Below are 69,039 nucleotides of genomic sequence, written 5' to 3'. Positions count from 1 at the left end.
GCTCGGAGCGTAGCTGCCGCGACCTTCTCGAGGAGATGGTGATGGCGGGCCGCTTTATGATGAGGGCGCGACCACAGGCGGAGTTGGGGATCCGCTTGGCCTTCCGTCACCCACGCCGCGCAGCTAAGCGTGAGTTTCGTGATACTTGAATCGTTGCTTCAAGTATTCTTGCTTGCTTGACACTAACCCTGGCTAGTGCTTGTGCTTATTTTTCAGCGGCTTTTTCTCGAGAGAAGACGGCCGAGTGAGCTTCCCAGATGGTCGGGCCGTACAACTCGGTGCAGCATCGGGCTTACGTCAATACCATCAGCGAGGGAGGATGCCACAACGTTGTGGCGGCGTGCTTCGACGACTTGGTACCGATACGCCTGGATCCCAAGTTCGGGAAGCTCATCAAGGCCGGCGAGCGGTACTCTCGTCTTGCGACTCCGTCGATGATCGCCGTTGGTTCTCACCTCAGGGATACTTGTGGGAAGGTGAAGCCTCAGGTCGTGCTTGGGTTGGGTGTGCTAGTGGCCCCAATGCCCAAGATCCCTTGTCCTCCGAGTTCGCGCAAGAGGAAGGCTCCTTCTCCTGACCTAGCCGGCGTGGCTGAGTCGAGGTCTCCCTTGAGAGAGTCCATTAACATGGACCTAGCCGGGAAGATCGATATTGAGAAGATCCTGCCTCCGTCGCCTCACGAGCGTGCGGTTTTCACCCAGAGGACCGGGCTTCAGCTTGTGGTGGATACTTCCTCGGAGGCCAGCGGAGCGGGCGTTCCGGTGTTCTCCTTGACTCGTGGGCCTGTGGAGGAGGAGCTTCCCGTCACTGGTGAGTGCACGCTTGTTGAGCGTTTTAATTCCCTTTCGGGAATGTTCAAACGGGGTTTTCTTGTCTTGTTTCAGGTACGGAGCCTGCGGCGCCTGATGCTTCCGGGGCCGAGCCCCTGATTCCGGAGGAGGCAGAGGCGCTTCCGAGGACCGAGGGAGGGGCGAGAGATCCGCTCGAGGCGTTGGAGCTTGTGAGTCTGCTCTCCTCGTCTCCCTTCTTGCTAGGTCCATTTTGCCGGCCCGCGCTTATGATTCTTCTTCTTTTGCCAGGTGAGAGGCTTGGTCGAGGCCATGGGCACTCTTCCCGCCCTCAAGGCTCAGGTTGGGGTGCTTTCGGCGGCCTTGGATGCCGAGACCTCGAAGGCTACCGTTGCCTTGAGTGAGCTGGCTTCGGAGAGGGCGCAGCGGGAGGCCGTTGAGGCTGAGCTTTCTCGGGTGTCGGCAGAGCTTGCAGCCATGGAGGCGAGGGCTCGCGTTGCCGAGGAGGGCCAGGAGGATGCGATCGCGAAGACCCGTCGTGCCGAGGAGGACTTGGTGGTGGCCAGCCTCAACGTGGAGCACGCCCGAGCAGAGGTCGCTTCTCTCAAGGCGGAGTCGGAGGATGCCGGGTTCGGACCGGTGTTCGCTCCTCGTGCACGCGCCCCTTCGGATAGCCGCCCGGAGGTGGTCTCGCTCCTGCTTGCCCAGGCTTTGGAGATTCGAGAGATGGTACTCTGTTTGAAGGGCTCCCCTCAGCCGGATCTTCCCCGTGTCGTACGATGGATGAGGCGAGTAGGGTGCTCACTTCACAGGTGGAGCTTCTTGAGCCCGCCGTGAAGAGGTGCCTTCTGAGTACGGGTGCTCGACTTGTTTCGTCGACAGTCGTTGTTGTCCTGGACGGCGGTGCTGGGACGAGCGGTCTTGAGGGTGAGATGACTCACGGGGCGAAGAAGTTTCTGGCGGACCAGGGAGCTCCTCTTTGTGCTCTGGCTCGACGCTTCGTGCGTTGCCTTGAGCCTGCTCTTCAGGAGAGAGATGGTGGGGCTTGAGTCTTGTTGCCCTTCGAGGCGACAAGGTACCCCAGCTGCTTACTTATGCGATGCATATCCACTTATGACATAGCCTCATGACTTGCATGTTCTAGGCTTAGACATAGAGGTTGTAAGGCAGCCTTTTTGATGTGCTTTATGCTTTGCTATGTAGTCAACATTGTCGGGAATGTCAACTTAGCTCGGCATGTATTTTCTTATGTTTTTGCCATGTAGTCAACATTATCAGAAATGTTAACTTGGCTCAACATGTGTTCTTTGGAGTACTCTATTTCCTTCTTAGCGAAGTACTTTATTTCCTTAGTTTATACAGCTCGCGATCGTTCGCTATGATCACATTTTTGCGTAATCAATTGCTGTCGCTGTTGGGATATGACTTGGCTTCGGCGCCTTAGGCCATGGTTACGAGCCATGGACCTAGTACCCTGGTGGGGGTCGCTATCGATATGCCGGTAGTGATCCGGACACTTCGACCTGCCGTTCGGAGAAATTCATGCGGAATTCCTCCTCTTCGAACTTCAGGAAGCTATGCTTTCCCGCGATTATTATGGAGCCTTAACTCGGTTACTATCATGCAGGCCCGTGTGCGACGTCTCGCACGTGGGTAGAACGGTTCTCCGAGGTAAGTAAGCTCATGCATAACTCGCTTATTTACGGTTCTCCTTAAATGCGTTTTAAGGAGCTTCCGGCCCTCGGGAGACTTGGTTCTACTTGGCGAATGGCTTCGAGGCACGCTAGGATCCACCAAGGAACGGGTCGCTAGTGGCGGCTTATGTCTGGAGACATTTTTGGGTGACGCCTGAGCCAATGTAGGCCCTTCGGCGTCCCTCGGCGAGCGGCACTAGGGCAGCAACTCGGTTTTGGGGATCGTCCCTTCGTGACATTGTTGTTCGACGGGGTTCCCTTTGTGACGGTGGGTCATACGAGTGTCTCGTGTCACTCTTTATCAAGGACTTGTTTTTATTGATCCCCCGCCTGCTTGTCTTAAGGTATGGCCCGATGGGCACTTACAAGCCTTAAATAGACGTCGCCTCGTTGGCGCTTACGATCCCTCGAAGTTTCGCAGGGAAGTGGCGAGGGTCGTCCTTGAGATTTCTCCTTAGGCGTAGAAGCGCCGGAGTTTGTCGCCGTTCCAGGCATGGACGAGGTTTTTTCCTTCCATGTTCTCGAGGTGGTATGCACCGTTGCCCAACACCGCGGCGATACGGTATGGTCCTTCCCATTTGGGGTCGAGTTTGCGCTGGAGTTTTGGGTCAACGTTCTTTTTCAGCACGAGGTCTCCTTGGGAGAAAGCTCGCTCCCGCACCCTCGTGTTGTAGAAGCATGCGGCGTTCTGCTCGTAGACGACGTGCCTCATGAGGGCTTTGTCACGAGCTTCTTCCACAAGATCGACGGCCGTCTTGTGATGCTCTTCGTTTTCGATGAAGGCGAGTGGAGTGGTTTCTTGGAGTCTTTCGACCCGAGGTGAGCGGAACTCTACCTCGGCAGGAAGAACTGCTTCGGCGCCATACACCAAAGAGAATGGTGTTCGGCCCGTGGAACGGCTTACGGAGGTGCGTAGGCCCCAAACCACATTGGCGAGTTCGTCCCCCCATGCTCCTCTTGCCTTGCTGGCCGTGTGTTCTACCCTCCGGCGGAGTCCTTGGAGGATTAGTCCATTGGCTCTCTCGCATGCGCCGTTGCTCTTGGGGTAGGCCACGGATGCGAGGTGCAGCTTGATCTCGAGGCATTCGTAGAATTTAATGAATTCTGCACAGTCGAACTGTTTGCCGTTGTCCACGGTTAATTCTCGTGGGACACCATTTCGACATATGATGTTTTCCCAGAAAAAATTCTGAATGGCCTGTGACATGATCTTGCCGAGTGGTGCAGCTTCTATCCATTTGGAGAAGTAATCAATCGTCACCACGAGGTACTTGCAGCTCCCGATGTATGCAGGGAAAGTCCCGAGAAGGTCCATTCCCCAGTGTGCAAATGTCCAAGTTATTGGAATATTCTTCAGGGTTGTCACCGGCGCGTGGATGGACTTAGCCATTTTTTGGCAAGCTTCGCATCTTCGCAATATTGTGATTGCGTCTTGCACCATGGTGGGCCAATAAAATCCCTGTCGTAAAGCTTTCGCCGCGGTGGCTCTCAGGGCAAGGTGATGGCCACACACTCCGGAGTGGATCTCCTGGATGAGCTCAGCCCCCTTGTCGAGGGTTATGCACTTGAGTAGCGCGGCTGCACCCTTCTTGTAAAGGATGCCGTCGAGGAGGACGTACATCTTTGCTTTTGCAAGCAAAGTTTTGGCGCTCGGGCCTTCCGCCTCCTCGTCCACCTCTCCTTTCAGGGCGCGGATAATTGGCGTCATCCAAGAGGGTGGATTGTCGATGACCATGCTGGCCTTCGAAGTTTCGTCAGAGTCATCGGCTTCTTCTCCTATGGAAGGGGCACAGATCACCTCGAAGAATGCGCCGGGTGGCAAAGGTTCCTTGGAACCGACCGTTCGGGCCAATCTGTCGGCGAGGTGGTTTTCTCCTCGTGGGATGCGTCGCGCCTCCATGCCTAGGAAGTACCGTTCCATCTTGCGAACTTCTTCAATATACTTCTTCGTCCTTTCATCAAGGCATTGATATGACTTGTCCATTTGGTTTATCACCAGCTGGGAGTCTCCTTGGATGAGAGGCGTCGAACACCCATGGCCTTAGCCAACCGGAGTCCGAGAAGGAGCGCTTTGTACTCCGCCATGTTGTTGGTTGCGTTGAAGTCGAGGTGGGTGGCGTACTCCAGGATCTTCCCTTTGGGGCTGACGAGTACGACTCCAGCCCCGGCACCATTGAGGCGCTTGGAGCCGTCAAACCTCATTATCCAGTGTGGTTCGGGGGGCTCGGCCTTGGGCGACGTCTCTTCGAGCGGGGCTTGCGGCGCATGCCACTCGGCCACGAAGTCGGCGAGGACCTGGGATTTTATAGCCGTTCTCGCGGTAAGCTCCAGCGAGGAGGGAGCCAGTTCTGTTGCCCATTTGGCGATTCTCCCGGTGGCTTCTTTGTTGCCGAAGACTTCTTTGAGGGGGAACGTCGTCGGCACCATGATGGTGTGGCCCATGAAGTAATGACGGAGCTTTCGAGAGGCCATGAGGAGGGCGTATGCGATCTTCTCGATCTGCGTGTATCGACCCTTTGCTCCTCCTAAAACTTCGCTCACGTAATACACCGGGCGTTGCGACCCATCTTCTTCCTTGACGAGGGCTGCACTCCCGGCGATCGGAGTCGCAGCAAGGTACAGGAGCAAAGGCTCTCCCTGCTTTGGGCTTGTGAGGAGTGGAGGAGTCGACCAATAGGCCTTGAGTTTCTCGAACGCCCTTTGAACTTCGTCGGTCCACTCAAAGTTGTTGAGGCCCATACACCGGGCGTTGCGACCCATCTTCTTCCTTGACGAGGGCTGCACTCCCGGCGATCGGAGTCACAGCGAGGTACAGGAGCAAAGGCTCTCCCTGCTTCGGGCTTGTGAGGAGTGGAGGAGTCGACCAATAGGCCTTGAGTTCCTCGAACGCCCTTTGAACTTCATCGGTCCACTCAAAGTTGTTGAGGCCCTTTAAGACTTTGAAAAAAGGAAGACCCTTCTCGGCTGATCGGGCGACGAATCATCCTAATGCCGCCATCCTCCCTGCTAGGCACTGCACATCTTTGACGGAGAGAGGAGGCTCCATCTCTAGAATGGCCCGGATTTTTTTTGGGTTGGCCTCGATCCCCCGTTGGAAGACGAGGAAACCCAAGAGCTTTCCTCCTCGAACTCCGAATGCACACTTCTCGGGATTGAGCTTCACGCCGTATTTGCGGAGGTTGTTGAAGGTTTCCTACAGGTCTTCGGGATGGGTACTCGCCGCTTGACTTTTGATGACGACGTCATCAACATAGACTTCGGCGTTTCTTCCCAATTGCTCTTTGAGGATAAGGCTGACGAGGCGTTGGAAAGTCACACCGGCGTTCCTCAACCCAAAAGGCATTCTGCGATAGCAGAAGGTGCCAACGGGAGTGATGAAGCTGGTCTTCTCCTCGTCTTCCTTCGCCATGTGGACTTGGTGATACCCTGAATAGGCGTCCAAGAAGCTTAACTTCTCGCATCCCGCCGTGGAGTCGACTAGCTGGTCGATTCGCGGGAGAGGGTAGTCGTCCTTGGGGCATGCCTTGTTCAGGTCGGTGAAGTCGACACACATTCGCCATTTGCCGTTGGCTTTCTTCACCAAGACCGGATTGGCCAACCACTCGGGGTGCCGAACTTCTCGAATGAGTCCGGCCTCGGAGAGCTTTGCAATTTCTTGCTTGATGACCTCGCTTCGCTCCGTGGAGAGTTTTCGGAGTTTCTGCTTCACGGGCGCCTTGTCGGGCCTTACGGTGAGTCGATGCTCCATGACATCACCGAGACTCCTCCCATGTCGGAGGGGCACCAAGCAAAAAGGTCGGAGTTTTCCCAGAGCAGGTTGATGAGCTTCTTCTTGAGTTCGATCGAGAGGTCGGTTCCGATCTTCACGATGCGCGTGGCGTCGTTGTCGGAGACGCGTATCTCCTTAAGCTCTCCCTCGAGAAGAGGCTTAGGGATGTAGCGTTCCGGGTGATCGGACTTGGACTCCCCTGCTCCCGAGAACATGTGGACGCTTTTGGACGCTTCTCTCTTCTCGGCGCACTTAGTCTCGTGGCGATATAGCGTCTTCCTATCGGAGGATTGTTCACCACGGACCGTGATCACGCCTTTTGGGTCCGGAATCTTCATGCATAGGAAGTTGTGGTGGACGGCAGCGCAGAGGCGGTTCAGGGTCGTCCTGCCGAGGATGGCGTAGAAGGAGGCCTCCATGTCCACCACGTCGAAGCGTACGAGCTCGGTCCGATGATTAGTAGCATCCCCGAAGGTCGTGAGGAGCTCAATTTGGCCGAGCGACTGGATGGACTTGCTAGGGACGAAGCCGGTTAGGGGGTAAAGCGAGGGTTGCAAGGAACCATTCTTGTATCCTCCTTGCGGCTCCATCAGCTTCTTTAGCGTGCTCAGGTACAAGATGTCGGCAGAGCTTCCGCCGTCCACGAGTATTTTCTTGAGCTCGCAATTTGAGACGATGGCCATCACGAAGAGGGCGTCGTCGTGTGGAAAGCGTATCCCCTTAGCGTCTTCTTCGGTGAAGTAAATGGTTGGTACACTCGCCCACTTGGGTGGTGGTGTCGGAGTGAAGGTTCCGACGACGTTGACTTCGCGCGCATACTCCTTGCGCTGTCTCTTTGACCCTCGGCCTGTGGCGGAGCCCCCGAGTATCACCCCGACATGGTGAGCGGGTTCTTGAAACGGGAGGTTCTCTTCCTTGGGCGCAGGGTCGGCAAGGATGATGTTGGCGGGGCGCGGGGCCTCGGGCGCCTTCTCGTTCTTGTGTCGGGCCTGCATTCATGCTTGGAACTCTTCACGAGCTGCGATGAGGGTATTGCACTCTTCGGTGCCATGGCTCGCCGAGTTATGGATGAGGCATCTTCCGGCGCCTCCCTCGGCAGGGCGAGGAGGCTTCTTGGGCTGCCAAGTCTTTTGGGACGAGTTTTGCCCTTCGACGGCGAAGATCTTTCGAGCTTGGTCGCCGGGCACCTTCTTCCCCTGCCTCCTCTTCCTCTTGGAAGGTGGTGCGGACGCCTGGGGCTGATCCGACGAGGGAGTTCCTTCTTGGCGATGTCTCCATATTCGCCCTGAGCGTGTTCTTGCAAGACTCGGTAGAGCTCTTCGGTCGTCTTTGGAGGATTGCGACTTAGAGCGTGATTCACTTCTCCTTGGAGAAGGCCTTGGATGCAGGCGTCGATCACGGTTGTCGATGGTGGGTTGGCGATTTGGCTTCAGACCTTCGCGAAGCGATGGAAGAAGCTTCGGAGGGACTCTCCCGGCCTTTGTTTCACGGCGTAAAGCTCGTGAGCTTGCACAGGTTCCTTGAAATTTCCCTGGAAGTTGGCGATGAAGACCTCCTAGAGGCGCTCTCACGAATGCACGAAATTCTTCCGCAGGTTATAAAACCAAGTTTACGCCATCCCTGTGAGCGCGAGCGGAAAAATGTTGCACATCTCGGTGGGGCCTCCACCTGCCACTCATATGGCGGTGGAGTAGACGTCCAGGAATTGAAGAGCGTTGGATTCTTCGTCGTATGGCCCTATCGTCGGCGGCTTGAACCTTGGCGGGAAAGCTGCGTCTTGGATTTCCCGCGTGAGCGGGTTACAAGATGGTCGGCCCTTTCGATTTTTCCGGCGACGCGATCCTCCTTCGCCGGGGTCGCTTTCGTCGCTAAAGGGGTCAATCGGAGAGGGATCTCGGCGTCTTCTTGGGGGGTCGGAGCGTCAGCGAGGATTTCTTTCACCGCCAGCGAGGGCTCCGGACTCCGCCACCTGCTCGTTTCCGTGTACGCTGGGATCTCGATCTCCGCGGGGCGCACCATGAGGCGGAGCTTGGTTGCCGCCTTGTTCGGCCCCGGCGGGGGGAACAAGGGGCGCTTGCTGGGCGCTCGCAAAGCGCGGTTGGTTTGGAGCGTGTGCGACCTGGAGAGCGCCATGCGGCGGAAGCCCCCAATACGGATGGTACCAAGGAGCTCCGTTGGCGATTGCGGCGAGCGCCAATGGAGGCAGTCCTGGGTTGGAGGGATCGTAAGCCGAGACTCCTTGGTTTTCCGGCGCGGATCCTCCTGAGGGCACATTATTTCCTCTTGAGGTTCCGAGGGCAAGGTGACCACCAGTTGCAGGGAAGGTGGCACGAAGCCCATCGAACGAGGCATACCAAGTTCCGTGTCCCTTGCGAGGGCGGTAACCACAGGTAGCTCGCCGATCCTTGCCACCACGTCGGTGAGGGTCGAAGGACCGCCCACGACGGTTCTGAGTGCTTCGGCTCCTTCGGGAACGGCCGGGAGCGGGGGTGCGGCCATGACCTCCGTCGTGGCGCCCATGCTTGCGGCGGCGGCCGGTTGGTGAGAATTTCTCCTTCCTCGGGAGCCCCCGAGGTGCTTGTTTTCTTTGTTTGTAACCGTGTAGATTTCGCAGCAAGTTGGACACCCGATGAAGTAGGCTTCGTCGGTGCCATCAAATCTTCAATTGCGGCGAGGGTTCCCCACGGTTGGCACCACTGTTGTTGTTTTAGAAAACAACAGGAGTACAGGGTGCCAATGCACGATGGCAGAAATGCGAGAATAAGGTGTAGGGGGTGTACGCCGGCCTTATAGCGAAGGTCGCCATACACTTGGGACAAGTTGACACGTCAATATTTTTTGAATAGGTTCGGTCGACCCTGCGGGTACGACTTAGTCCTATGTTAGGAGAGGCTTCGAGGGGATCGTTAGCCAAGCGCTTGGGCCGAACTCGTCTTCCCAAGTCGCCTATAGCAAGAGATCTCTAGGGGCCGCCTCGGACCTGGGCCGAACTCGTCTTCCCAAGTAGCGAGGTTAGGATACCCTCAAGACTCTAACCCGATCCCTCTACTTCGAGTCGAGGTCGTACTAGACGGTCCGGAACCTCGAAACTAGGCTTCTCAACTCGCGTCCCCGAGGTCGAGTCGAGATTAGGCTCGACCCAAGCACTCGAGAGCGGGCTCCTTGAGATGCTCTGGCCCTCTCCCCTTTGATTTTATTCCAATGGAGAGTGAATGATACATGCCTCCATGGGGGGTATTTATAACTTAGGGATCCATGACAAAAGATCATGGCTACCCTTGAGGGAGAGGAAAGTGAGGGTAATGTGGTAACTTTGCTCCTAAAGCTTTCTTGGCGCTTACTCTAGCTCCTTTGACCATGGTATGGGGGGCTTGACCGTTTGACTCCTTTGACCGGCGCTTAGTTGGCATGGCTAGGCCTTGTTGGCGATTTGACCGGTCTTCAGGATTTGTTGACTTGGTCGTTGCCACGTAGGATCGCGGCCCGGTCCATGTAAGGATTTTATTATATTACAACACAAGTAATAATCTATGAAGCGTAGGAAGTGTAATGAAAAGGAAGAGGAAAAAGGCTTATACAACTTTATCTTGAAAGAACAGACTAACAAGGTCCTGCTTAGCCAGCTTTCTGCTTTCCCAATTAGAAGTTCAAACGGAGACCTTACATCCCTCTGTTCCAAAATTATAAGGTGGCCACACATTTGGAGATTCAACTTTGACGATCAATTTGATCATACAATGTGGGTTGTATGCTGCATAAAATATACCATCGAATTCATATTCAAAAGAAATTTCAATTGTATTTTTATTATGAGGAAAATTATCATATTACTCATTAATATACTCATACTTGTGGAGTACTATTTCAATTGTTTGGTTAAGACCAAGCTTTGACCAACAATCACCCTATTAATATTCAATATAGATGCACAATCATAAGAATGTTTTAATACAAATCTAATAGCATCAGGTTCAATTGTTGGTCGTAGCCATGCTTTAACCAAATAAAATACGGCTTATATATTTATTATTTTGAGAATGATATGTCTCATATTTTAAGGGCACGTCTATTTCAAGATAGGTAACTCGTATGTTTTTCTCAAGACCCAGGTGTTCCTTTGGGGGGTAAACACAAATGGTTGAAAGACTGATCCAATATGAGAGAGGGTCACATGTAGTTTGTTCAGAATTCATGATATACTATTAATTAACTGGTGATCAGGTAAAATTGCTACAAATTTGAAGTTTCTCATGATCCCATTCTAAGAAATGTGTGCAAAATCAACTGTGTATCTAAGTATTCCTCTTTCACTATAACTGTCATCAGCCCACCATCCATAGACACAAGGAAACACTATATATACAACCATATGTACTCCTATGGAATGACATGATACAACCATTTTAGCAGTTCTCAAAGCATATTAATAGGGGTATACAAGAGAAACAACACCATAACTACACTCTTGATTTCCTGAATGAATTGTTCATTTGAATCGTAGCATCCATCATGGCTGTGTGGTCCACAGCATTTTGGCAAAATCATTGTAAATTCATGTGAAAAATCATAGAATCTGGTATAAAAAAAATCCCATAATAGTGTATTTGATATCACAGTATTAGAGTCCTGGCACCGCCACTGGTTAACAATTAAAGGAGTTGGTGAAATGGATGGAGAAATTTGACATTTCTGAATCTAGATAAAGATGTATAATTCATGACCTGAATTGCAAGGTACCTAGCTTCAAATACTGAAGCAAAACGACCTAGGATTTAGTGGGAATCTCAGGATTCAAGGTGAGTTGTTTCAGAGTCTGTGCTTTGCCACGCTTTTTTATTAAATTGTGCCAAATTCTTCCCCACAAGTTAGGCAAAAGTAGGGAAACATATGCGTATATTAGGACATGTTACTAAGAAAGTGAGACATACAATTAAACAAACATGACCAAGTTTGGTAAGACGTGGCTATAAACCAAACATGCTCTCTGCCTCCATCCACTATTCTCCAATTTATCACTTTAATTTAACTACAGACAAATTTATTGATAGTTTTACCTCAAAACTTTAGAAACAGTTTTAAATATTTTTAACACGTGAGCACACACTAAAAAATACCGGAGCACAAAAGATAAATCTAATGGCCAACACCTTATAAAGTCACATATGAGCCGATGCATGCCGTACCGAAGTTGAGGTATCACGGAGCTCCTAAACATTATGAAAAAGTGAACATATTGTAACATGTGAATTTGCAAAAGACCAATCTTCAAATTCTCAAGTCACATTTTGAACCAAAATTTTAAACCAGCCAGTCTCTAATGACCTAGAAGCAAGACATAAACGGTATCCGTTTGCATCTCTACCTCCGACATAGGTCATCCTTATCTGCCAATCCTAATAGGTACGTCAACCATGTCAAAACTAAGGCAAATAGTTAAGCGAGGTACTCCCTCTGTTCCTAAATATAAGAAGTCTTATCTTTACCCTCAGTCAAACTTTTTAAACTTTGATTAGGTTTCTAGAAAATTCTACCAACATTTACGACTCGAAATTAGTTTTATTAGATCCATCATGATATATATTTCCATACTGTAATTGTTGATATTGTAGGTGTTGATACTTTTTTTATAAACTTGATCAAACTTTAAAATGTGTGACTTAGGACAAACTTAGGATTTCTTACATTTAGAAACAGATGAAGTACAATTTAGCATTTTGGTGTTAACCCTGATTTTTTTTCTTCAAGGAAGTATCAAATGTCACTCGTTACATTAGTATTTTTGTAGTGTTTTTTGGATATCATCGACTCCAAAATGAGAAACACTAGAAACCCAAAATTGTTGTTTGGTAGGGAAGAATTAGAGGAAATTATCCCTAGTTTTTCCCACAAAACACCTCATTTTTTAATCAATTAAAAACACTTCTCGTACTAGTGTTTTTAAAGACAAAACAATGGTGTTTTGGGATGGAAGGAATTTTTGTTGAACACCTAATCTCCTCAAATACCAAGACACTTTGACTTAAGAAATACACTAGTGCCAAACAATACCTCAGGGGTAAAGTGGGAGTTACTCCATATGTCATGATGTAACTTTTTTATATATTAATTACACACGTATTCTTTTCTTTCAAAAAAATTAAGTTCCGAAGTGGTCCTAATGTATATGTCCGATCATGTGTACCCGGCTACCCGCACCCGTACTCACCCGCTCAATTGGCCACAGGCCATCATTTTGCCATGTCTTCTATTGATGCATTAGAAGAATAACAAATAGATCATCCCTCCCACGAAGGGAACATCTTCTTAATATTTTAACCATGCAGCAAGCGTGGGGTTTAAATCCCCCAGTCCTCTGTCAACCCTGGGCTCATATTGGTTATGGCCAAATATCATAAAGAACCCGAGCATTAACGCTGCAGGAGTGAGTCAAACGCCCTAATCTGTGCTCACACGCACGAGCGTGTGCAACTAACAATGCATTAAGGTATACTAGGAACCTTTTTAACGTTAATTAAAAGATAGTGGACTTAGAGTGCAGGCGTCGCATTAAACCTCGCTATGTAAAGGCTTGCTCCTTTTAATGCTAGTACGAACTTGGCAGTAAACTACTGCAACTGACACGTTGTAAGAGGAAACATAACTTCTAACCCAATGGATTGAAGTTGAAGATACTGCGAACTTCATAGCCCCATAAAGATTTGAACTTCATAGCCCCATAAGTATCGTTACTCAAAAGTCTAGTGCTAATGTCAACTCTTAGGACTATCTAGATCTTTATTCATTTTGTATTGACTCACCGTACTAATCAAGATTATACTTATACCATTAGTAAACATTTACCTCTGTACATCTCTCCTGGTTTTGAATTGAGATTCTTTTTGGCGGTACTAAGAAAGCATTAGTGCACTATGTTAGTAACAGAAACAGAGTAAGAGGACATTTGATGTTAATGCTAGGAGCCAAGCGCACAAATAGGTCATACATCATTGTATGATCAATTAAGCCTTACTCAACGGGTGAGCTCCTAATATCCAACATTATCCTCTCTCAAAAAAAAAATCAACATTATGCACAAAACCCGCTTGCTACCTTATTTTCTAAACAGAATTCCACTTTATTATACACAGCAGTGCTCTTAGTCAAATAAACGCATTGTTCTCCCTAACAAAGATCAAGATCAAGCAGCACGAATTTAGTTTCCCCTCCTACACAAGTGCCGATTGTTTCAAAAGGAAATCATTCCAGGATCCAGTTCGTGCATGATAATGTTTAGGCTTTAGCCATGTGCTACAAGATGCACACAGCTCACACAGACACGCTCGTGCGCACGCCCACACAAAGACATAGTGCTGCGATGCACACATCCCACTAAGAATCTAACACGGACCAACCAGATAGACAGAGAATTTAATGGCATTATTTATATATTTCCCAAATTGTCGTTACCCTTGTAGCGCTACTAACTAGTGCAAATATCATAATCAACATGTTTGAATCAAAGTGCGGTTTAATTAAGAGGAAGCTCACTGACCTGGGATTGCGCTGTTGGTGGAGCAGCATATATGGGCAAGTATATGTCAACACCTAAGTCGACATGTAAGAACCATAAGTTTGTTTATGTAAGTTTGTCTGCCATAATCGGAGCCTAACAGATCTATACAAAAAAACAATACGGATCGTGCACCACCTAAGGTAGATCCCTAGAGGTGCTCCAACAAGGCAGGTGACTGGATTAGGCCTATATACCTAGGTCGCACATGTAAGCACTAACCTTCGAGTACGGGTACCATGTATCTATGTATGTCCTAATATCCTTTCTATAATCAGGAGGGACTGAAGATCATGACCTCTCCAATGATCCCACTACGTCGTCACACACAGATGATCTTACATAAATCTTGCTTATTTGATTATGAAGAATTGGAGATACATGAATGATCAATGATATGGTGTAACATAGTGCCTATTCATGCAATGAGGCGACATTGTATTTTCTAACAGACATGCCTCAGAAACCATAATGCAAATTCATGTCTGACTAGCTAAGAAGTGTGTGTTTTACACAGAGAAGGTGCCCATTCCCTAGCTGGAATAGCTCCAGCTCGTTTCATAAGCAATTATATTTCTCAGCAATATCCACTTATTTGGTGGTTTACATATCCACATCAGCAACTGTCATCCTAGTTCTGTATACTATCATAATTAACATGTCGCTGCAAGATAGATATCCACTCCAACAGTTCTAAACCATATGATGCTGGACCACAAAACCATGCGTGGGAACTTTATATGCAGATGAAATGGCAAGAGGGCCTACAGAAGGTGGTCCACTAAGGTTCCATGCTGGAAAAGGCCTAAACACTTTCTTTAAGACTAGGATCAGGGGCACATAATTTAATAGGTACATCACATGTTACTAACATACTGCTTCTACAACCAGCTATAACAAATTTTCAAATGTTGCATCTGGAAGCACCTTTCCTATAGCTCAAAGTTAAATAGCAAATCAGCATAGATTGGGAATTGGGAAACTGCTTGAAATTTTAGTATAGTGCTAAAGCATGCCCTTCTGGATTCCACGAGTGATAAGACAAAAAGACAAATTAAGTTCACCGGGCGCATAGACCATACTAGTGCGAGAATGGCATCAAGTTAATCAACAATGAGCCCTCTTAAGTCTCAACCCACCAGCGGAGCAGAGCAACAGCTCCGGAACTTTTCTCCAGACCTGAAACAGTGAGGCCATTGGCATCCGTATCACTTCTGGTTGATAACAATACAAGAACGGGGGTGTAGGTAGAGCAGAACATTGAATCATGACAGAAATTCGAAATAATCGTGCATACTGCATATTAAAAAAGTAATTTCTACAAAAATAAACTGAATAGTGATCCACTCTGGGACTACAGGACCTTACAGTTTTAACCCTGAACATGGCAATATCTCATTTGTTTACTTAGTGCTTACTTGTTTGGCGCCCTTGGATTTGACATGGACATCACATATGATAAGGGCGTATACCTTCCCATCCAAAGAAAATATATAATAACTTTGAAATCAATGTATGAATATTGTAAGAATATGACTCAAATTTGATTACATATCAAACATGAGGCATGGACTTAACATGGACAGGCATAATAATGATATTAGATTAAAATTCAATAACAATAGGACTTGAATTTTATCACTATTGTTGCTGCTTAACTTGATTTTGTTAACTAAATGTATGAATTATGCTCTATTAAAATTGGTTTAAATTATGGATAAACTTGGTTTATCAACATATCTAACTACAGCTTGGTAAGACTTGTATTATACAGTACAGCATGGCAGTTCATGCAAGCATTGTGAATAATTGGAACAACAGATACATATTTCCAAATTCATGCACATTAGTCAAGAGAAGAAATGCTTGAATGTGTTAGTGTGTAGGTCCTCATGCTGTCATGCACATATATATGAGTTTAGAAGCATGTGCTACATCCTACCGAATTATCAACATCTGGGCATGCACCTTCTCCTCTACTTAACGCTCAAGGGTGAAGCTTGAAAGCACTTCATATCAAATGTCAATAATTTGTATGTTGATCAGGGCCATTATTATGAAATAGTAATCTAGGTCCTTCACTGTACCCGAGAATAACCCACTCAGGCACAATTCATGAAAGCAATTATCTAGGTGTAACTTTTAGCTAGCAAAATCTGACTCAAGTCTGCAGTTAGCACCTTCAAGAAATATAGTTGACGTATTGATGCTTAAAAGCTTTAAAACTGTCACTCCAAAAAACTTCTGAACAGATGCCGGGGACACTGAAGACTGAGCTCCAAATGAGTGATGGTAACAGGGTACACCAATTGCCCTATGCAAAGCGAGAGAGAAAAATAACATGAGCCTTTCTGTTGATGAGATAACGCCAGGCGCCTTTCAAGAATATATACAGAGAAGGCCAACAGAAGTTGAACAAGTAAATAGCATTTCAAACTGTGCAGCTCAAAGTTACAATCCAGTACTGACATCTCAGATGGAAATAAAAGCGATCCCTTCCCCAAGAAAAATGGCATCCAGTTCATGTAAGACCATAGAGCACTCCAATAGAAAGCAGACGTTGAGAATTCTCTTAACAAAACTATCAACAGAAGTTACCATCAGTTTACACAAAGTCACATTGGAAGGCCACCCAAAAACCTCTTTTGGTACCTTGGACTCCATTGAATAGAATAGGAGTACAAGAAAAATCTGGCCTTTGTTTTCACAGGGGTGGAATAGACTTTTTACTTTGTTCCTAATACTTACCAATTGCATCGTGAAAATACACAGACTCCCTCCGCTTACACCACGTTGCCATAGTCCTCCTCACTGCCGCATCTCAAGCGCCGCTCGGCAAGGTTTTCCTCTTCTCGGCTGCCTGATGGGTGTGAAAATCTTCTCTACCTCATCTCCATGGCCACACAGAACCTTCTGCTGTAAACCCTAAGAACCAAACTGACGGGGATTTTTTTTTTCTGTTGAATGTGGTAGTGCAAGTTTTGAGTGTTCTTGGTTCTTTTTTGGCTGTAAACTAATGAGTGTGTGGACTAAAGTTTCTAAAGAAATCCCAGTGACGTCAATGAACATGATTGTGTTGTAAGGCAAACGACAATAGTTTCAATTCAAGCTTTTGTCCTAAGTTTCACGGCGCAGCGCAGCTCTGCACCTCCGTTGCGCGTTGAAGGTCTCCTCCCCTCCATGCCTTCCCCCACTTGTTTCACTTGCTCATAGCTTTGTTCCTCCTGATCATATGCCACCACGGCTGGATAGCCGCTGCTCGAAATAAACCCCGGTGACCGTGGAGTGGTGAACTTACTAGGCTCGCGGGCCAATGGACACATGCACTAGGGTTATGTGTAATTATGTGGAGTATTTGAAAAAAAACAGTGTTTCCATTGGAAGTTACGGCCCTCAGATCATGGTACTCCACCGATATTTGGTGGTAGTACTCCATGATAGTTAGATTGTAGTACAAGTAAATCAGGGCTCGGTGTCTCCCAGTGGCTTCATGGTGTCATTTTTTTGTTTGGTGCAGACAGGATGCCTTCTCGCCAAACCTACTTGAGATGCTAGAGCGATCTGGGTCAGGGTTTGTCTGGCACAACAGCAGTCACAAACTCACAATGAAGCTCTGAAACTAAATCCATGGTAACGGCACAGCAGAATGAGGAGCAGCAGGCTGCGGCAAACACAATGCGCCCAAGTGTAACAGCCATAGTGGCCTCAAGAAGCAATCAAGGTGCAGCACAATTCTTGGTGTGGGCTGAGCTTGAGAACAACTTGGAGTTCCTCCTTGACGAGCACAGGGGCAGGGACTGAGTGGGTTGGAATGGAAGGGCAATGCATGGCGGACAAGGAGGAGCAGAGGATGAAGAATATAGGAAAGTAGAATATAGGCAATGCATGGCGGACAAGGAGGAGTGGAAGGGCAATGCATGGCGGACAAGGAAGAGCACAGGGGCAGTTACTAAGAGTTGAATAATAGATAATCTGCGTATGCATTCAGATGAACACGCTCTCATGTGGAAAAAAAGGAACTTTCATGTCTCTAAAAGTCCTGGAAAATCCATACATGTACATGGTGCAAAAATATTGTCTTAGGAAATACAAATGTGACAAATATGTTTGTTTTACGTTCACAAGTTCTTTTATACTGGGATATGCTGTTGTTTGTGATAAACAAGGTTGGATGATTTCAGTTCATCAAAGATTATAGCTTTCGTCTACATTACAATCACGGATGGCGACTATTACAAAGAAAAATAAGCACTAAAAGCCACTCCAGCAACCTGTTCTACTAACAGGAACCTAAAAATAAAACCACCGATAAAAATCAATATTGAAAAAATTAAAGTTCAAATGGACTATGTCTTTGAAATGTTGCACACAAAGTTGGGGAATCAGAACTTTTACGGTTTATTGCACAGAAATACCAGAAAAAGGCTGATTAATGATACAATTGGTACGTTAGTCCACCAATAGTTCTTGACCTTAATCGCAAAAGGATCCTAGCAAAAATTCCTTTATTACTATGGTGTAAATTACATCATAATCAATACAGAAAGTTTATCATAGCATAAAGATACTGGAAAGATTCAAGGAAGGATGAAACACATGTCGTAATCTTCTAATCCCTCCGATCCTAAATTGTTGTCGAAATATTACATGTATCTAGACGCTTTTTAAGAATAGATACATCCATATTTGTGCAAATTTGAGTCAAGAATTTAGGATCAGAGGGAGTATTCTGTTATCCCAGAATAATATTGATTGCTAGCATACTAAGTTAAATTACTTCCAGAAAGGAAAGACCATATTCACAAGGAACTGAAGGTGAACTTGCATAGGAAAGACATACTGAAGTGATGTACATATTTTCGTAAAAGCCTACCATTAAACAACCATTATGCTTTACAAAATCCAAAAAAATTCAATATTAGATAATTTCTCGATCCTGTAATGTTGCAAGAACATATGTCATACTGGTACAGAAATAAATTCAAAGGGTTTCCTAATTACTAACAAATTCAATGAAACCAAGCATGAGATGAATGGTCAACCATAGGGCAGCAACCATTTCCCCACATAATTGCACTACCTCGTATGCTGGAAGTAGATGTTCATTGTTCACTAATAATCACATCAGAGCACTAGCATTAAAAGCACACTAATTGAATAGCTAGCAAAGAAGATTAAAGAATGACTCAATGGGCAAGAGCACTCACAGGACATCTTCTCATCGGCAATAGCAGCAGCGGATGACATCTCACCAGCAATCACATAAGCCTCTGGTTCTAAGAGCGAGGCAATGACAACAGTTAGTAGAAGCACCATGCAGAAGTGAGCATTCTACCTCAGATGGTTTCAAGCCTCCTATTTACCCGAGACAGGTTGTTAACTACAATGCTGTCCATGTCAAAAAGGTACCATCTTCTATAGTAGCATCCTCAATTTGAGTGTAAACTTTTTGTTTTGGTTAATCTCATAACCATCATGAGTCACAATGCCAAGCATGTATGTTGTATTTGTTTCCACATTCACAACAGATGTCTACCAAACTTCCCAAAAAAGGTGCAGCAAACCAAAGCAAGGTAGATGTGTCAATCTTCTCAACAAATCCTTCACTGTACAAAAAGGGTACGGCCTGCTATTTTTGTTAACCCTTTTCTGCTCATTTCAGCTCTAATTTTAGAAACATCCGTCCATCTGTCAATGTTAGCATAAATATTTGACAGGGTGACATAATTCCCAGCATTATCTGGTTCAATTTCGAAGAGCTTCTTTGCAGCAATTTTTCCAAGTTCGGTATCACATTGGAGGATGCATCCACCCAACAATGCACCCCATGATCCTGCATGAGGTTCTCCAGGCATTGATTTGATAATTTCATATGCATCTCTCAGAATCCCAAAACGTCCAAGAAGACTGACAAGGCAAGCATAGTGATCGCCAGATGGCACAATCGAGTACACATTCTTCATCATACCAAAGTACTTCTTCGCTTCTTCTACTAGGCCAGCATGATTGCAAGCTGTCAAAACAACTGTAAACACGGCATTGTCTGGGGAGAGGCCTTCTAAGAGCATCCTAGAGAAAAGCTCGACAGCCTTGTTAGCTGAACCGTGGAGGCAATGACCTTGCATCATCGAACAGTAAGAGAACACATCTCGAACTGGCATAGACTCAAATAAAACAGTAGCCCTCTCCATGTTCCCACACTTCGCATTCATGTTTATGAGACCTGCCAACACATGGGCATTATTGATATCTATGGAATAACTTCCGATGTAACCTTCAATCCATCTTGCCAACATGATATTACCCAGTTGGGAGCATGCTGCCATCAGAGCAACAATAACAGGCTCATCTGGGCATATGTCTTGCTTGTGGAACTCATTAAAAATCCTGAAAGCCTCTCCAGGGTAACCATTCTGCGCATAGCCTGATATCATCGCTGACCACGCAAACACATCACGATCTTGTAATTTATCAAACAACAATTTGGCACCTTCCATGTTTCCTGCCTTTGCATACCCACCAATCAACGATGTGTGGGCTGCAGCAGTTTTTCTAGGCATTTCTTCAAACAGCCTCCCTGCGCTTTCCAAGTCCCCACACTTGACATACCCATCCACCATGGCGTTCCAATGCACAAGGTTCCTGTGTGGTATTCGGTCAAACAACTCCCGTGCGGCCACGATTTCACCAGAGTTAACGTAAACAATGATAATAGCGGTCCAGGAAACATCGCTGGGGATGGTCATTGAGTCGAAAAGTGCCCGGGCTGCGCCAGCGGCTCTGCACCTTCCATAGAACTGGATGAGCGCCGTGCGGACGAAGAGGTCGGCATCGAGCCCGAGACGGATTGCTGCGGCATGCAATGCGGTGCCGGTGGAAGTGCACGGGACGTGGGCGCACGCGCGCAGGAGGGGAGGGAAAGAGAAGGCGTCGGGGCCTGCGGTGCGGCGGATCATATTGAACTGCGCAAGCGCAGCGCGGAGCGAGGAATGGCGAGAGAGGGAGGCAAGCACGGTGTTGCGGATGCTGAGCGGGACGGCGTGGGAAGGGAGAGCGGAGAGGAAGGAGTCGGCGACGGAGGGGGACGCGAGAGCGTCGCAGGCGGCGGCGAAGCGCGCGAGGAGGGAGTGGTGGTTGTGGAGTCCAAGGCGAACGATGCGTGCGTGGAGCTGGGCGAGGCAGCGCGCGGTGCGGCAGCGGCCGAGGAGGGTGGCGACCGGAGGGGATGGGCGACCGGCGGCGAGGGTCATGCGGCTGCGGCGGCGGGTGCTGGCATTTGGAGCAGCCTTTGGGGCCTGGGGTGTTCTGATTTCGGCCTTTTGGTTCTCCGCTTTCTCGTAGTCTTGGGCTACTACCGTTTGGAGTAAGTGGGCCGGTCCAGCAGAGCTCTTTTGTCTTAAACAATACCACGCCGGCTTCCTCTAAAAAAAAAAACATGAATGCTTAAAAGTGCTTATGCATTTTCTGTGGTCCTCGGGCGCACATGCTTCACTGACGTCCGATGTCTCTCGGGTGAAGCGGACCGTGCGATGAATCTTACCACACCGCCGCTTTTGACTGACCCATGCGCCAGCGCCCCTTACTTGCTCGTCTTCTTCTTCCCAATTTTCCCCACCTCTTTACCCCCTTCGTCATTCTCCTCCTTTGCGCAGGCGATTTCGGTGGCAAATTATGGGTCGACGGCGAGGGCAGCGGCAAACCAGGTGTTGTACGCGAGAGGCGCGCGTCGCGGGGGTACCATGAGCTTCGGCTGTGGTCGGCATCGTTTTCTACGCGGCGACGATGGGAGATACTCCGGTGAGTTCGACAGGGTTTGGTGGGGCGGGGCGTCTGCATGTTTAAGGGGAGGTCGAGGGGCGTCTCCGGGTGTGTTTTCGAGAAGATCTATGGGAGCTTTAGCACCGTGTCGACCTCGACGGGGCGGATCGAAGCAGCGTGGGGTGAATTTTTTAGCCTATTTTCCCTAGCAGTTTTTAGGTCGCTCCCGTCCAAATCCCGTAGTGTTCGTGCAAATCCTGCAGCGTTTGATCCCTCACAGTAGTTGGTTTTTCTCGTGGGAGGGGGTGCAGATTAGGCTGGTTGTTTCCGATCCCTCGGTAGTTGCTTTTTGGTTGTTGTTCCCCCGTTTTGGGGGCAGAATTTTGGGGCAGATCACGTACCCATATCAATGCCGGGAGACATAGTTGGTTGCTCTGGCCACCGACCTCGATCTCCGGTCAGCGGTGCCCTCGTTTGGCGCAGGAATGGATCCCCCGACGCCTCCCTTCTCTCCCTCGACGCTGCCCCAAGCTCCCTCTGCCCCATGCTCCAGCCGTGCCCCTGCTCTACTGACTTCCCGCCGCCCACTGCGCCCCTGAGGTCCGGCTGCCACGTTTTGCCTCCAATCGACGGCTATAGCAGCTCGTCAGCTATCCCACTCATGCAAGCCGGCAAGGTGGACATGCCCAGGCCGTGACTTTAGCCCTCTGCTCTCTTGACTTCCACTCTCTGTTCCTTCTCCTCTTTCTCTTTATTTTGTTTTCATTTTCTCTGAAATTGTCTCAAATTGGTGATGTTAGTAAGTGATTACGAATTGTAGCAGGCAGCTGAAGAAGACCTCAGCTTATAGATTTAATTTTGTGCTTTCTAAGATAGATTGTCGTAGGATTTGAGTAATAGGATGGAGCCATGGAAATGTTTTCTTCCCAGTGAAGTTCAGCTGCTACTGTATCTGCATGTAATAATTTGTAGCTAGTTTTGGGTGCTGTTTTCTTTGACGCAGCAGGCGACTTCATGAAGAAGATAAATCCGCAGACTTAATTCTTTGACGCAGTAGAGGAAAATCACAAGGGGTCCAAATTCAGCTAGTTGAAAATGCAGCTGTAGGATATTCAAAGGTTGACAACATGTTGCATGTTTTGGTTTTTGCGAGCTCTCCTAAACTGGCTTTTTTTAAATCCCCGTTGCCAATCATCACTTTTTCTGGTTGTTTTACACTGTTTATTGTGCGCAGGGCCCCGAGAATACTGAGATCTAGCATCGACGCCCTAGAGGCACGGGGGCAAGATGTGATCTCCCCGCCCCATTCTCTTGAGACTCAATGTATGCATGCACTGGGTTTCCAGTATACTTGCTCACACAATGCCCCATAGTTGATTTCCTTTTGACAGTAAGCTGATATAGTTTCATTCCTTAGCTAATGCAGTTGCTTTTTCTAAAATGTAACTTTTGGTTAGTTTTTAGGACCTTTTCTTAATTAGTTGCTTATCTATATGCCTAGATTTATTTTGTCCCGTTTTCTTTGACGATATACTTGCTCAGCCCCACGCCTGAAGTCGCTTTCTTATCTTAGCTAATTTAGTGGCTTTGAATCATTTTAAGTTGCTAACACTAGAAACTATAGTTTCTTCTTTTATTATTGTTGGCAGTAAGCTAATATAGTTGCTTGCCTTAGCTAATGTATGCAACTTTATTTTTAGGTTAGTTTTCATAGTCTTAATTAGTTGCTTATCTATATTATTTTGTCGCTTTTTCTTTGACGATATACTTGCTCACCCCCATGCCTTAAGTCCCTTTTTAACCTTAACTAATTTTGTCGCTTTGAATTATTTTAGTTGTTGGCACCTAGAAACTATAGTTGCTACTAATATAATTGCATGGCTAATGTAGTTGTTCTTCTTAAATGCAACTTCATTTTTAGGTTAGTTTTTAGAACCTTAATTAGTTGTTGATCTATATTATTTTGTTACTTCTTCTTGTCGATATACTTGCCCACACCCATGTCTAAAGCCGTTTGTTCTTGCTCTTTTTAAATGAACTTTATTTTAGGTTAGTTTTTAGAACCTTAATTAGTTGCTTACTATATTATTTTGTCACTTTTTCTTGTCGATATCCTTGCCAAGCCCCACGCTCGAAGTTGCTTTTTCTAACTTAGCTAATTTAGTTGCTTTGAGCTATTTTAGTTACTCACACTACAAACTATAGTTGCTTCTTTTAGTATAGTCAATGGTAAGCTAATATAGTTGCATGCCTTATCTAATGTAGTTGCTTTTTTTAATGCAACTTTATTTTTAGGTTCGTTTTTAGAACCTTAATTAGTTGCTTATCTATATTATTTTTTCGCTTCTTCTTGTCAATATACTTGCCCACTCCAACACCTGAAGTCGCTTTTTCTAACTTAGCTAATTAAGGTTCTTTGAACTATTTTAGTTGCTCGCACTATAGACTATAGTTGCTTCTTTTAATATATACTCCGTAGTTGGCAGTAAACTAATATACTTGCATGTCCATAAAATAAACATGAACATCTTTATTTCCAAACCACATATTTTTCAACATCGGCGTCTATTTTGTTTATCTTTTTCTGCTTTTTGAACAGTAGCTTTTCGGGGCAAGTTTCTTTTGTACATGCTGGATAACAATGTGAAAAAATAGGGATGCTGACTACAAGGAGTACGGATGTTTCCTCCCTACATGAACAAGAGCTTGGCAAGTTTCAGGATGTTGCACCGTAGTGTCCTAAAGAATCTGCTGTGTTTTTTTTTCTTTTTGCGGAACCATATGTGTGTGTTTCTCTGCGGAATCGAACCAAGAGGGGTATTCCTCGGGGAAGCAAGCAAGTAGGTAGTGTGCAGTCGCAGTACTACAGTGCAGGAGTCAAAATGTTTTCCTGCCCTTTTTCTGGATTTAACTGTTCTTTACTTGCAGCATACCTAGTTAATTGAATGATCAGATTTTTCAATTCTAGTGTTCCAAGAATCTGGGAAACATGCAAATTTTTGTGTGTTCTTTGCCTATTTTTTGCTGCAGAATTTATGGAGCAACAAGGGAGGAGCTGCAGCAAATCCAGGTGGGGGAGGTAGGAGAGACACGAGACTTTGGAGGAGGTGGGGAAGCTTTGTGATCTCGAGCATCTTCTAAAGATGCAAATATACTAGGACAATACAAGAATCTGGGGCACTAGTTTACTTTGTAAAGGGAGGGTTGATGTGGGCTTTCCCAGACTGCTTTTGCTTTTTTTTAGTTAACAGCAGAGCAGCATCATATGCTTTTTATTTTTCAGATAATTTGCTTTTCCTAATCTTGCTGAGACATTTTGTTATGAGCTAATACATCTACTAGAAGCATGTCTTTCTTCCTGACCCAGACATCAATTCTGGTTTTAGTGTTATAGTACATGCAGTTGCAGCGTCAAAACTAACCCCAAGCAACATTCATTAGTTTATGATGAACAATTTGTATTTTTCCTTTTTTTTGGAAGTTATTGATCAACAATTTGGGGGTGGGGGAGGTGGAAGAAGTGCTTCAGGAAGTGATGTACTACCTGCCAGCACAATGGGGACCCGGGACAGGATAATTAAGGGTGGGGGACAAAGTCAGGTTGCCCTTTTTTGCTTTGCTTTTTGCAATTTTTAGCCTAAGAGGCAACTTTTTAGTTCCAGTTTTTACCTTGCCGCTGCAGATGGGGAGCCTAACATTGGAGTTTTACTCCTGACGTGAGAAACAGGGTGGTCGAGGGGGTTGGCGGGTCAGGCGCGTGGGGGACCAAAAGTTTCCTTTTTAAGAAACGGGGACCATGCTTTCCGTATTAGGGTGTGCGCCCTGAACACTCTAATAGTGCATGAGCACCCCCTAGCAGCGTCCAATACCACGCCGGCCGGAGCGATGGTGACCCCTCTGAAGTCGCCGTTGGGCGTTGGACGTATACGGCAATGAAGGAGTGCGGAGTAACCGTATCATGCTCTTTGATAGCTCTGTATTTTTAAAGTACTATGAACGTATTACAATATTTATATTTATCTCAGTTTTATATGTAGAGAGAGGTGTTTGGCTACCCAAAATGCTGTAGTTTTACTAGAGTATTTTCCAAAATGGGTATTTTTCTTTCTATAAAAACAAGAACCCTAGGCCTCCTCCCACCTCGTTCGGTGTTCTTCGGCATCTCTTCACTCCCTCAAGTTGTTGCGGCCGCTGATCGTAAGTTCTTTAGTCTCCTGAATCGGATGCTCTATCGTTCATCCGATCGGAGAAGAGTGTGACTGCAATTGCGCCATGTGTAGTGGCAACTTGCCCTGCAGAAATGGCAACTTTAGTTGTGTAGCGGTGCAGATTTGCCCGTCGTATGGAAAGGCTTGGGAACCGACGTTAACTTCATATGCATTCCCTTTTATCTTTAGTCTGACTAGCCCAATAAATTTGGTTATTTTCAAATGACATTGGTTTTAATTTGGTGACTGAAGAGCCGCCAATCTACCCGCCCTGCTAGGGGCGAGCCAGACCCAGGTAGCCCGGACTACGGCCCGAGATGTAGATTTTTTTTTATATTAAATTTGGCGATTTGAAGGTTTGGTCCATATCTTACTTCGCTCCACCCTCACGCCCCGCCATATCACACACAAATTGTAAGATGAGTGAAAATGCTGTGCCTGATGTCCATGATATCGTTGCTTATGTAGTAGGATGGGCGAGCCAAAACCATGTTAAGTAATGATGTCATTTTTTTGTTGGATAAAGACCAAGTTTGTCGGTAAGAGAACAACGGTACAAAAATAATGAGAGGCTATGTTAAGTATGATGCCACTTTTTGGTTGGATAAAGACCAAGTTTGCCGCCACCGCGGGACAAGGGAGGCGAAGATGCATGAGAAAATGAGACATGCAAGAGATAGGTGACGGGGTGCGACCCAAGGACAGTTTATATAGGTGTTGCCAGGCACATATCTCAATGCAAGATTTGGACAGATGGATAAAATGTGTGTGATGAGTGAAAGAAATCCAGTCTCTTTCCATAAACATCCATTTAAGGCTCATTCCTATGTTCAGAGGAAAGCAAAAATAGGAAGAAAAAAAGAGGAAATGTAGAATTGTGATAGGATGACCCTTGCCATGTTTCATTCGTGTGGAAAAAAAATAGATTTGACCTGACATTCATTTTCCTCAAAACATAGGAAATGAATAGGATTCATAAGGATTGCTGCTTTTCTACAAAACGAATGAATCCATAGTGAGGTTTTCTATAAAGTTCCAATTCTTAATTCTTTGGGCTTCCTATTAAAGGAACTATAAACCAAATAAGCCATTAGTTTCGTTGCACATCATGGAATGGATTATTGACCAGTAATCACAGAGCTGCAAAAGCTATACTCGTGCGTGAAACCAAACAAGGGCCACGGACACCTTACATAGGACAGATTTACGTTAAACACGCATGCGTAAAGTAGCTTGCCCTATACACAAAGTAAGGACGAGGCCTGCATTAATCAGAAGCTAATTTAGCTGCTTAATTAAGCCACTACTTCTGGAAGTAGTCCTCGGTCCTGCCCTTGAACCCGATCTGGCCAAAGGTGAGCGCGATGAACAGACCCAAGTGCCACGTCACCAACCACAGCCTGCAATACACATTCAACCAGGATTAAATCAAAACCAATGTGTGATCGATGATCCTCGGGTTAAATTTCTGTACCAGAACTGGGAGGTGAGCGCCGGGGGCGAGGGGAAGTGGGCGAGCTCCTCGCCGATGCTGGAGAAGAAGAGCCCCGTGAGGCTGTTGCCGTTGATGAGCGGGATGCTCGACGGCGCCAGCCACCCGATGAGCCCGAACCCGATCACGTTCAGGTCCCTCCGCAGCCAGTCCCGCGGGAACCTGAAGAGAGCAAAACCATCTGTCAGCGACCCAGCAATTCAATGCATACGACCGCCGATTACGAAACAAAACAGAGTCGCTTCTTGGCTGGCTGACTCACGTCATGCAGGTGATCCTGCCGTTCCTCTCCAGGTTCCTCGTCATCAAGGGGTTCCTCGCTGACACCCGGCCACCCGTCGTGAAGTCTACACGTAGAGATCACCCAACATTTTTCAAGACACACAAACGATCTACACGTAGAGATCACCCAAAATTAACATTTCCACGTACTGGTAGAGAAGGCTGGCCGGCGGGCCAGGGTGGCGCCGGCGAGGCCGGAGACGGTGGAGGCGGCGGCGGCCATGTGAGCTAGCTGTTGTTCTGCTCGCGGCTGCAATATGGTGGTACGTACGTCTCCGGTGTGGAGCACCGGCAGCGGCTAAGCTAGCTCTCTTATTTCGTGGCCGGTGTTGTGCGTGGGGGTCGACGGAGACACGTGCTGATGTGGAGTTGTGGATTACACGAGAGGAGGAGATGGAAGCCGGCAGATTGTTGTGGGGGCGCGCGTGGTGTGGATCACTTGCAGTGGATGAAATAGATTCGTTGCGGGAGGAGCGGCCTATGGGGATGCTCCACCTGGATATGTGTGGATAAGGCATGTTGGTATGTTGATCGTGAACTTGATTTGTCTTACACTCCTCCGTTCGAGCACCGCAATGCTGAATTTGTGCAACTTTTGGGAACCCTCCGTGTGGTTGATTGATATATTTTCGTGACTATGACCGTCAGAGTTCAATTTCACGTACTAGCAGTACGCCTCCGTTCGAGTTCGTGGATGATCTCGGATTTAGGAATAGCACGTACATTTGGGGTATCGTTAAATAGTTAATCCTGGTACTCTCCGTTGTATTAAGGCATGTAGGATGTTTCATAAGACATTCTTTCCTTAGGTGTTTCACGTCATTTAGAGAAGACATGAAAACATATTGTACAATAGGTTATCTCTTATTGTCTTATCTTACAATTAATGGTTAGATGAATAAAATTAAATAAATAAATGTTAAGAAAGGTGAAATCTAGTTCGATGGGAAATTTGTCTTTTTTTTTGCTTTACACTTCTTGTGAAGAGGTCATCTCTTAATTAAGAGAAGACTTGCGCCTTTCTTAATTTCTCTCTTTCACGTCGGATTCTATCCCATATGGTATTGTTAAGAAAAGGCTGACGTCACCCCATGTCCCTATTGTACACGCCCTTAGGCGCTCTATTTGGAACTTTGAGCTGAAGGCCTGAAGCATGTCTGTATATGTTTCTGAGCTCTCTTGACATTTCCGGGAGAACGCGGGACCAAGTTTCCTAAAACAAATACCAAAAATTGGCGAGAAAAACAAAATAGAAAACCTGATGTACGCTACAACATCCCTTTCAACCCTGCCACTCACGTCATATGTTATTCACATCCACAGTTTTTCAACAACATTTACACCAGCACTATTTTCCATTGACATTATCCTTACTTTCTGTGGCATGGCACTATGGCAGAGACAGGGACTTTACAGTGTGCAGCGCACCATGGAAGCACCCGAACTTGGGCTTCCGCTGCACAGGACACTGCGGACTTGCCTTACACAGCAACAGAGGCATTGCCCACGTGCCCGTCCGTCATCAAACGAAACCAACAACTCCACGGCATACAGTAACTGTAAGACAGGTATGAGGTAGCAGATGGCAGTCGATGTGTCATGTGCGTGAGAGAGAGAGAGAGAGTGGGAGATCTATCTTTGAACAGATCCTTAACAACCATACCGTCCAAGATTCAGAGCTGCGCAAAGAAAATGCGCGGAATAAGAGTCTATGAAAGTCGCTCCATTTTTTTTACTAATTAAGACGCTAGAGGATGTACTTCCCATCTGGGTACCAGCTGCAGTTCTTGAGGGAGGCAGGCACAAAAAGACGGTGAAGATCGAGTCAGAAGAGAAGAGAAAGTTGGATTTAAGTGCCGAAAACCACGAAGTGGTCATCAGGACACACATGCTCGCTTATGAAAAACTAATTTTCAAACAACGATTTAAGGTCTTATAAAACATATCAGCCACAGATCCGTACAATCAAAAGCTACTGTTCCCCCACTTCCAGCGATTGAATGAAGTTTAGAACTGTTCATATGAACAGCGAGGCCATCGGTTCCCTACACAGCAGCCTAGGTGGCGTCTCTATGTCAGATGCATGTCTTTGAATAAGCTTCCGATCAGGGTTTAAAATTTCAGAAGTACAAAAAAAAATGCATTATCTCGACAAAAATTCATTGCGTTTAAATGAATTTTGACCAAACATAACTTTTTGGAAAAAAAAATTAATCCTAACAAAGTGGTCCCACATGTCAGTTGACCTATGTGCCGCCACCCAATGTGGTCGGCCATGAGCTAGTCTGGATTAGACAACTCGGGTGAGGGCGCCCCCTGCCGAATCAGAAGCAAAGCTCAAAATTTCGATAGCTACCAAAATTACTTCTACCTCAAAATGTTTAACTAAATTCAATCAACAATTTAAGTTTGGTCAAAATTTGTCTAAATTTATTGAATTTTGCTCGAGATAATACCAAAATGATTTGCAGAGTTTCCTAAATTTTGGTGACCCTTGACAAAATTGGGAACGTATTTAAGAGATCGCATCCGATGTGGAGACACCACATTGGACTGACATGTGTGGCCACTCTATTAAGATGTAATATAAAAAATAAAAAGGAAAAACTATGTCAAAAGTTTCTTGAATGGGGTAAAACAAATGAATGTTTTGCTAAATATGGTAAAATGTGTCATAAACTTTCTTAGCGAGATAAAAATTGGAACTCACTCTATTTAATAACTCAATATGCTTTCCATTTCTTTAGCTCCCCATTCTTGTTATTTTGTTGCAAGCAACAAGTAACTTCATTTTCTCTTGAAAAATTACAGATGCATAGCTCATTTTAATATATCCATGCAAGACTTGATTTGGAATCTTTGTCCTTCTTGCACGCAGCTTTTGAATTTTTCAAAATAACTCGAGCACATGTCCTAAGAGCAGTTCGTCCTTGTCTATGTGCACCTTTGTCTGTAGATTCTCCTCAAATCTGGAGCTCAGTCCTGGACCCCATGACACTGTCCTGCATGAATTGCATTCGTTTCTTCTTCGGCAGAGGTTTCTGCTTTGAACTAAAACAACCTGTGAAGTTAGATTAGATGGCGGTTTGGTAATAGATTTTTCCATTCGCGCTAGGCTCTTATATCAGCCTGGTGTATTATTAATCTCTTCCTGCTTGAAACTCTAAACTTTTGTAAATAATTTATTAGTAATAAAAAAATTGATGGATACGTGCATCCATACAGATATCCAGGATGCCACCCCCATCTGGAAATTTAAGCAATGGGATAATGAAAATATGGAGATGCTCAGATTAACCAATACAGATTCTTCGTTTAGTAAAGTAAAAAGTGGCAACAGATTTATCAAAGTAGCACCCACTCTGTTTCTAAAAGTAAGATGTTTTAACTTCATCATAAGTAAAATAAATAAATTTATCAAGCCTATAAAAAAATCTATCAACATCAACAAATCTAAATTACATATATCTTCATAGTATAATTAATTACTTGGTATTGTAGATATTAGTACATTTTCTATATCCACATTTTCCGTTTTGACAAGCTTAGGAGAACCCATGACGTGAAGGTCTGCGAAGCTTCAAAAACAATAAAGTAAATAGGATTGTGACACGTTAGACTCATACACACATAAATGTAACTCCTAACAATTCAGAAGAGACATCTTATTGCGACAGCGATCTACATTTGGTTTTAAGAAATATACTCTTTTTTTTATTTTGATCTGCGGTCTTATTTGTTCGACCAGTCACTGATTCATAACAATGACTGTGGCCACACCCCACACCCTTGGTTTTGAAGCTTCAGAAATGGAGTCCAAAGACGACGCTTAGCCATGGCCGTTTCCTGAACTGGACCCCGGCCCACTCTAGATTTCTAGAAGCAAGCTTAAAATGTGTCCTAGACATGAAAGCATACATAACTACCCGCAAAAAAGAAAAGAAAGCATACATAACTGTTCGGAGCTGGCCTGAATCTGCACGCTACACATGGTTTCATGTTTCCTAGCCTCTACAATCTCATACCACTATATTAGAGGATAAGACATCATTAATCTCCCCGGCCGGCCGAACTGCCCTTCGTCAGCGGTACAGATACTGATCGATCGCACGAGGAAGATACATGGTACGTACACGGAATGGTGTGCTTTGACGCAGTTAAGTCTCGATCGGCACACACAGTCTGCGGAATTAAATCCTCCCATGCCCGTACACGGGCTAGTTCAAGAAGAAATTCCTACATGCATGCTCCTGGCCGTAAGGTTCACGAAAGGCACGCCACGCGAAAAGCACGTCGTCGCTTGCCGTCGCGACCGTCTCGACGAGTTCAGCCCCTCGCGCCTGTCGGTCGCACCCTGATTAAACGTGTGCCGATGCCCTCCCGCGCCCGGCAGGCACGTGATGCGAGGAATGGCGCACTGCGCCCTCGGTCGTCGCCGCGGTACGGTACGGAACTGACGAAGCGATCCCACAGAGGCACAGACCCGCTCGCGAGGCCACGCGTGTAAACGCCTCAGACAGACGCGTGACACGCCGCCAGCGTCCGGCGCCACGCCGGGTCCGTGCCTTGCCACGGCGCAATGGGACGCCGTAGGCACGAGCCAGTGACGCTGGGACCCCGTCATCCGGCCCGTCGTTCCCGCGGAGACAAGGACGCGCGTCGCAGACACCAGAGAGAGTCCACCGCGCTGAAGTCGCGCCGGTTTATATAACCGCACACCGCGCAGCGAAGCCAACCAAGATACTTTCCCATCATCGGTTTCCCAAAGAATCCCAAGGAACAACTGAACTGAAGCGCCCGATCTCAAATGGCGGTGACCACGATAGAGGACCTGCCCGTGGACGTGCTGGCGCGCGCGCTGCGGCGCCTGGACGGCCGGTCCCTGGCCGCGGCGAGCTGCGCCACGGCGGGGCTCCGCGCGCTCGCCGCCGACCCGGACACCTGGCGCGCGCTCTGCCTCGCCGAGTGGCCGTCCGTCGCGTCCCAGCAGGGGGCCCTCTCGTCAGTCCCGCCGCGGCGCCTCTTCGCCGACGCGCTCCCTTTCCCGTGCCCAGACGCCACCGAGCTCGGCCCCGGAGCCGGTCTCCCCGGGGAGCTCGTCTCCGCGGTGGACGTGCACTACAGGGGCGCGGCCCTGCTTTCCGCCGTGGTGGAGACGCCCGCGGCGTCCTCGCCGTGGTTCCTCAGCTCGCCGTTCCGCGTCGATGCCGTGGCCGACTGCACCAAGCCTGCGCCGGTTACAGCCGCGACAGCTTCCTTGTTGTCTCCGTCGGAGCTGGAGCTGAGCTGGCTGGTCGTGGACCGGGCCCGCGGGCGGGCCGTGAACGTGTCGAGCAGGCGGGCCGTGGCCGTGGGCCGGCACTGGTACACCGGCGACACGCTGGTCCGGTTCGCGGTGGTGCTGGGCGGGTGCAGCTTCGAGGCCACCGTGGCGTGCTCCGAGGAGACCGGCCACGTCAGCGAGGTCAGCCTCGCCGCGGAGGACGCCGACGGCGCCGCGGTGAGCGGCGAGCGCGGCCTCCGTCTTCTGGCCGCGGCGATGGAGGGCCAGAGGAAGGGTGGGAAAGCAGAGCAGGGCGAGGCGAAGGCGAGGTACGAAGCGTTCGTGAAGAGCAAGAAGGGGAGGAAGGAGAGCAAGGCCCGGCGCGAGGCGCTCGTTGACCTCTGCTGCTCCGCCGCCAGCGCCGTCGCCGTGCTCGCCTTCATTGCCACCGTCCTGCTCCGGTGATCGGCCGTCCACAAGATGAGAGATATCATTAGCCCTTTGGAGAGCAAGATTGTGTTTTTTCCATGATTTTGCAGAAAAGGAGATGCTTCCGTAAAACTAGAGCGAAATTCGCACGAAACTTCGGCGTTCCAATTAAGACAACATCAAGTAGTAGGATCTTGTAAATCGTGTATTGTGTACCTTTTCTCCTTGGTAGTTAGGGAGTGTACATCGAATCTGTCAATCAAATGACAACGTTTTCCACCTGATAAAAGGTGAAAATGACACGGTTATCTGCCGTTGAGTGCATTGTCCTTCACAGATCCGTACAATCAAAAGCTACTGTTCCCCCACTTCCAGCGATTGAATGAAGTTTAGAACTGTTCATATGAACAGCGAGGCCATCGGTTCCCTACACAGCAGCCACAGGGAAGATACTGTTCCAGCACAGCTTCAAGGACAAATGCAGCTGGTATGTGCAATCAATCCGTAACAACAATATCATTCCGAGGAACAAGATTACAGCAGCACCCTTTTGATGACACAGTACAAGAACACGTACAGCATAAGCTGTGTTCTTGGATGTGATGTTCTATGATACATCTAGGCTGTTAAATGGACTTCTTATGTTCTAGTAACATAAAATTCAGAATATTATTATACATAAGCTTTTCTCTAAGAGCTTTACTCTACTAGAACATAACTTCTTATGTTCTAGTATGAACACATCTAACTGCTGTTGCCTATTGGCTTAGGAGGGCCGCTCGCTATTGGAAGTACGTCTGTAGCACGATCCTGTTTGGCCTTTGCAATGTCGACATATATAACTCGCCCGTTCAGAACCTGTTACAAGCTTGCAGTGCTCAGCTCTTCTACTTGAATAAAGGATTTTACTAGATGCCAAATGGAGCGACAAAATATACAACATTACGAAGTTTAACAATGCAATACTTTATCGCAAACAAACTAAGCAGTACTTGATCAACAACTTGCCTTGCCGTTCATCTCGTCCCGTGCTTTATTAGCTTCTTCCTCAGAGGCAAATTTCACAAAGCCGAATCCTTTTGATCGATTGGTCATCTTATCCGTGACAATGGTTGCTAAGCTCAAACAAGAACAGGTTGTAACTTAGGTCGTAACAACAGGAAAAATAATTATTAAACATTATCGGGAGTTTGTTCTGGCAAGTGATGAGCATAGACCTTCTAATACTTGGCCGTAACGCGCGAAAGCTTCTGCTAGGGTGTCTTCGGTTGCAAATTGTGACAGGCCTGCAAAAGTATCGGAAATTAAGACAAAATCATAGGGGCAGTTCTTGAACAGACATATCACAACTGTTTCCAACTGGTCCGAACAATTCTCAGTCCTGTAATTTTGTTTATTTCTTCTACCGAATAAGAATTTCGGCTTGGACAGACCAAATAAAATTATTAGTTCAATGACTTCAATCCCACGTACTTGCACGAATAACAAGAAAATCAACTGAAACTAGCATGATAGTGATAACCAGCATATTGCTTGTAAATCAGCAGCATGACCAAAGTTGCGTGACATGCTAGTATACCTAGTAACCGTGCTATTCATTGAAGTTATATCAGTTAAGTTGACCATAGTATGATGTATAACAATGCATTTAGCGTGAATTTACTTCAGTTCTTTGAACTGAATTTACCTTAGGAACCTTGTTACTCATATGGTATTTACAATTGATTATTTTTGAAGTATTTCATAAGGGAGTGTCTATTTCTCAGTCAACGATCATAGCCATCCAATTAAGAATTTTTTCATCATTTTATACTTATATGAATCTTGCACGAATCTCAGTAATTGGATCATATGGTTGTGAGCGCTGACTTAGAAATAGTTATTTCTCAGTCGCCTTAGAAATAGCAAAACCAATTTCATAATCTGTGCTACCTAGTTATATATCAGCAGAACGTATTGCAGACCAATTGAATGCACACTTTATGGAAAAAGAAAGGAGGATATTAGAATATGCACCTACCCAGATGTCCATATAGGTATATATATTGCGACACCATGTCTCCTAAACTAATTCCCACGAACATCAGTGTTCTTGAAATTAGTTTTGACTTCAGCTAGCAAAGCAGGATTAACCGCAGAAGGCAAGGAATTCGAACCATCTGTTAAAAGACGTTACAAGTAAAACCAGGCAGCTCCACTGCACTGTTGCAGTTACCGTATAAAGTAAGCCAGTCATGGCACTAAAACCACCCTGCCTATATGGGCATTTCGTCGAACGCTAGGCATGCACGGCCCCAAGGCGGCGCGTCGCATTGACGCACTACCTCTAATGCCGTACACCGTACACGCGCGACTAGAGCCAGGGCGACTGAACTGGCGTACGGTGGGATGCGCGCGTGAGGAGACTAACCTCCGATGAAGAGCTTGTGTGTGATGCCGCGAGATTGCGCGAGGAGCAGGGGCCGCATGGCGGCTCCGGCAGGATTCCTCGCGGAGAAGAACAGGCGGCGGGAGGCCTCACGCAGCGCCGCCATGGTAAGTGGGAGTGAGCGGGAGAGTTGGCTGGGGGAGTCAGGGAGCAGAGGCGGCAGTTCGTCGCTTTTATTCTCGGCCACGATAATCGTTGAGTTGGGACTTGGGGGAACTTGGGAGAGGAGAGGCGAGTTCGGCGTGCGCGGAAGCAGTTCTTCTAGCTAGAAATAAATCAGTCTGTGCCAATCCCATTCGCACATCGTATTCTACTCAGAAAGTCAGAATTCAGAAAGAACCGGCGCTCATAACCCAGAAGAACAAGGGAGAAATCAGAAAGGCAGTTTCGAGGTAGCAGAGCTCTGTCCGGGCATTGGAAATCACTAGAAGCTTAACTGAGATCCAAACCAGCTGAACTATCCTCTCCAATATACCACCATGACAGAAGCGGGGCATCCTATTCAATTAGCGAAGGACTTCAATGCAAATGAAAGCAAGAAAAGCAATTCGGCAGATCATAACATCCACGGCAGACAAAACACCATATCAACAAACTCAAAGCAATATCAAGACGCTAGATGCCAACAGCTCGTATAAGATAAATCCAGAACTCCTGCCTGATAGTCAAAACTGAGAGGCGGGTACAAATTGTGCATAGTGCCGAACTTGCGCAACGACTCTTGCAATACTACCGGTGAACAGCATAGAGCAAGTTTTGTTTGAAAACAAAAATATAGCACTAGCACAGTCGGCTAAACTCCTCATTCGTCGTCGTCCTCATCAACATCAGCACCAGCAGAGGAGTTGAGGGCGTTGAGCCGTTCTACGAGGCTGGCCTTCCTCTGCTCGTAGGTCAACTTCTTCAGATTGTACCTGCAGTGAAATGTTTAGTTAACTTACAATCATGTGATGGTGGTGAATAACTTGAGCAACTTCAATAAACAGGTATCCATATATACCTCTTGTGTGTCTTTGGAGGTTCCTTGGTTGATTTGGCCAGGGTAGGATCAGCACGAATGGCAGCATGAACCTTCTTGTACAGCGCTTCCATGCCACCAGCCTCAATCCCCTTCTTGATGTACTCACTGAAGTGAGATTGGTACTTCTCAGGTTCCTCCTCTGCTAGTGTCTGGAACAAGGGTCAAAATTCAAACTGAGAATCAGTAGGTCATTCAAAAATGACAACAAAGTACATTGCTAGGTTTTCTTCTTAATACATATAAGAACTGGACTACTTATCTTTCTGAAAGAAATCAAGTACTTCCAATAACAATAATGCTATGGAATGAAGAAATGGCATTATCCATTATAACATCATGATAGCAATATTCGCAACTGACCTTCATGTAGTCAGCAACATGCCCTCCATAGATGTACTTGCGGTGAACCTCCGCATCCAGCTGCTTTTCATCCTTCTTGAAGCCAGCAAATCTCTTGTCACTGTGTGGAATGTCAAGACCACCGTCCAATGCACCCTGCAGCAGCAAAGAGAATACACCAAATATTAAGCAGAAAACATCGTTAGATGCAAATCTAAAGTGTAACAAAATAGTAAGGTATTCCTTTGTGCAAATCCAGGTTGAAAACATATACGTCGCTATCTTAAATGGCATTTAGGCATGCTGTTTACTGAAATAGAAACTTGACCTAATAAATGGGATGAACACCTAAAATAACTTTGACAGTGCAAATTAACAAGTCTAAATCCAAGATAGCTCTAGACAAGTGGGAATCGGTCCAAAGACTTTCATTTCAAAAATCGGCATGCTTGCACATACAAGAGTACAAGTATAACCAACCATTAAGAGTATTCTTACAAGAACACGTTCATACCATACAAGCATCATACCTTAAGGGCACCAAACACACGGTTTCCAGTAGTAGTTCTAATAAGGCCAACATCTAAGAGAGCACGGAAAGGCCTCCTTTCATCAGATGGCTCAACTGAGAAGTCCTCCCCACTGGCCTGAGTTCAGACAGAGAATTACGAGTGTTCATCAAAAGCAGCACCAGAGAATACTAGTCTGAAATAAATCTTTTCTTTCTAATGAATTATACCTCAACATTGCCCTCATATTCCTGGTCCAAATCACGGAACTTGAGCACCCGGCGAGCCAAAAGCAGACCAGTGCAGTAGGCTGCACAATGCATTTAATCAGTCAAACTGTATTAAGTAACAATACATGCATCACAATATGCACTATTCAGTTGATCAGCCTACCTGCAGCATAGTTGGTGAGGCCAACTTCAAGACCATACCGAGGCAGCTCATGAGAATAGGCAGCAGCCATCACGATATCACCAGCAATGGTAGCGTACACAATTTGGGCAGTGACATCCTTGTTGGTCTGATTACTATTGTTAAGAGATACAATATGCCTCTACTGGTCAAAGTTATGGTCATAAATAATCGCAATGGATATGATCGACCAGTGCACAACACTATGAGCAACTTAAGGATACAAATCGCACAACAAACCGGTACTTGGGTGTGTTGTACTTGTTCTTGTCTTGGTTAGTGAGCCTCAGTCTGGCCCTGTAATCAGTCTTCCCCTCTGCAGACAAGCGCAAACGAAAGGAAATTCATCAGGAACAGTCAAAACGGCGGAAGCACCAGAGTCATCGAGTCACGGAATTGAACATACGTCTCCTTCTCTTGAACTTCACTTGGAAGCGCTTGGAGTAGGCCCTGGTCTTCTGGGTCTTCACAAACACCTGAAGAAGTATTAAAAAAAGCACATGAATACACTACACTAGATCAGCAGAAAAGGATACCAGGTATGATCAGCATTATGCTTCCAAGGGCCCTCCGGATCTTACCATCTCGCTCGCCTCCTGTGGCTAGGACGGCGGCGGCGGTCGAGAAGGGTGGATAGGTGAGAGAAGGGGAGGAGGGTTTAGGACCGCGTCGGGGACGGGACAGGCAGATCTCTGCGGGACTTGGGGGTGCTGCTAGGGTTTGCTGCGAGAATTGCGTGACAAACTGGGCCTTGGCCCTTGGGCCTTCAATTGTTACGAAGAAAAGACAAACTGGAGGGAAATTCGGGACATCCAAAATAAGACTGTAGAGCCCTGTCTTCTTTCCCCTCCCCTCTCTACTGTTCTTGAAGAAAACCCTAGATCTCGCATGGAGCTCGGCCTGAACCCGGACCTCACCGATTGGGATGGGGATGGGGGAGGTGTCGGAGCTCCGTTGTAGTTAGGTTTCCCTTCGTGGGTGTTCGGCTTGATGCCGGGGTGTGGCACTATGCCGTTAGGAGGCAGTCCGTGGCCATGGGAGAATAGCGGTCGTCGGCGCTTGGCGGTGGGGATCCGTGTGGTGGCTAGGGGACGTCTGCCGTGGAGATGGTCGCCGGCAACCTCCCAAATAAACTCGCGGTCCTTTCTTTGCAGGGAGTTCTCGGGTCCTCTCCTTGCTGTTGGAGTCACCATGGTGGTGGTTCTCCAGCGAGAAGACGGAGGCAGGTTGAAGCTTCCCTCTTGTGGTCGTGCGCATCAGCGGTGGTCACCGTGGTGGAGCTACGGCGCCGGCAATCGGCTGCCTGCTCCAGCCGTACCACTGCATCTTCTGGTCGAAGGGCAACCAACTCCTTTCCTCCTGGCCAGAGGGCCGATTTGGAGGCAGCTCAACTCTCGACTGGCGGTCGCAGCGGTTGCGACGGCTTCGTCGTCCCAAGTGGCAGTCCCCGGCGACGGCGAGGAGAGCTCCGATTGGGGGTTGAGGACCCAATTGCGTTTCTTCTTCCCCATTAAGGGTCCTTTATGCAAAGTCTAGGGACTTGTTTGTATTTCGATATCTTTAGTGGGTGTGTTTGTATGCTGTGCTAAGGTCACTACTAATGAATAAATTCGTGATCCTTCCGTATCGATCCTACCTTTTACAAAAAAAAGAGAGGGAAATTCAGGGGTTACCCTAAAAAAAGGAAATTCGGGGGTAGTGGCCTATCGCATCTTCTGCTTCACCTTTCCCTTTTCCTTAAAAATAAACTACACATTATTTTTTTAAGGAAAAATCTTGCTTTTCCTTGCTATAAAAAAAAGTCATGATTTCCCTTTTAGATAGTTATCCTAACTTTTTTTTTCTAAGTTTGTGTATTCTTGACGGTGACATCTTAGCCTTAGAGATGGTGTCATCCATACAAATAGTGTTCTGACTTTGTCCTCGTATAGATAGATGACGTGACGTACTTCATGAAGTCGGTGGTTCTCTTGACTTATCTTTTCATGTTTTTATCTCTTTTTCTTGTGGATTCATCAACGGGAGTACGGTTTCACAGCTTGCTTGTGAGGAGTGTGTCCTCGCTCAGGATGCATTCAACAATTCACGTTTTTATCGTCTAAGGTGGGTGACTCATGTGACTTTTCAAAACCTATAAGTTTACTCCAACTTGTTCAAATCGTTTTGTCAAGATGAGAGAAGTGGATCTAGAGGCGTTGATTTTGAAAGACCGCGATGATCTTATTGTTTTATCGATGAACTTTTGTTCTCTATGCTCACTCTATTGCACTTTTTTTTAAATTGCCTCGTAGTTCTAAGAAAAGAGTTAAGAAAAAGTTGACTTGTTCTTTGTATATCAAAGCTGAGACCTTAGTTACAAGGGAAAACATGGTTCCGAAATAAATCGCGCCCTTTCGTAGACATTCCATATAGTATTGAGTGGGAAATAACATGTTTTTTTAACCTTTGCATGTGCTTTGAGTTCCAGTTGGTTATGCTTATTGAAATCATGTATTTCCCTTCTTTTTTAGAGCAAGCACTCAATTCTATAGTGTTTTCATATAATCTTCTGCCTTGAACGTGGAACCTTTCCCGCTTACTGTTCTTTTTTATACCTACATCAAAAATCTTGTGAATCAAAGAGGCCATTGGTGCGGTCATCATCAATGAATTGAAGAAACCCAGTGAGCATCCTACAAATCAACGAAATTGAACCTTTTCGAAAACTTGAGGCAAAAATAACCCTTCTCCGCCAAACTATTTCCAAATTTGACTTTTTTTTTGGAAACCCGTATCAACCTGATGAAATTGGCGTTGGCAGCCACGAGCCAAACGCCAGTAGGGTTGGCGTTTGCCTCCTGCTAGCATTCCGAAACAAAAATATACTATTTGTTAATTGTACCACACATGCATACTTTGTGACTCTAGGCCTCATCATATTTCCCTCTGTCCACCACTCTCCTATCTTCAGGCCAGCTGGTTTTTTTATGAGTTCTTTCCCCTGTTATATATATTTTCCCTCTCCTTTTTGTACTCAAAGCTGCAGACTATATATGCAGCATGCCTACAAATAGCTCATGTTTGTTTCGTTTCATACTTATAACCAACATCAAAAAATCATTTCACTTTCACCAGGTTAACGATTGAAAGAGGTAGAAGATTCCTTGCCTAGAGACCGGCCAGGCACTTATTGTCCTGCAAGGTATAACCTATCCAAACACCATATTGCGCTCATTTTCCCTTCACCAGTTGCTCAAACATCATATTCCACTCTTTTTTTCCTTATGAGTTTACTCTAAGTTCTCATCAAGGTCATCAAGGTTTTATTTGAGGTAATATCAACCCAAAATTATATGGCAACCTCTTTTTTCCCCAGGTTTTTAAAGGAAGTATATAAACATATTTATTGTCCTATAAACTTGTTTATGGGTTTTGTCCTTTTTAAAATTTTCTCATATGAGTTACCAAGGAGACAATAATCACTATATGCTGTAACATTTTCTCTTCTTTTTTTTCATTAGGTCTGAATGAGTTTTAGCAGCATATCAGATAGTAATCTCATATTTTTCCCATGGGTTTTTTAAGAAGTCTTTATTTGATCATAAGGACAAACATTGATTGGCAGAAGTGTTAGAATTAATTAATACATGCTAATTAAATAGTAACCCATACTTAAAATGATGCATCCATATGGTTGATAGTTAGCAAACCGTACAGCAACGCCGCATCCCTTCTCTCTCTCATATTTGGAATTGCCACCCTTTGGTCTTTGGTGAGCCTTTGTAAAAATAAAGAATGCACGTGCAACAGTGCAACTAAGTTAAATGATGTGCAGGCTCGAAACGGAACTGAAACAAATTCGCACTCTCCTTTCTCTACTACGGTTGCTATTACGAATTTACGACAGTCTCCATCCACGTTCTGCGAGCACTTCACGAACCCGTGCGGCCACATCAATGGCATCGTTCAGGGGAGGGTAGCTCCAGCTGTCTGACATCTACAATTGAGGACATGATCACATAGACACCATGAGTTTTCCTTGAGAAAATTTCAAACTTCTAAACTTAAGACTTCCAAAGCTGATATGACGGAGAATGTGATTGACTACAGAAGAGATGACTTGGTCTTGATCAGTAACAGAGAACAAATATTAGACTTACATCTTCCAATCCAGTGAAAGGACGAACAGCCCCTCGTTTATGAAGAGTGCTGTGAAAATCTGAGAATTTCCACCTGCAGTGCTCAGTTCCAATAACATAAACTGGCTTCCTGTATAAAGTTGTAACAGAGAGCTTAGCTATCAAGCTATGAACCTCAAACATGAGCAACATTTACAAATAGAAGTATACTACTCCGTAGCACAATAACTCACCCAGTGCTGCACGCCTCACTTATCATACTTATTGAGTCTGCTGTTATGATGAAAGCATCAGCCCATGCGAGGTGCCCTAGGTGCGGGTTAGGTTCTGCAGCAGAAAATCCAGCTCAACATAAATTCTCCGCTGCATATAAAGATTAAAACGATGAAATTTTCTTATATAGCATGTACATTCACCATCCCAAATGTAAAACTTAGGATGTGTGCTGAACTCTTTCAATATAAGATCAGACACCTGCCAGGAAATGGTTTAGAATTTGAAGTGTGAGCAATGCATGAAACATGACATGAACAATCAATAGTTCTACCTTTTGTGGTGTTCTCCTGGAAAATGAAATTCTGACACTTCCACAGGTCTTTAAAACTTTGTGTAGTGAGCTTACTAGCTGCTTAGCAAGGTCGACACCATAATTACAGTTTCCTGACAATTGAAGTGCTATGCGTTAGATCTATCTATACATGTGTGAAAGCAGAAACTGCTCAACCTGTACGCTCAAAGTAAAATAAACTAAAATATGATAAAGTAAGCGATGCATAAAAAGTCTCTTTTTTTTGCATCAACTTACTTTGTAATGTGGTTAGCTCTAATCTAAATAATCATGAAAACGCAGCTAGCCAAAATTTTGAAAGTTTGACTGCACGTATCTTAAAACATTATTCCTCTGTCTGGAGGGAGTAAGAGGAAGAGAAAGCATGTGGAATGGAAGATTTTGCATGAATGAGAGAATATTAACGTGTTGTTTTCACACTTATTTAGATTAGAGTGTACATGCAACTTAAATTCCTCAATTGACTTGCGCGATCTAACGGCCAGAATGCAAATAGAATAACTTGTTATGCTATGAGCGTAGAGTCTAACTTCAATTCCGCAATCGAATGGCGTGATACAATTACGAAAATGTAAATAAAATAACATGTTGTGCTCAGTATTCATGATTTATGAAGAAAATGCAAGATCGTAATGGAATTCCTGATGACAGGGAATCTAGGATTAAGGCCTACTGGAAATGCAATTATCCATCTTATTTTGGAAGCTAGGCTTCACAATGCAAACTAAAAGAAATCAATCAGTTTTGAGTTGTTTCAGATGATGCATGTTGGACTTTTTTTTTGCGAGAGACGCATGTTGGACTTTCTTTTTTGCGAGAGACGCATATTGGACTGGAGCACTTGCAATTATGAATGCAACTTATTTAAGTTCGCGACATTATTTATTGCAGTAATCAAACAATCCCATCTTTTAACATGCAGAATGTGTTATACCAATATTTTTTAACTATAGTGAAGAACGAAACATTCAACTGGAATATTCTACCACAAATTCACAATAAACATGATTATGTTGTGATGCACAAAGTATGTGAAAGACCGGCTACTGCATATGTGAAAGTATTCTTGCTCAATAGCAAGCGCCATACGGCAATACCATACCAAAAGAAGGGGGAATTCAGCAGATAAAAAAAGCTGAGCTATTCCCTTGCTACACACACACAAGGAGTTATCTATTTTGAAATTGTGTGTAGTGTCTCCAACTCTCTGTGCCTGTGTGGCATTGCACATTTTTCTTATCCAATCGAACTAGCCTATGTAAAGCATATACATGCTAACGTAACATTAGGAGATACGATATGTCATCAATTAAGTGATTATTCCTCGCATGCCATCAGTTACAAGAAGTTATACCCATTATGCTATCGTCACCAGCCCAGCATCTGCTCCCAGCCAAAAATCACAGCTGGAAATCCAACTGCTGCATGGAAGAGATCAAGTACATGGACGTTTTGGTACTCGGATGAGATGGGGGAAAGCGGCCTGCAGGAGGGGGGGGGGGGGGATCCAGCCAAAGAGCCAGCTCATTCATCTACAGCGGTGAGCAATGGCATGGAAGGCCGCAGTTTCATAAAACAGTCGTATATGAGAAAACATGACTTGTTCAATGGCATATCGCGAAGCAAGGGTTATTCGGCAGATAGACAGGCAGGAAGGGAAAGAGGGGTTTACTTGTTGGTCCTCCAATGTTTACTACTACCAATGGCTTTGTCAGGGGAGCAAGTTCATCATGCCAGTTTGTAGCAGCAATGCGTAGTGTAGCAGAATCTGCTTGGTGAAGTGCACCAGCAGTCAGAACCTGCCTTTCCAGATTTCGAAGTTTAGAACTGGGAAGCTATTTGATGACAACAAATGAGATATTTTGTTTGCAAGATAAAAAATCAGCATACCACATTTGGCCCAGGTGGTTCTCGTGGAGTAATCCATGTGCGGAAAAGGCGTGGAATTTCCTGTTGCCCCTTTGCAGTTAACGCATAGTAATCATGACGAGGAGTCACCACCAAATCAAACCTATCAAGGCGATACCTGGGGTGTTGTATCTGACGTAATCACAATGAGAATATAATGGCTGACAAATAATCAAATAAACAAATGATATATTCATTTTAGTATTCTACCTGAATGACAAAAACATTATCCGGAGCTAAAAATCTTACTGAACTTGCATATGATATGGTATCTCGGCCACAAGCAACAACTATTGCCAGGCCTTCCCTGAAAGCAAAGCAAAGTTTGAGGAAGTATTCCAGGAAAACTAGATGCTGAGAATATTAAAGAGCTTATGGCAGAAACAAATCCTACAAAATGTTTAGCCTAGTTCTAGTTTACTTTTGCATAAGAGAAGTGGCCAACCAGAGTATGTCCTAACAAGTTGCCTATTTGGAATTCATAAAAAGACACCCTATCTTTCCAATATTCTTCCTAGAGGTATGGAAACAACCATTCAAGGATATAACCTGTCATGGTAGTTATATCAATACCATGTACTCTTATATGATCCATGGCCAACATATATCAGAATTAAAATGTATGATTCTACTATATCAACAAAACCTCAGTCATATATAAATTAATGCATGTGGTAATTGTAACTTTACAAGGAATTTATAATGTTCTAAGTAGATCCAATAAAAAAAAGTGAATAGAAGGATGAGTGTTGAGATTTCCTGGATCATATGTTGTAACAAGGGATTGGATAGAGATATTCAGAACTGGCACTGCGACATTGATACCATGCTAAATATAAACTGCACAGTAGTGCACAAACAACAAATAGCAGTATAAGAAATGTGAACCGTACTTCTCAAAAGTATCATGCACCACTGTCACTATCTTTTTGGTATCTGCTTCCAGTACAGAAGACAATCCAAATGATTGAACATTATGGACAGGATAAGGTGCAAGCATTTTTCCTTGAAACAATGGTGCAAATGTCGTATTAGAAAATATATGTCTCAGTATTTGGTCCACTATCTTGTGCAAGGAGATCGGGAGAAAGTGCAGCCACTTGTTGATTCCTCCTATTGGCCTGGTAATACGCTGCATGAACAGATTTCACCAGAAAAATAATAAATAATGAGCTGTAACTCTAAATCTGTGAGAACAAGAGTGAAAAAAACATTTGGAAGCAGTCACTGCCATAGTTATATGAAATTATCAGATAATAAAAGCTACCCTCCATCGGAAAATTTACCAAATGAGACCTAGCAAAAGTACTGAGGAAGTTGATAAGAACTTAAGACAAGACTATATGGTGAAGCCAGAATTAACAATAAGGACTTTGCTTCTTGTTAGCCTTCTTATTAGTATTTGTTAACAGAGGTGATACAGGACAAGCATCTGCCCGCATACACAAGTAACAAGAAGCTAGAAAGAAATGACAATCTATTTAGAGTATTTCAGCCTTTTAGGGCAGAGCGATTGCCATCAACACATCGCAATCCAAAATTCAGTCCATGCTACTTGCTGCTGCAGCGAACGAGCCCTTGGCGTAATGGTTAAGGAACAACTCTAGTAGCACTCCTCAGGTCCTGAGTTCGACTCCCCATGGGAGCGAATTTCAGGCTGGGGTTAAAAAGTCCTCTCGTCTGCCCCACGCCTTAAGCACAGACCTAAGGCCCGCCCGCTCTCACACGGGCTTCGGTGCCGCTGTGTATGGTGTGGGGCAGGGGTTCGAGGATTTTTCGACCTGCGTGAGAAGGTCTTCTTCTTAATGCAAATGTCTGGGGGGGGTGGCTTACCCCTTTGCAGGTCGAGTTTTTTACTTGCTGCTGCAAACCCCATGAATGCACACAGAAAAAGCCATGCCAACAACTAACCAGTACCAAATCCGACAACCACCATCTGGGAGTTGAGTTGACGAACCATTTCAGAATCAACCTGACAGTTGACACTCATGTTCACGCACCCTCGTTGCAGCAACAGATGAAACTCTTGACAGCTCATGACAGAGTACATAATAATGAATGAAATTGACTTCCACTCTATGCTTCAGTTCCCAACACATACCGCAAGCACGAACAACATGCGCAACCCATTTAAGCCTTCTACGACTAATCAACAGCGATCCCATCACACTATCACCGCTCGCGGAGAGGAAACGAGGGGGGCGAAATCTTACGTAGAGCGTGAGGCGGTCGGCGAGGCCGAGGGCGCGGACGAGGCCGAGGCACTGGTTCTCGGCGCCGGCACAGCCGTTCCCGATGACGATGGCGCGGCGCACCGTGCCGGCGCCGCCCGCGAAGATCTCCGGCGCCCCCGTGCCCCCACCGGGTGGCTCTGGCATCCACACTGGCCGAATCGACATGGCTCGCTGGCTTCGAAATCAGAGTGGGAGGAGCTGGGCGTGGGGCCTCTGGGCTGTGGCTTGCGAAGCGGGAGGCGAACGGATCAGCCAAGAGCAGTGGCTCGAGCGGCGATGGGATTTGGTGTGAGCCAGTCTTGCGGAACAAGTTTGGTTTTCCATATTTTTTGTTTTGCTTTCTTTTCGGGTCTGCCGGACTGCCGGACTGCCCGGCGGGAGGCCGCGGGACGGAGGAGACGGAAAGTGGCCTAGTGGGAAGTGGGAGATCAGGAAGGGGACTAGGGGAGCACAGCAGCCGCCGCCGACGAGGAAGCGGCGTTCCGTCTTTTCTTCTTTTGAGGGAAGGCTGGGCCGGGCCAAACGTTGTGTTGGACTTCTGAAGCGGGCTCGTTGTTTAACGGTCGGCTTTCAGTCCAATGTGTTGCAGAGTGGCCAGCTTTGTTTGGTTGTTGGGCTTTTACAGCAGCATTGACCAACGGGGGTTTTCAGGGCCAAAATAAAAAAACATTAACCTTTTTAAAATGGACGCTGCCTAACATGCGACCCTTCGCACGATGGCACGGCCGCGCGTACGAGTCACATGCAGCAGCAGCATGGTATGAAGATTTGAACTTTGAAAAGCTGAAACTTTCAAACCGTTTACTCGATTTAAAATCCGTCTAAACGGTTAGCTTTGTCTCGACGAGATTTCAAACTATGTCTTCATATTGATATGTTTTGACAAAAACAAATCAATCCTAAATGTTATCATCTAATAATATATGAAGCTACCACTCTGTTAATAATAAGTTGTTATGTGGCAGCTTCATTCAAAACTAGATGAAACCCCGCGCGTTGCGGCGGGACTTTTAAAGCATATACCAAATGAGAATTTTTAAATCTTCCATACCTAATCAAACTGAATTGAAAAACAGTCCAAACCTTGTTTTTAGTAAAATATGTTATTGATTCGAAAATTAAATTGAAATCCCATGAATCTGGAAGCAACTATTGTCACAATGGTGCACTTTCTAAGGACACAATTTTGTGAAATTGTACACCGGCGTGTGAAAAAGGCAGAGTTGCAGTCCAATGGAATTTCTCTGTTTAAGGCCACTATGAAAACCAAAATTCAACTCTTTCAAGGGTTTGTAATCATACAAACATGCGAGGATATGTAGTGCATATTAGCTAAAAATGCATAAGGCAGCCTGCCTCTTGAAATAGCTGGAGATATAGGTTTATTGCCAAATGTCAGTGCAATGCTTAACAAATACTCATAGTCAGTGGCGGAGCCGAAAAACCGGACAAGGATGGTGCTAAGATAGCACTAATGATGCTATACTTGTGAATTTTACATACTAATGAACTAAATACTTGATGAATCCTCTTGTGAGCATCCTTGCCAGGCCGGTGCTACGGCACCGGTAGCACCAGGCCCGGCTCCGCCCCTGCTCATAGTTATATAACATTGGCACATCAATGTTTAAGACTTTAGTTTAGAATACCATAAAATGGTAGGGAGAATTAGTACAACTTGCTGAGTGCAATGGTGCCTTATGTTGCTAAGATGCAAAATAGGAACCAATGGTGATATTGTCATAATACTAAGTAATGATCAAAGATGTTCAGATTGCACACAGTAGCACCTCCGAAGCCTTGCATTATACATGGATCAAAGTCGGGGAGAACGCCAACACTACTCCAATTTCAAGTACTGTCTTTGGGCATCCCACAACCATGCACACTTCCAAACTAATTTTCTCATGACAACATATCACAAAAAACCCCATGCCTAAAGAACTCAGCCCGATAAATTCCTGAAAGTAAAACGGTGGAACTGAATAAGCAGTAACAGTAATAGCATGTAGCTATTTATTCCAGCAAAAAAACAAAACATGTAGCTATTTAACTGCACGTTGAGAGAGAGCAGAACCTTTTGAGTTTTGACTGGTTCCCGTGGATGAGGACATGATTCAATCTAATCTGCAAAATCGTAGGCAGATTTGATTGAGTTTTATCTGTAAATTCGGATGGGGCCAAAAAAAATGCTTTGTCCAGGGAATTGATCAGAGCTCAGAGCATGGAACTTCCTGTGACTAAATCAAGCAGCAGTTGGGCGGGCTGTAGGGGATGATCCACGCTGCCGGCTGCATGAAGGATAAGAGAGGAACATGTGAACGGAAACTCGATGCTTCTCCGCAATGGAATACCTTGGGATCGAAAGGGGTCATGGAAGCCAGACTTGCCGCTGATGTGGAACGGGAGACGGCGAGGCGCGCGGTGAGCAAGCGGGCCTTCACCTGCACGGAAGGAGCAAGACCTTTAAAGGAGAAGACGACGGTTTGCTCCCTCCATTACCATAATGGCTGCATTTGTGGTCGGGAGAGGATGCAGGGAGGGCAGGGGCCAGGCAAAGCGACGCGCACAGGTGGGGCCGTGGGGAAGGGGAGCGGCGCGCAAGTTGCTCAGGGATGCATTGGGCTGGCGCGCAGAGATGGGGGATCGGGGGAAGACAGGCAGCGGAGCAGACGGAGACGGGGTTCGGGATTTTTTCACGGTGGGCTGCGAACTTGGGCCGGAGAAGCCTGGAACGTGTCGCGGGATCGCTTGCAAAACGCCCGCGGGACCGGCGAGCTCACAGAAACCACTTAGGCATAGAAGACGGGGAAAACGCTAAGGTACACGCTCATCTGGATAGGCTGCATGTGTAGCTTGCTAAATTTATTGCATTTAGTGGGATTCAACTTTATAGAGTTTATAGATGGGGATGGTATCTCGCGAATGAAAATTACCACAAAATAATATACAAAATATTACTCTGTTCATAACAAGTTACCATGTGACAACTTCATACAAAATATGGGTGGTATCTCGTGAATAAAAGTTACGACCTAATAATTTACAAAAATACCACTTTGTTAATAATAAGTTGTCATGTGGCAGCTTCATACAAAACAGGGGTGGTATCTCACGAATGAATATTGCAACCCATTAATATAAAAAAATACCACTCTATTAATAACAAGCTACCACGTGGTAATTCATATAAAATAGGGGTGGTAATTCATAAATGAAAATTACAATTCAATAATATACGAAGTTGCCACTCTTTTACTAACAAATTACCACTTTTTACGACATGGCAACTTATTTCAAAATAGGATGGTAACTTGTGCATTGCCGCTTGGTAACTAAAGAGTTCTTTTTTTTATTGAAACACATTAAAATGGGATTTAGATTTAAAGCACTTGTCGATACGAAACCAACAGTGAAAACATATTGTGAATCAGGCAAACGGTTTGTGCTACAAAACATTTTAAATCTCTAAAAATGCTAGTACACATACAAATGCGTCAAACACTTTACCAGCTCATTGCGGTGAATGCCAAAGAAACCAGCGCACGCGTGCAAACACAAAATTTGATGGAGCCTTGTGGTGGAACCAACCCACCCAGGTTCAAGTCCTAGACTTGGCATGGGTGCTTGCATTTCCTGGATTTAATTCAGAATTTAACCGGCGCTTTGCTTTCAGTGGTAGGTGACGTACTTGTCAACAGCGAGGCGCCTGTGGTGACTTCGTCAATCTCTCAATACTCGCCGACCGACTCAGTCTCTCGGAGGTGCTCGTAGAGATAGGGTGTGCGTGTGTGCGTTCATAGGGGTGAGTGTTCACTCGTGTTTGTGAGCGTCTGCGTTTGTACTGGGTTTCTAAAAAAAATATTGATGGGGCAGTGCGTGCAACAGCGTGGCGCGTTAAGTTTTAGGTTTTAAAAAACATTAACAGGATAGAAACGCCACTACCCATGACGTTTCAGCGTTTGCACATGCTTGAGCGGGAGCCAAAGTTAAATCGAGCAGAGTACGCTTGTGCTCGATCGGGATTCGGGAGCCAAACTGAATTCCCATTTCCTTGCACATACGTTTGATTATTTTCATGGCGCCAGTCGCGCGAAAACACTGACACAATCACATTGCCAAACTGAATTCCTATTTCCCTGCACATACGTTTGATTATTTTCATGGCGCCAGTCGCGCGAAAACACTGACACAATCACATTGCCAAACTGAATTCCTATTTCCCTGCACATACGCTTGCTTATTTTCATGGCGCCAGTCGCGCGAGAACACCGACACAATCACATTCACACCGGAAGAAAATGTACGCACGCAGCACGAATGCATCATACACATTCACGCCGCCAGTTCCCGCATTCCCGCGCCATCACAAAGAGGTCCTACGTACGGTCCGTGCAAGCAGCAATCACGACACGTAGTACGTAAATATATACTGGCAGTACTGTTTGATCATGGGACGCCGCCGCCGACGACCGGGAAGAACGGGAAGAAGAGGTTCAGAGGCAACCCCATGTTGTAGTCCAGCGGCGAGTCGATCCCCGGGAGCCGGACGGGCTTTGCCGTCTCCAGAGCCGTCCCGTCGTCCGCGGCGGCCGTCGCTGTCTCCGGCGCATCAGCGGCAGTCGTCGCCTTCTCCGGCGCACCAGCGGCAGTCGTCGCCTTCTCCGGCGCGTCAGCGGCAGTCGTGGCCTTCTCTGGCTCACCAGACGGGGCGGTCGCAGAACCGCACTGTGTGAAGACGCCTAGAGGAGAAGTCAGAGCGTACGAGCCGCCGCCGGGCCGCGCGTGGGCGACGACAACGCGCGACGCGGCGAACCTCGGGGGCGCGCAGAGCTGCTCCGGGCCGCCGAGGATCCTCGCGGCGCACGGCGATCCTGGTTTGGATCTGGACGCCGGCACGGCGACCTCGAACCTGCCCTGGCCGTCCGTCTCCGCGGCGCGCACGCCCGTGCCGTTGGCGCACTTCACCGCAACCACCACACCTGCATGTGTTGCCTTCGTCAGAGACAAGCACCCAGGTCATTTCAGCATTTCCACTGCGGTGTACCTGAGAGGTTACGCTGCTGGGCGCAGTCGAGGCAGGCCACCGTGCCCCGCAGCGTGTCGGACGACCCCGCCGCGGCAATCTGCGCGGCGGCGAGGCAGAGGACGAGTGCCCCGACGACGAAGGAGACACGAAGCGCAGCCATGATCTCCTAGGCGAAAACGAACGGACACGTACATACGTACGTACAGCTAGACTCTCGTTGACTCGAGCCGCACGCTGTGTTGCAACTTGCGCCTTGTTGCGTGAACCAACACACGCAGCACCTGCATTTATATATACGTGGCTGCGGTGTGGTGCAGTCTCGAACTCGCAGCTACGACTATGAGGGGTAGCTAAACACAAGACCACTCCATGAATGCTCCGCAAGGTTAGATTGGTGGATAGCGGCGAGCCGGCGACTTATTGTGCTTGGGCGAGATTTGGAAGGCCGGAGCAAACGATTTATGAAGGAATTCTGGAAGTTTGATTTCCTATAGAATTGTTCTGCTTCAAAAACTAAATTCCTTTTTGGGTTGTTTGGAGGAGCAAACAAAACCGCAGAGTGATTCCTTACGGAATGGAACATTTTCTATGCTTCTCACAGGAAGCAAATTATTAGTCCAGATCGGTTTTCATTCCTCTGTTTTCAACCTTTTCTTTTGAAAACATATAAGTCCTCAATGTATGCTTCATCCCCTTCAGTTCACAAAAAACAGAGAAATTTTAGATACTGATACAGTCAGTTTTTAGGATCAAACTTTGAGCCCTAGTTTTTATTGTATGATTTGGATGATGCACAAGAAAAATAGTATTAAAATTTTTTCGAGACAAATTTATGCATATACTTTTAATATTAAGAAAAAAAAATTTAGTCCCTCAGCTTGTCAGAAAAGTTCATTTTTCATTCTTAAAAAAGTTTCGTGCTTTTTTTGTCCAACTTTCAAAACCGGACACTTTAATTTTGTTATGTTAACTACGGCTAGATTTACCGCATATTGTTGTATTTGGTGGTAATTTTTTCGGTTCTGTTATTTTTAAGGCGGTTGAGAAATAACTATTTCTAAGTCGATGCTAACCACCGTCTGATCTAACTACTGAGATTCGTACAAAATTCATGTAAGTACAAAGGATGCGAAAAATTTCATTGGATGGATATAATTGTCGATTGAGAAATAAACACTTCCTATTCCTTTTAGTTCTTTGTCCTTCATAGATTAGAACCTCCTAAATATCTATAATGATATCAATGGTCAAAGTTTGATCCAAGTCATATCCAAAGTCCCGCCTTTCCTGTGAAACGGAGGCTGGTGCTAATATCATTTACATTGCCAACAAATTTTTTCAGCCACTTCACCGGCACCTCCATCACTCAACCACCAAAACTTTGAGGAAGACAACTCGACATACTTTTGAAGAAGTAAAGTCCATAAAACGGAAGTGCAAAAGAAAATTCTGGAGGCAGACACGAAAGACGAACACGTTGTGGCTAGATCCCAATATGCAGGCCACCGAAGTGGCCAAGCTCGAAGGAAAAAGCGGAGACGGCGGCTTAGTGCCACTCTGACGAAAATTTTATTGCTTCAGCTAGCATTTACATGGCCCTCAAAAAATAAGTTATCATCTAAATATGTCACTCAAAATGGTAGGACTACTAGAAGTAAGCGTCCTTGCCTTCCAAAAAACAAGTAAGCTTCCTTTCAGGAATCTCCGCCCATATAATATGAATTGAGCAGCACTAAAAGTGACACCCGGTTTATTTTATTTTTTTAGGAAAAGGCGGTCGTTTCCGTCATTCGATTAGAGAGAAAAAAATAGAATGTACGGGCTCTCAATCCCGGGGTTCAAAGAGAAACCAAACCAAAGCAAAACAAAAAGACTTCGGTTTATTATTCAGTTCACGGCCGAATTACGCCTTTCGCTTTTCGCTGATGCCGGTGATGATGAAATGCCCAAAGGTTCAGCCTTTAAGCAGCAGGAAGCGCAGACGAAGAGACAAGGTTGGAGTTTGGACCAGTGTGTGCCATCCCCTGACGTGACCTTCATTTTATGGCAGGAACCGAGATGGCAACCGAGCCATGAAGGCGGCCCTGCATCTGCCGCTCCGGCAAGCAGGAGCTACGAGCCTTTGAGCAAAGGTTGCTGAATTTTATCTTCACAAGAATCACAGCAGCTCAGCAACAGGTAACAGCCGCCGTTGGTCCATCTCCAGGTTGATATAAATGATTAGTAAAATCCATGTGAAAATAGCAAATGTGTAGTGCAGTGCGGTTAGTTCTCATTGAATGGAGGAGGCAGTCAGCTAGACACAGTGAATTCATGCTCAGGGCAGGCCCACAGAAAAGAATGGCACACAGCAAAGCACTGCAAGTTCAATTGGTGTGAGGCTGTGAGCCATTGTACTGATCCTTGAACTGGTATGGCGAATAGGTTCCAACCAGCAATTGACTAGAGCACTGCAGCGCAAGTTTGGAATTGACAATGGGAAAGAGGAGCACAAAGGAATAAAGCTAAAAAAAGGGCAACAGAACCAACTTTCCGCAACTAAGGATCACTGGAAGTGGAAGAAAGTGGTTCACAGTCCAAATCTAACCAAATCGTCTCAGAACACTATTGTTATCGACATCAAGCACCAGGCCTAAATCCCCCCTATCATCTTCTTGAACACCAACAGCAAGCATAAAGACTGTTGTACAGAACTCACAATGAATACTGACTCTGCAACATGCATCAATTTAACCATCTTCACTTCGCTCAAAATCTCCTGGATAGAAAGCATCTCGATTTCAGCTTTCCGAAAGCATTCAAGTTCTGAACTCTGATGCATGCAATAGTTCAAATAAAAAGAAATTCATATGTTCAAGGGCTTCCCGAAGTTCCTAAAAATTCCTGCATAAGATGTAGTAGACTTCAGTTTTACAGGCACTGAAATAGACTACAGTAGAAGATACTATAAACTACAGTTGCACATATACAACATTAAGCATTTGAGAAAGTTATGTGTTCTTATGACCGGAATGCTCCTATAATCTTTCAGCAATGTGTCACAGGGAAGTAGAAGTACATACAAACAAAAGGGAAATATAATAAATGGTTCAAAGAAGTTGTTGGGTAATGGGGTTCATCCCTTTTGTTGGATAAAACAAGGTGGTTGCCACTAGAATACTACACCTAAACATAGCAATCAGTCATTGTGAAAACCAAACTAGTAAATATTTTTAATAGATGTTACAAATTCAAATGTAGATAAGTACCAAGAGAAGTTCATAAAATAAGAGCACACCCTAGAATTTCTTATGCCTGAGACCACTAGGCACCAAACCAAAGTGCTTTCGAGGACGTAAATAGCAATGCTTTTGAACAAAGCATCGACTGATGGATGAGTTGGTACATTGCTTCTAGTTCACATGATATCACAGAAACCCACATACATACCAGATGCATTTGACAGCATATGTTAACACAATAGTCTGAAATTCTCCAGGAAGTAGGCTGACATGGAATTATGGATGAGCAGCGGCATGCCCAGTAAGATCCGAAAATGCACATCAGGTAATTAACAAACACAGGGAAATTGCACCTTTCCATCACAAGACATGTAACCGTGTGACATTACGAGATGAGGAAAGAAAACTGAAACAAAATTTGGAAAGGTGTAGATAAGGGTGCAAACGGGATCCTGCGAAAGTCCCGCTTCTAGTTCAATTCTCAAATCTCTTATTCTAATTCTGAACAAAATTTTGAATAGAAGGTTTGAAAAATGAACTGGAAGCGGGACTTTCGCGGGATCCCGTTTGCAACCCTAGGTGTAGACAAGCATAGGCCTCCAAAATTTTCCAAACCTAATAACTTTGACAAAGATTGCTCTTCCTCCTGAATTACAGAGAGCTCACAATTCACGAACACATGGCAGAAGTTCTTAATTTCTTATTACTGTTGGAACTTACAGTAATATCACACACATCATTCCAATTTCCAAGGACACCAAAATTGCAAGCAGTTGCACAAAAAACTCAACTTGTTCTCACTTTCTCGTTTTTCATCCCGGTCTACAACAAGAACCCACTAGAATTATACCCTAATGTAACCAATCTATGACTCTGGGCATTCAGAACAAAAGGCCAGAACCACATCACCTCGCCGGATTCAGTCGAGCCACCCTGTTTGCCGGAGCACGGCGTCACGCACCCGTCGCAGGTCTCGGCCCTTGAGCGTGCGACCGGCGCCCTCGAGCATCGAGAACGGGGCGGACGGCCCCGTGGCAGCAGCGGACGCGCGCGCGACCATCTCGTGCGGGGGCAGCATGGCGGCATCCCCGTGCCGGAGCTCGTCATCGTCGTCAAGTTCGTCCCACCTGTCCATTGCCGGCTTCAGAGGCGGACGGACGGGCACCTTTACTGGAGCCGACTGGTGGTACTGCGGGGCCTGTTCCCGGCTCTTGGGCCTCGGGATCGCCGGGATAGCCCACGCAACGGAGTTCGGGGAAAGGGTGGGCGATGGCGACTTGCCAGATGCTGAGGCGGCGGCCGCGATGGTCGCCTTGCGACGGAGTAGGGTCCCGGCGGTTGCCGCGGCCGCAGACGCCGCTACCCCGCCGGCCCCGCTGCCGCGGCGGACAAGGAGCCTCTTGTCCCCTTCGTGCAGCGCGGCGAGGAGGCCGAGGTGGCTGTGCGGGACCCTTTGGCTCCCTAACCCATCGGGCGGCGCGTCCGAGGCGGCGGCGGGACCGGACGAGAACAGGAAGTCGTCCTCGTGAAACTCATCCCCAGCGACGAACGACGGCTCCGTCGGCGAAGACGAGGGCGAAGAGAACAGCCCGACGAACCGCTCGGTCGCCGGCGACACGCGCGGCCGGTACTCATCCATGGTGGCGCGCTCCGGCGAGGGGAGTGGGGGCTCAGGGAGGAGGCGCGCGCATGCGGGAGTGGGCTGAATCGGGGGACCCCGTGGGTTCGGGTCCCAGTGGTGGGCGGCCGATGGGGGTGGGGAAGGGGAACCGGAGAAAGGCAAGGAGCTCGCTGGGTTTGGCTTTTATGAGAGGCGTGCCCTCCAGTTTCTGTTGCTCCGCTCTGCATTATGGGGGCGGGGGACGTGGCGGATACGGACGGTGGTTTTTTTTTTTTTACCAGACGGTGGATGTCAACGGAGGCCAGTTATTGATTTAAGGAATTTGATACTTTCTCCGATTTACTTATCCTGATGTATGCGCCGGGCGTCGCGCGGTAGTCGGAGCGAGCATTGGCACCGTTACCGGAGGATTTTTAGGAGCGTTCGGAGCATTTTCAGCAGTATCTAAACAGGGGCTCTATCCCGTTTTTAAGAGTTAGAGTCAAAAAACATTCTTCAGCAGGGTTCTTATTAGAACCCCTATTTTAAGAAGGCCCCTAGAAACATCTCCCAAGCCCACATTCTTAGGGGCTCCCAAGGGAGGCCCCTATTCCCTCCACGTCAGCTCTCTCCTCACTGTTCTTCCTTTGTCTCGCCAGCACCGCCGTCCCGTACCTCGCCGTCGGCCCCCATGCCGCCGCCTCCGCCGTTCGGCGTCGCCGGCTTCATAGGTCTTCCCGTCCGCCGCCGGTCTGCCTCCTCGCTCCGCCCATCCGCCGCCGCGCTTCCTTCCTTGCAGCTCTGTGCCGCCGCCGCTCCGTGACTCGCCGCGGCCCCGTGGCCCGCCGCCCTGTGCCACGCCGCTTCGCGGCGCCCCGCATGTCATTAAAAAAAGGGGCCAGAAAATATGGGCTACTGCTGAAGCTTGTTGATTTTTTTGGTACCTTAGAATTTGAGGGGAGCCCCTAAATGCTGTTTAGGGGCCTTGTTTTAGGGGCTCCTGTTGAAAATGCTCTTACCATTCGCCCGTCCAATGTTTGTATGACCAGCATCCAATGGGAGAAGGAATCATAGATCTAATCGTATAAGTTATGTTGTGTGTTTACATATACGCAGATTGAGATATTATTGTTTCAAGTACGTATTGGTAAATAAATACAATATGTTCTATATCAACATTTTAGCCATCGAATCAAGTGGAGTTGAGAAGCATTCGGTCGGCCGCCAATGCCATCTGTTTGCATCACCATCCCGGCGATCCGACGAGACACACTCAGACGGCGACAAGGTCCCTCTCTCTCATCGTCCCGTGGATCCGATGAGGAGTGGCACATGAGGGCGATGAGGTCCCTCCCTCTCATCGTCCCGTGGATACGACGAGGTGCCCATGCTCGGAGACGAGCAAGCGAGCTTCTACTGTCATCGAGGGCTGCCGCTGGATCTAGAGGGGGAGAGCGGCAGGTGGAGATGGGATCTGGGGACGGGAAGGGTCGGTTGGTGCTGAATCTAGAGAGGGCGACGGTAGGTGGATATGGAATCTTGGGAGGAGAGGGTCGGTAGATGTTATCTTTTGTTTTGGTTGCTGTTTTTAGATAGATTGAACATCCAATTCATGAGCATGTCCATTCATTGAAACGCATAAAGAGAAGTAATAAGCTTGCTTGCTTCATGGGTTAAAAATAACAATTAAAAGGTTTTATTTGATCTTCTACTAGCTGAAATGCCCGTACGTTGCAACGGGACAATTAAAACAATTCATGGAAGAAACCTTTCATAAGAAATCTATTGTTTAGGCACTGAGATAATTTTACAAAAATTTCTGCTGCGAACTTCTGCCGGCTCCCACTTGTAGACTAAACTACAAGTATATATGCTCTTAAGAGATCTCCAGAGTCTGCATAAGATACCATGCGATTATGCAAACAAGTCTTGAGCAATACCTTTTGCTCCCGTAGTGCCTTAGCTACAAGCAATTAAGCACCCATTATATGTGTAGGATATTTGCAACTCTAATCGCCCAATTTAAAGTCCCAAGGCTACTTAGTTCTTACGATAATGCAATACTTCCTCTGATCCTAAATTTTTGACTCAAATTTGCCTAAATATGAATGTATCTATTCTTAAAAAACGTCTATATACATGTAATATTTCGACAACAATTTATGATCGGAGGTATTTAGATATGCATGGGATATTTAGCAATTGTAAAATGTCATTTCTACTCTCTACATCGTACTGCAGTTTATAACATCAAGAAGGAATGCCATAGTTTACAAAAAAGAAAAGAACGAATGCCATAGTTTACAAAAAAGAAAAGAACGAATGCCATACAGGAAACAAACTCATAATGGAATTAGTGGGGGTGGGGGGGTGGGGGTGGGGGTAATTTTGCAGTACAGTGACCACAAAACAAAAGGCTGTCCAGCTACTCCTCAGTGGCCTTCATGATTCATCCTATTCCCCTCCGCACACATCATCGACTCCTCCAGCTCTGTCAACTGCTTGCGGCACGGCAATTGCGCAGCACGCGCCCTTCCGCATCGCCCCCGCCATCCGTGCCTTGTGCCTCTCGAACCTGCAGCAGAACATCATAAGGCGTCCGCTCAAACGGGGAAATAAACTGAAACATGAAGAGCAGAGAGGGAGATTACTTGATTTTGCTGCGAAAGAGGAGGATGACGATGAATAGCGCTGGAATTGTAAGGGGATGTCACGGGAAAGGAGTCTCGACCAGAGGGAGGCATGGAGGTAGAGGCGGCGGGAGACGATGGCGATGCAGCAGAGGTCGCGGGAACTGTTGTTGTGCAGCCTTCGTCGGCGCCTCGGCCGCTCGGCCGAGTGAAATCTGGAAGGTCTCGCATGGGGCGTCGGCGAGCAGAGGCCCGTCCCTAGCCGGGAAATCAGCAGCGATTATTTTCTTGCACGCGGGCGTGGGCGCTAGTACGGGCATGCGGAGGTGGGTGGCGGCGGGAGAGGGCGATGCAGCGGAGAGAACTCAGTGAAGCATGGGCGTTGAGGAAGGAATTGGGGTTTGGAATTCGGCGATTGTGGGACGAGAGACGTTGTGCGAGGTTTGACATGAAGGGCGGCAGCGGCGTGGAGGCAGGGAAAGGGCAGCGGCGGAGGTTGGGGTAGAGATAAGAGTGACTGGGTTCGTTTTTTCTTTCCTGCGCGCGGACCGGTGCGAGGTGGACAGAGGGGTTTTGTCAGCTTGGTAAGGAAACGGTCCGTATTTTTTAGACAGTTATAGATATATATCCAGATATAGATATATATCCACGCATGCACTAGACGAGGTACGTCATATTTGTGGCATTTGTGGCAGCAACACTCGTCCTTTTCCCTGCACTGCCCTCCATGGCATTTCTTGCTGCAGAGCTCCTCGGTGCAGTTAGGAAGGTAAAGCTCATAGCACTTTGCAAGGTAGGGGAAGTGCATCTATCTGAATCTGCACAAAATCGACACACTTCACTAGGCCTATTACGTGATAGTTAATTTGGCATCTAATTTTTTTCCGCATTGCTAAATATGCACTAATTTTCATGGGGATCTCAACACAAGATACACAGGAAGCTGCATTCATGAGGATTGAGAAATGAATGGATATAACATAACCTCATTGTTCGCGTTGCATTTGGAGAGAATGGTAGCCAGAACCATGAGAGTCATCAAAACTAGGAGACCTATGTTCTTTTTGAAGAATGCCATTTCGAGACGCTAGTACTTATATTTGGGTGTGTGTTGCAATCTGCACTTGTCACAGCGTTTATATAGACGCATACTGAGATATTGTTGTTTCAAGTATTTATTGATAAGTAAATACAGTATAATCTATTTCAACATTTTAGCTATCGAATCAATCGTTAATAATTGGGGTACCATAATACCATTTACCAATAGCATCGACATGTATGGAATATATTACCTATGAATCACTAATAAAATATCTTTTATATTAATAGTTTATGTGTCAAATTAACGTATTGATTGTGACACCATGATATGATATCTTTGTATCAATAGTTCCTGTACCAAACGTATGCATTAATTGTGATACAATAATACAAGAGAGTATATTGCCCTTTTTTATCAATTAGAATCATAAGTAGTGAACTTTACTTTGCAGTCTTCTGAAGCGAACGCTCTGTTGTTCATCGGATCAGGAATAGTGTGGTTGCGATCGTGCCATGTTGTCGCAACTTATACTTCATAGGTGACAACTTTACTTTGATGAGGATGTCAACTTTAGTTATCTGACGGTGGCAACTTTGTCCGTCGCGTGAAAAGGTTAGGAAGCGAACGTTTGTTCTCCATGTGTTCCCATCAAGTTTACCAGTAAAGTACTTGGGAAGGTGCCAACCACCGTCTCTCTCATCTTTAATTCCTCCACCTCCAATGAGCTAATAAGTGCATGTAGAAACTGTTATTGGATTTGATTTATGTGTGATACGGGGAAGTAATTTTTCTTTATTGATGTTTTAGAAAGAGAGAAATACGTTTTTCTGGACAAATATTAAAGCTAAATATTCACTCATTTGTAGATGGAGGAAGTATTTGGCTATGACTTACCTCCGGGAAAAAAAGAGGAAGGGAGTAATTGGCCCTACACTGCACCATGTGCAACGCGTCGGTGCCTCTGCTTGAGCTGCCGGTTCGACGATGCCGGCCAGTTCTAGTCTGCACTTTTGCTGACAACCGTCGTGCATGCCTGATTGCCCTTTAGGTTGCAGCTGCATCGTCGACGCCTTCGCCAAATGACAGAAGTACGATACAAGGGCCCCAAGTCCTAGTTCGGCACCGGCCCCTGAAATACCGGGACCGGGCCTGCCAAGCCGGCTCGGCTGGGTTGGTGGGCCGTGCCCTGGCCTACCTAGCTTCCACCTTAGTGGGCCAGCACGGCACAACCATTTAATAGCAGAGTAGGATGTTGGCCAACTATACAACCATCCCTCCTACCCTGCGCCATCTCTCATACTCGCAGCCGAGCGCCCCAGCCCCCTCGCTCTGTGGCTCGTCTTCCTCCTCACACAAGCGCCGCCACCCCTCCCTCCCCATCCTGCTGCCTATATAGTGTTCCAACCCCTATCTAGTCTTCTTCCTTGCGGAGTACCTCCACCGCAGGTTGGTCTCCCCTTCAATTCTCTAGCTCATGACCGACCGTTTCTCCTCCCATCACCTCACGAATAGATTCCACCCTTTAGCTCCCCGTTGCATCTCCTTAATCTTTCCCAATTCGTATCTGAGGCTAAAACGAAGGTAGGGCGTGCCCTACTGGGTCCTCTGCCCGTGTATATGTGATGGAGCTGAGGATGCTCGGATACTGCGAAACGGACACTGATATAGACATCGCGATACGACAATTTTGCAAAAACTCTGATACGGGAATACGTTTGTATATGTATAATAAATATTAAGAATATATAAACATAGTGATTATATACACGAAAGCCCTCTTTCTTTCCCACCTAGTTGCCGTGATAAAATAGAAATCACATCTAAGTAAGCATATGAGCAGCATTCAACAGCTGGACTCCATGTGCTCCTCCAGCACCACTGCCCGCATTCGACGGCGTAGCAGCGAGGGACCAGGGTGGCAGCGGCGCATAGATGTAGCAACAGGGGGCGGCGGCGGTGCAGCAGTAGGGGACGCAACGGTGCCCGGCAGCCAGGGTTGGTAGGTCGCCATGGGAGAAAGATTGGATTGATGATCCAGAGTCGAAGTGGGATTATGCATTAAGCCATTAGGTATTTATGTATTCTACCTTGTCCTAGAGGTATCCCACAAGTATCCGAATGAATTTTCTTTTTAAAAAATATAGAAAATCGTCTGATACGTATTTCCCCATATCCGCATGTATCCTGTATCTGGAGGTATTCGATCGTCGATACATACAGTTTCTGGAATATCTGTGTTTCCGAGTCATGGAGCATCTAGATGGTAGCCTAGGATCGATGCGCACAACACCAAGCTAGCATCACCTTACGTCTTGGGGTTTTGGTAAGGGGGTAGACTAGGCGCACCTTACATCTGTCGGTTTTAGGTAGGCAACACACGCCGGCCGGCTTCTTGGTAGCCGAACGTATGCATGCAAGTTGTTTGGTAGTGTCAGGCCATTAAAAGTGGTCGTCTGAGCTTCGTTGTTGCTAGTGCTAGTATCTTGCCTGACCAGACAGCAAATTTTATCAGGCATCTTATCCAGGCTTCTAACCAAACAAGCCCTTTGACTTTGAGAGGTTTGAGTAAACGGGAGGACGGACTCCAGCACCTGCCGGCGATGGTTTGGTGTTAATTCTACTATACATATGCGCTTGGTGTTGGGCCGTCCCTTCGGTCTTCTTGTGTGTCGTCATCGAGTTCCACGGTCAATCGATTGCAGATTTGCAGCATCATCATCCAGTTATTTTTTAGTTCGATCGATTCTAGCATACAATCTTTTTTTAGTTTGATCGGTTCCAGCATTTAGGTTTTTCATCTGCATTAAAAAATATCTAGGCACTTGACGCCGGGCGACGCGGTCATTAGGCTACTGCCTAATGTGTTCAACCACGGTCTCGTCGTCCACAAAAGTGGTTGTATCTTCATTGTTTACGGTTGCCCTGCTTGATTGGACCCCGAACTTCACCTTTGGGGTGCCCATCTGGTGTTCGACAAATTGCTACGGCCATGTAAGTGACAAATTGTTATGGCCCATGCAGCAGCGCCAAGCTCATCCTCACGACCGACGTCTTCGATGAGGACGCGGCTCCCATGGTAGCTGAGGTCGACCTCGCTTCTCTCTCGCGCTCTGACTCATGATCCCTCCCGTGCTTGGAAAGACTAAGGGTATTGGGTGGGCTGCACTCCAGGCGACCCAAATCGGGTATGATATGGCTGAAAAAATATTCCACCCACCCAGGTCACGCTTCTCCTGTCGCCTCCGTTCGGGTAGCAGTGAAGTTTTTTTCTTCTGGTGTTCTTGTTGTACTTATGTTTACTTGATTCCAGCCAGGCCATAACACGTTAATTCTCGTAACATGATGTTCGGATTACTTGTTGCCGGCTCTGAACTCTTTATGTACATGTCTCCAATACAAAACTTGGTAACTTCTAATTTTTATTTGGGTGCAATCAAAAACTCATATACATTATGCTGACATAACGTGTAACTGTTCAGCTCACCATGAGAAAGATCAAGAACGACAAAAACATGTTTGTCTTACTCGCGTTCGCGTCCAAGAACGTCATTCGGACCGCGTACCCTGCTATCACATCATTGGATTTTTTTTCCATCATGGCAAGCAGTAACAAAATTCCACTCTCGTTATGTGTTTTGGTTTAGTTATCGATGAAAATTCATGTTTTTTTGTTTGTGTTTTCCTTGTTGATCTATAGGTACCAAATACTACTGTAATTGCGTGTGTCATCACCCGGGTTGGCATTTGATTTCATTGTCGCAACGCCACATCGGCAGAGGCAACATCGAATGCTGACATTCATCTCACTTTGTGTCATCATAAATGTATTTATGTTAATCATGTCAGATATATTAATAGTGTAGAGATTTCGCAGACTTTAACATCCTAATACACATTTGCACTAATTGATATATCACACTTATTCAAAATGAAGTCAAAATTTAATTTCATAATTTTGATACAATATTTTTTTTGGCTAACCTATTGCTACACAACCATACTACTGAATTATGATAGCTCACGACTCCTATCATGGTGGTTCTCTATTCTTTTGTGTGGTTATAGTACTCTCATGGGAGGAGAAAACACCCTATTTAAACGATTGCAATCCTACATAATTCTCATTTATTCATGAAGTTATTTTAGGATCTTTTGTGTGGTTATAGTACTCTCATGCAACCTCTCAAAACTTGTAGAATATTCTAATCTTTTCAAACATTTACTGAAAGACTCCTTTGCATATATTTACTTCTCTACTTGTTCGAGGTATCCTAAAAACTTCTCAAATATGTATTGCTAATTTTCAACAATCCCCAATTATCAAGAATATTCTAATATACTCTCAAGTATACATTGCTATTTTTCAACAAACCAAGACATATTCTTAATCGCCGGCTTCCATCATGTTTGAATTTCATGTTTCGACTTTTCAAGGCATATTCTCCGTGCCGCATCCGCATCCGTTTTTGAGGATACGGTATGCAATTTTAGGAATCCGCCTGATAAGGATGCATATATGGATATTGGTCATCCAAATATCCAACGTATATGGTAGCGGATATGGTATTGCCAATATCCAGCGGAGACAGATTATCTGGCATTTTTTGCAAATTATCTGATGTCTTCAATTAGGATTATCTGATAAATTGGCCTGCCCAAATAACTAATGAGTCCATTGATTTGCCCAAGGCCTAGACTATTATAGGAGCAGGACCAGTAGGCTTTTTGCATTGTTGCTTGGTTGATCCATATGAATGCAACCTTGGATCACGTGAGCATAGTGTCATCACTGTACAGCGGCGGCCACCTGTTCACCAACGTGATGCACAAACATGCTGCCACCGGCGACAATCTGTTGAGCCGATGAAGTTGATAAGTCCGGCCTTAATTTTACATCTCATCAATAATCGATGGTAGAGTTTTTTTAGGAGAAAAATCGACGGTAAAGTTTTTTTTTAGCGATAAACCCGTATTTTATTAGCTTAACACAAGAGTTGGGATACAAGTGATTTCAGGGGTATTCGACAGCCACAAGCGGCGCCCCACTGGCAAGGTAGACTCAGCCTTAGAGAGATTGTGAGCATCAATATTAGAGTCCCTCTTCTCATGACCTAGCAGCAAAACGTCGAAGCTCGCCTTCCGAGCATTGAATTCCCGGCAAATTGCACTATAGTCACAGAGGTTGTCCGCCTTCAAGTTCTTCATGGCATTCAGACAACCTGAAGCAACTTGGATCTTCCTCTTGTAAAGATCACATGCTAGGGAGAGAGCTTCATTGCAAGCAATAGCTTCGAGGATCTCAAGCAAAGTGAGACCCTCAATGGTGACCGAGGACGCCCCGAGATAGATGCCCTTCTCATCACGGCAAATGACCGCCACAGCTCCAGTTTGCCCCGATTGGGAGATACTCGCATCCACGTTAATCTTCACTAGCCCTGGTGATGAGGGAATGACCCTTCGAGTTCTCAACCTTCATATACCTGATACACCCCAACATGGGGTCCACTCGAAGGTCCATCAAGTATATGCAGGTCGAGTCCCTCAAAGTGTGGCTCAAGCCAAGGAACATAATCTTTTCGTACCAGAATAAACTGATTTGATTGTAACCTTCCCGATTATCACGCCCGAGACCTAGCCGCCAGTATATAAGGCTAGGAGGGGGAGTCGGGAATGGGTAACCTCTATTCATACGCCAGATTCATCTGCACACCATAGCTTCATAGCTTCTCTGTAATCCCGATCAATACAATACACCAAAAGCAGGACGTAGGGGTATTACCTTCCGAGGGCCCTGAACCTGGGTAAACCTTGCGACTTCCCTAGTCCTTGTTAGTCTACGAGATCGCTGGTGCACCCCCTGCTCTCCCTCAGTCGAAAACTCGAATCAGGGTATTGCCGAGGTAGCACCTTGACATTGGCGCCGACCGTGGGGAAGAAGTGCATCAGATCTACGATCTTCTTGACCATGCCGTTCTCAATCCACAACGCATCAACCATGGAGGAACCGATCCGCTTCGGGTCCTTGAATTTCTCAGCTCATCCGCCGGCACTGCGCTCAGCTTTCCGCAACCTTTGCGGTCTTCTGGAGCTGTCGTTCGGAGGTTTTGACCTCCGAGTCAGCCGCGAAGGAATCATCAGTTTCACGGATCTGTCACCGACAGGACAGATCTGCGATTCTCTGGTGGCGTCATCGACTGATCCTTCACCCCCGATGCTTTCGCTGGGTGAAACAGGGCCAATTTTGGCCCAATTTTTTTGCACCGAGTACGATTCGCATCACTCGGTGTTCGCTGAAGATCCCACTCCTTACATCGTCAGTACCTGTTCGAGTGTAGCAATCAATCCCACTGATGCAACTGCGATCCCTCGCATGACCTTGGCACAAGTCTTCGCGGCGAAAGTAGGCGAGAGCAGTGGAGACGGACACCGCGCCGGCAGAACCATCTTCGCCGAGGCAGGTGACCAATGATCGCCCAACGATCATTCTCACGCCGGAAGAAGAAGCTCGGGTCGAGGCCACCCTTAATGGCACCAACCCTTTACCAGCAGATGCCACGCGCAACTAGATGATGGCATACCACCATGCGCTAGACACTACGCATGCTCGACTGCGAGAGGAGCAGGCAGAGCTCCAATGGCAGAGAGAAGTCGCCTACGCTTCGAGTGCTCGCAGACAGCTCTCAGCACAGAGTCACAGTGCCTGCTCCCGGAGCACCCCCAGATACAGAGCGCCGCACTATCAAGCTCGGTTGAACAATATCCCCAAGCAAGATCGCATCGGCATGACACGCAGTCTGGACGATGAACTGATGACAGTCAATACCTAGGGAGAGCTGTTTCCCAGGACGCCACAAGGAGCTGTGGTCGCTGCAAACACATACCTCCTATCCACCATGCCACCGGATGATGGCCCGAAGGCGGCAATCCACAAGCAGGTCTTGGCCGGCTTGGGCCTCATCGGGAATGCCCTCATGGGCCCCAACTCAAACCAGATGGAGCCCCGACGGCATAGGGATGGCGGCTCCCCACGGCAAAACAATCGCACGACTCCTCCACGACGGGGACTGGAAGAACTGCCTAATCGCCGCCGCAACACCCCCGTACTAGGAGATGCTCGTGATATCATTACACAACAGAGAATCGATCGCGAGTGGTCAGCCCGTGCTGGCTGCATCACAGAGGAAGAGGATGAACCTTGCGACGCGGTCTGCTTTAGCCGTCGCGTTCGCAATTCGAATATGCCCGATAATGTTTCAGTATCGTCGAGAGCAATCAAGTATGACGGCTCCCAGGAGCCGAGAGCTTGGTTAGAAGATTACCTCACAATGGTACAACTGAAGGGAGGAACGAAGAACACATCCATGCAGTGTTTACAATTGCAGCTCAAGGGGCACGCTCGCACATGGCTTGCTAGTCTGCCAGAAGGCGAAATAGGCTCGTGGGACGAGCTCTACCAAGTTTTCACCCGCACATTTCGGGCAACTTATAAAAGGCCAGTTTCATTGGAAGAACTTTGAGCATGCACTCAGAGGTCGAGTGAGTCCATTCGATCGTACATACAACAATGGACATCCCTAAAAAATGCAGCAGAAGAAATATCAGATGAAAGCGCAGTCGACGCCTTCAAACGGGGGTTGAAGCGTGTCACTTTTAAGGAAGAACTGGGACGGAGCAGGCCAAAAACAGTTGCAGATCTGATGGAGAAGATTCAATTCGAAATGAGCACAATGCACTACCCGACGATGAAGAAGCCGAACGAGGACACGGTCGCAACACCGAGAGACGAAACAAGCGAAAGGAGTGGGAGCCTAACGCCCATGAGTTCGTAGCGGAAGAGTTTGACCGTAATGGCGGTGGTCGAGGTGAAGGAAATCATGAAGGACATCGGAATAGAAGTAACTGTGGTAACTACCGAGACAGCAGCAAGAACCAGCAGTGGTAGCCTCGGAGGTTGCGGCGAGATGGGCAACCTGCTTTGTCGTTGACGCAACAGTTGTCATCTCCCTGCCCCTTCCATGGTACCAGGGATGTTGATGGAAATATAAGGTGCGACCACACACTGTTCGAGTACCGTCGTTTCCACGAGTTGCAGGACACATGCAGCCAGTTTTAGAACTCAACGGCAAGCAGGGATTACCCTCGGGGGTCAGGTCAGCAATCAACGAGGAATAATCCCAATACTTTGGCTCTGCCACACGCCACTCGAGCTGGGATGATAGTGCACAATGCGCCGCCACCAAATTTCGCCGGATCCGTGCAACACACACAGCCCGCGTCACGGCCATCAGAACCACCAGCTACAACTGATGCGTATCCAGCGCCTTTGGGAAATATCTGCATGATACAGAAAGGAAGGCCATCCAACCGACATAAAAAAGTTATCACCCGGCAAGTTCATCTGGCTGTGGCCGCACCACCCGCCACCTAGAGTACCTCGACTGGTCCGTGGTCGCCATTTCATTCTCGCGTGCGGATCACCCACCTCAGATTCCGAGTCCAGGACTGTCAGCATTAGTCCTCGATGCTCAGGTGGGGGGCTACGAGATGAGCAAGGTGTTCATAGATGAAGGCAGTGGCATTAACATCATATTTGCGGATACACTAAGGGCGATGAACATATCATTAACGAATCTCCAAAGACACATCTTTTCATGGAATTGTTCCAGGAAAACCGACAGTGCCATTGGGCCGGGTTAGCCTCGATGTTGTCTTTGGCAACCCCGCCAAATTTTGCAAAGAACGGATC

The 69,039-nt window shown here is 46.5% G+C and overlaps 8 protein-coding genes across 8 annotated transcripts; 1 reads left to right on the top strand and 7 right to left on the bottom strand.

The window, feature by feature from the left end:
- Positions 1-14,356: 14,356 nt before the first annotated feature.
- Positions 14,357-21,097, bottom strand: LOC100840878 (putative pentatricopeptide repeat-containing protein At5g37570). The gene is made up of 3 exons (XM_003579662.4): positions 19,008-21,097; positions 15,981-16,114; positions 14,357-14,979 (listed from the first exon to the last, which is right to left on the bottom strand). Exon 1 carries the CDS (start codon positions 21,048-21,050, stop codon positions 19,404-19,406), a length of 1,647 nt encoding a protein of 548 aa, XP_003579710.1. The 5' UTR covers positions 21,051-21,097; the 3' UTR covers positions 14,357-14,979; positions 15,981-16,114; positions 19,008-19,403.
- A 5,743-nt stretch (positions 21,098-26,840) lies between these two features.
- Positions 26,841-27,961, bottom strand: LOC100840579 (photosystem I subunit O). Its single transcript, XM_003579661.2, has 4 exons — positions 27,691-27,961; positions 27,521-27,605; positions 27,241-27,420; positions 26,841-27,166 (listed from the first exon to the last, which is right to left on the bottom strand). The coding sequence occupies exons 1-4, from the start codon at positions 27,761-27,763 to the stop codon at positions 27,070-27,072; spliced, it is 435 nt and encodes a 144-aa protein (XP_003579709.1). The 5' UTR covers positions 27,764-27,961; the 3' UTR covers positions 26,841-27,069.
- A 4,214-nt stretch (positions 27,962-32,175) lies between these two features.
- Positions 32,176-33,600, top strand: LOC100840271 (probable F-box protein At2g36090). Its single transcript, XM_003579660.4, has one exon. It carries the CDS (start codon positions 32,348-32,350, stop codon positions 33,266-33,268), a length of 921 nt encoding a protein of 306 aa, XP_003579708.1. The 5' UTR covers positions 32,176-32,347; the 3' UTR covers positions 33,269-33,600.
- Positions 33,601-33,722: 122 nt separating this feature from the next.
- LOC100827644 (small RNA-binding protein 11, chloroplastic) lies at positions 33,723-36,114 on the bottom strand. The gene is made up of 4 exons (XM_003581162.4): positions 35,643-36,114; positions 34,450-34,518; positions 34,241-34,347; positions 33,723-34,090 (listed from the first exon to the last, which is right to left on the bottom strand). The coding sequence occupies exons 1-4, from the start codon at positions 35,764-35,766 to the stop codon at positions 33,977-33,979; spliced, it is 414 nt and encodes a 137-aa protein (XP_003581210.1). The 5' UTR covers positions 35,767-36,114; the 3' UTR covers positions 33,723-33,976.
- A 133-nt stretch (positions 36,115-36,247) lies between these two features.
- LOC100839469 (60S ribosomal protein L5-1) lies at positions 36,248-38,682 on the bottom strand. Its single transcript, XM_003579659.4, has 9 exons — positions 38,522-38,682; positions 38,347-38,416; positions 38,165-38,256; positions 37,923-38,049; positions 37,760-37,839; positions 37,551-37,667; positions 37,042-37,176; positions 36,661-36,830; positions 36,248-36,574 (listed from the first exon to the last, which is right to left on the bottom strand). Exons 1-9 carry the CDS (start codon positions 38,522-38,524, stop codon positions 36,463-36,465), a joined length of 906 nt encoding a protein of 301 aa, XP_003579707.1. The 5' UTR covers positions 38,525-38,682; the 3' UTR covers positions 36,248-36,462.
- A 2,891-nt stretch (positions 38,683-41,573) lies between these two features.
- Positions 41,574-49,352, bottom strand: LOC100839773 (mitochondrial fission protein ELM1). Its single transcript, XM_014895910.2, is given in 12 exon segments — positions 41,574-41,916; positions 42,080-42,188; positions 42,292-42,385; positions 42,469-42,532; positions 42,606-42,718; positions 44,299-44,425; positions 44,517-44,666; positions 44,745-44,841; positions 45,428-45,666; positions 46,748-48,729; positions 48,846-49,059; positions 49,155-49,352. Coding segments are annotated over 10 exon segments (1,278 nt in total). The 5' UTR covers positions 46,934-48,729; positions 48,846-49,059; positions 49,155-49,352; the 3' UTR covers positions 41,574-41,817.
- Positions 49,353-50,908: 1,556 nt separating this feature from the next.
- On the bottom strand, positions 50,909-52,070 carry LOC100827343. The gene is made up of 2 exons (XM_003581161.3): positions 51,816-52,070; positions 50,909-51,750 (listed from the first exon to the last, which is right to left on the bottom strand). Exons 1-2 carry the CDS (start codon positions 51,955-51,957, stop codon positions 51,218-51,220), a joined length of 675 nt encoding a protein of 224 aa, XP_003581209.1. The 5' UTR covers positions 51,958-52,070; the 3' UTR covers positions 50,909-51,217.
- A 2,086-nt stretch (positions 52,071-54,156) lies between these two features.
- On the bottom strand, positions 54,157-56,853 carry LOC100839160. Its single transcript, XM_003579658.4, has 2 exons — positions 55,928-56,853; positions 54,157-54,680 (listed from the first exon to the last, which is right to left on the bottom strand). The coding sequence occupies exon 1, from the start codon at positions 56,655-56,657 to the stop codon at positions 55,938-55,940; it is 720 nt and encodes a 239-aa protein (XP_003579706.1). The 5' UTR covers positions 56,658-56,853; the 3' UTR covers positions 54,157-54,680; positions 55,928-55,937.
- Between the last annotated feature and the right edge of the window lie 12,186 nt (positions 56,854-69,039).

This window comes from Brachypodium distachyon, chromosome 5 (genome assembly GCF_000005505.3).
Source record: "Brachypodium distachyon strain Bd21 chromosome 5, Brachypodium_distachyon_v3.0, whole genome shotgun sequence".
Taxonomy (NCBI): domain Eukaryota; kingdom Viridiplantae; phylum Streptophyta; class Magnoliopsida; order Poales; family Poaceae; genus Brachypodium; species Brachypodium distachyon.
This window is presented reverse-complemented; position numbering and strand designations above follow the sequence as displayed.

Excerpts from the sequence above, each read along its gene's own strand:
- LOC100840878 (XM_003579662.4), bottom strand. The coding sequence starts at position 21,050 with ATGACCCTCGCCGCCGGTCGCCCATCCCCTCCGGTCGCCACCCTCCTC.
- LOC100840579 (XM_003579661.2), bottom strand. The coding sequence starts at position 27,763 with ATGGCCGCCGCCGCCTCCACCGTCTCCGGCCTCGCCGGCGCCACCCTG. Across the intron at positions 27,606-27,690 it reads CCGGCCAGCCTTCTCTACCA|ACTTCACGACGGGTGGCCGG; the intron begins GTACGTGGAAAT and ends CTCTACGTGTAG. Across the intron at positions 27,167-27,240 it reads GCGCTCACCTCCCAGTTCTG|GCTGTGGTTGGTGACGTGGC; the intron begins GTACAGAAATTT and ends TGTGTATTGCAG.
- LOC100840271 (XM_003579660.4), top strand. The coding sequence starts at position 32,348 with ATGGCGGTGACCACGATAGAGGACCTGCCCGTGGACGTGCTGGCGCGC.
- LOC100827644 (XM_003581162.4), bottom strand. The coding sequence starts at position 35,766 with ATGGCGGCGCTGCGTGAGGCCTCCCGCCGCCTGTTCTTCTCCGCGAGG. Across the intron at positions 34,519-35,642 it reads ACACAAGCTCTTCATCGGAG|GCCTGTCACAATTTGCAACC; the intron begins GTTAGTCTCCTC and ends ATACTTTTGCAG. Across the intron at positions 34,091-34,240 it reads GGGACGAGATGAACGGCAAG|GTTCTGAACGGGCGAGTTAT; the intron begins GCAAGTTGTTGA and ends AGCTTGTAACAG.
- LOC100839469 (XM_003579659.4), bottom strand. Across the intron at positions 37,840-37,922 it reads CCTCACCAACTATGCTGCAG|CCTACTGCACTGGTCTGCTT; the intron begins GTAGGCTGATCA and ends TGCATTGTGCAG. Across the intron at positions 36,831-37,041 it reads ATGTTGCTGACTACATGAAG|ACACTAGCAGAGGAGGAACC; the intron begins GTCAGTTGCGAA and ends CCCTTGTTCCAG.
- LOC100827343 (XM_003581161.3), bottom strand. The coding sequence starts at position 51,957 with ATGGCTGCGCTTCGTGTCTCCTTCGTCGTCGGGGCACTCGTCCTCTGC. Across the intron at positions 51,751-51,815 it reads CCAGCAGCGTAACCTCTCAG|GTGTGGTGGTTGCGGTGAAG; the intron begins GTACACCGCAGT and ends CAACACATGCAG.
- LOC100839160 (XM_003579658.4), bottom strand. The coding sequence starts at position 56,657 with ATGGATGAGTACCGGCCGCGCGTGTCGCCGGCGACCGAGCGGTTCGTC.